This window comes from Lissotriton vulgaris, chromosome 5, assembly GCF_964263255.1.
Source record: "Lissotriton vulgaris chromosome 5, aLisVul1.2, whole genome shotgun sequence".
Classification (NCBI taxonomy): Eukaryota; Metazoa; Chordata; class Amphibia; order Caudata; family Salamandridae; genus Lissotriton; species Lissotriton vulgaris.
The window spans coordinates 1,385,335,800-1,385,407,888 of NC_141693.1; positions in this window are offsets into that span (position 1 = coordinate 1,385,335,800).

A 72,089-nucleotide genomic window follows, 5' to 3' on the forward strand; every position below is an offset into this window, starting at 1 on the left:
GTCACGCAACGGCGGCGTAAACGTGGCGCAAGCCCTTCATAAATCTGCCCCAAAGTGTCTTACAAGTGTTGATGACTTTTAGTATCAGTTGCTGCTGGTTAATGAATGCTTTTGTGCCCATCACGAAAGTTTAACAGAGCTGAGCAAGTGGCTGCTGGCGGCACTGTGCCTGCAGCATGTGTGATCTGGTGCTGTTACGGCAGGGCCTCTGTGTCTGGCTGACTGCCTGAGCCATGCAACCATGAGCTGTAAAACAGGAAACAACTTCGGATTTTTTGAAATACAGCCAACCTGAGCTGTGACTTATAATGTAACTTAGTGATGGTGCGGATCAGTCTGTCTTAACCTCGTCGACACTGACTCGTTGATGCTTAATGTCCGGTGCCTTATGCAGCGCTCAGTGGCTCGAGTAAGTCAGCTCAATGAGTCTGATTCTAATTAGACAGCAGCTGCTGATGAGATCAGACTGTCATAGCTGCCAAGGTTTCAGATTGCTGTGTGACATTTTCATAATTTCAGTGTAGTTGGGGCCTTTAACATCTTCTTGGAGTGGACACTCAATTGTCAGAGAGCGGCATGGAGTTCAAAGTGCTCTAATGCATTATCATGCCATTATTATTGATTGCCAATGCCGGGGTAGGAGCCAAGGGGCCGGTTGGCGCAGGCTGGCTTAAAGGAAGGATGGTCTGATGCACCGTCATGAATGATCAGATTAATTAGATCACATTCAGACCTACTGCGGTGCCAGCCTGCCCTCTTTAACTTATAACAGCAGTCTGTCTCCAGGCAGTGCCCTTCCATTTCTTGTGCTTTCAGCGGTTTTAAGTTCTTCTTAGAGTTTGTTGTTGCTCAAATGGATGCACTTTCTGCTATTTATATGTTACTTTCTCCACATTGCTTGATTTTGCTTGTGAGAAAGTGTCACTCATAGTTGTTGAAATGTCACTCATATTTATTCTGAAAATGTCACTCACAGCAATCTAAAACCTTGGCAGCTATGTTGAGGCAGCATGCAAATCCCAAGGATTTCCTTTGAAGATGTGTTTCGTAAGTTCAGTGGCCCAGTTTGGCCTCACAGTGTTACAGGACTTGAACTTGGCAAGACACAGCAAGATACGATATGTAGTAATTTTACAGCCTTCCTGCTTCTTCTATGGTACTGTGATTATGGCTGCTTGACAAGCATATTTGCATATTTTTTCTCAGTGAAACTGTGACATGTAAGTCCTGTAATATGCTCTGTGTGTGCTGTGCCAGGCTCTTGCCTATGTTTAGCATGTTACAACAGTTTCAGATCGTCAAGTTACAACGAGCACGTAGCATCATTGATACACTGGCAGTATCCAGTGTTTGCAGCAGAAGGGTCCTTATTTCACAAGTGTACTTTCCGTTCTGAGTGAGGTTTTCCAGGTTGCTTTCCACTGGTGTCTTAGAATGACTTATCTCTACATGTTTGGTATTACTGTGAGTTCTGTTCCTGATGTATTTTCTACCTGTGTATGAGTGCTGCCATATTTTATCTTTTTTTAATGAATGTGCAGCTTTACATATTGGGGTCGATTCCGAATCGGGAAAAAGCGCTCCGATTTGCTGTACGAAGCGTTTTTCCCATACAAATCGTACACCTTCAACGTCCCCGTACGAACAAGCAAGTACGATCCGAACTCAAATCGCCACTCCGTGCGACTCGTACCAAACACCAAACAACTAGAAAGTACATACGGATTGTATCCGGCTGACGCGGTACGCTACGTCCGAACGTAAATAGGCCGCTCTTTCCGGACCAGGAAGTACGATCCGTGTCGATGACACTCCGTAGGGCCCTTTTACTACGAGAGCTGAAAACTGCCGTAAAAGCAGAGTCCGGCCCGAACCGCACCCCGGTACGCGACATACACGACATGAACCCCATCGTCTGTGTCATCCCAGTCCTGTACGCCTACAACCTCGTACATCGAAACCGACGACAGCGCAGATAATGAGTACAAAGTACCACAGCAACTTAAGTATACCTGTACGGTGCGCCACATGCACACATCACTATTGCTATAGCGAAACGTGCCTCATATATGCCATCAATGTCGGGGTGCGTTGCGCCACACGCACACTCATATCACCATTGCAATAGTGATACATGCCGCACATGCGCCATTAATGTTGGGGTACGTTGCGCCACACGCTCGCGTACATGACCATTGCAATAGTGATAAGTGCTGCACACACGTCTGTATTGTATGTGTACAGTGCGTAACATCTGAGTGGTGGGTGCACAGGACTCCCAGCAGTGCCCAGACATAGAAGGGGTGGCTGGATAGGACTCCCAGCAGTGCCCAGGCATAGGAGGGGTGGTTGTATAGGACCCCCATCAGTGCCCAGACATAGAGGGGGGTGTAGATAGGACTCCCAGCAGTGCCCAGACATAGGAGGGGTTGCTGGATAGACTCCCAGCAGTGCCCAGACATTGATGGGGGTGTAGATAGGACTTTCAGCAGTGCCCAGACATAGGAGGGGGGGTGGATAGGACTCCCAGCAGTGCACAGACATAGGTGGGGGGTGTAGATAGGACTCCCAGCAGTGCCCAGACATAGGAGGGGTTCGCGTACGCTTTATTGAGTGATGTGCGGTTCGTATTTAATGGTGCGGCTGGCTGATACGTGCCGTTTTCGGGGTGGGGGTTCGCGTACGTTTTATTGAGTGGTGTGCGGTTCGTACTTGTTGGTGCGGCTGGCTGATACGGGCTGTTTTCGGGGTGGGGGTTCGCGTACACTTTATTGAGTGGTGTGCGGTTCGTATTTGTTGATGCAGTTCGCTCATACGTGATGTTTTCTATACGAATCATGCTTCAGGCGCGACTACGTTTGCCCGTACAAATCGCGTACTCGGTCCCCGGTCTGGATCGTACTTGTTTGGTCGTACGGCATGTTTACAAATCGTACGGTTTGAGTTCCGACGCCATTTCGTATGGGTCTTCCATGATGGTTCGTACGGTTCTCTGATATTCGGACGTATTTTCGGGATACGGATCGTACTACGCAGTTCGGACGGTCTTTTTTCGTAAAAAGACTGCTACGAATACGAATCGTACGACGTTTTTTTCTCCCGAATCGGAACCGGCCCCTTTATGTGAGGAATTACTTTCAATATGCCAGGCAACATTGTAGGAAAAGTAGATGCCATTTGGTTGGAAGCTGTGTACAAATGAAGGTATTGGATCCTACTACTAATCAGCCTGGATCTCAACGATTGAAAAACAGAACAACATGGCTGATCAGGGTTGTTTCAAGAGAAATCAAGGTCCACACAGCCAGACCGTACTGCGTAGCCAACGGTTTTATATTTCCAAACAAATTTATTATTTTTTATAATCTGTTTGCATTACACCATTGAAAGTATGACATCAAAGGAACTTTCTATCTAAACAGTCAGTTCAAAAACATGCTAGAATATGTACAATATATACAAATAAACAGACATTTAAGGTGAGAAAAATCAAGATTTAGGTGACACCGACAAAAGCCTTTGAAACAGATTACATTGCAAAGTAATTACAACATCAGCAGTCTTTACAGAGAAAACAATTTATAGGTGAAGAGCACCAGTCCTTTAACTAAAAAACCAGTGGACAGGCGGATCAAGAATGGATTTGCCTGCCTGTCTCACGACACCTGTGGTAGGAAATTTTATAGATTGACAGAAAGGGCCCACACAAGTGGTGTTAGTTAATCCCTAACTGCACCCTTCTTTCTTGACACAGGCTGGGGGTCAATGCGTTTCGAACCGTCATAAGTATAGGTTCTCCTCAGGACAGGGACTGGGTAAGCGTTTGCATGAAAGAAGAATTAATGGTTGGTGTCAGGAACTATATATATTGTTTACATAGTCATATTGAAAGAATCCTCTTTGCCTCTCTACCAGGGGGGGGAAAGAATTCCTTTACCTTGTCGGTCAGTGCAGAAGCTGCACTAGGAATGGAGGAGGAGCATCAAGTGAGTGTTCCCAGGATCACCGTCTGACCCCTGCCGGCACCATGTCTTCAACAAAGCAGACGCAATCATTGCCCCCCAGCTATGGAAGGTCATCAACATCTCCTTCAACTCAGCAACATTCCCGGAAAGCTGGAAGCACGCCAAAATCAACGCCCTCCTCAAGAAGCCCAAGGCGGACCCCAAGTACCTCAGGAACTTCCAGCCCATCTCCCTGCTCCCCTTCCCGGTGAAGGTCATCGAGAAAATCGCCAACATACAGCTGACCCGTCACCTCAAAGACAACAACATCTTAGACCCATCGCAGTCCGGGTTCACACAAAACCACAGCACCGAGACAGCCCTCATTGCCGCCACAGACATCAGACACCAACTTGACAACCGCAAAACTTCAGCCCTCATCCTCCTGGACCTGTCAGCCGTCTTCGACATGGTCTGACACCACACAATAAGAACACGCCTCCAAGAAGCCGGAATCCAGGAAAAGGCCCTGGACTGGACCACGTCCTTCCTCACTGGCAGAACACAGAGTCCGCCTCCCACCCTTCCGATCCGAAGCCACTGACATCGTCTGCGGCGTACCCCAGGGCTCGTCCCTCAGCCCGACCCTGTACAATGTCTACATGGCCCCCTTCGCACAAGTGGCTCGCCAGCACGACCTGAACATTATATCCTACGCCGACGACACCCAGTTCATCCTCTCCCTCCCCAAAGAGCCGCACACTGCCAAAACCAACCTCCACAAGGGAATGAAGGCCGTCGCCGAGTGGATGAGGAGCAGCCGCCTAAAACTGAACTCGGACAAGATGGAAGTCCTCATCCTCGGCCCCACCCCCTCCACCTGGGACAACTCTTGGTGGCCGCCCACACTGGGAACAGCACCGACACCCACGGACCACGCACACAACCTAGGATTCATCCTCGACTCTTCCCTCCCCATGTCAAAGCAGGTCAACTCTGTCTACTCCTCCTGCTACAACACCCTGCACATGCTCCGCAGGATCTACAAGTGGATCCCGAGCGAAACCAGAAGAACGGTGACCCGGGCCCTCGTCAGCAGCAGACTGGACTACGGCAACACACTCTATGCAGGAATCCCGACCAAACACCTACAACGGCTGCAGCGCATCCAGAACGCCTCCGCCGCCTGATCCTCAACGTCCCTCAAAGCTGCCGCATCACCTCCCACCTAAGAGACCTACACTGGCACCCAGTTAACATGAGGAACACCTTCAAGCTCCTCACCCACGCACACAAAGCACTTCACAAAACCGGACCAGCCTACCTGAACAACAGACTCAACTTCTACAACCCCGCCCACCAACTCCGCTCAGCCAGCCTTGCCCTCACCACTGTCCCACGCATCCAACGAACAACCTCCGGTGGCAGATCCTTCTCCTTATTAGCCGCCAAGACGTGGAACACCATCCCCACCCAACTGTGACAGACCCAGGACCTGCTCACCTTCAGGAAGCTCCTCAAGACCTGGCTCTTCAAACAGTAGCAGCACCCCCCCCCCCCCCCTCCCCCCCCAGCGCCTTGAGACACTCGCGGGTAAGTAGTGCGCTTTACAAATTCACTGATTGATTGATTGATTGATTCACTGCAGGAAGAATGGTGACAGTTTTTTTCCATTACAGCTGTTTCTAACTGGAATGAGATTTCTTCTCATATCCGCTTTGAATCTAATGTATCTGAGTACTGGAGTAGGCTGAGGACCTGGCTATTTACATGCTACCGAGTGCTGCTTTCTCCAAAGTTTTTGTTTCCGCTGTTTTGTCTTTTGAAGGTGTAATTATGAGGATATTTTCTAGTGCCAAGATAGCCTTTATAAATACATAAACATGAATAGATTAATTGCCAGATTAAGGACCAAGCATCACAGTCATTTAAATTGAAAATTATGAATTATTCCAGCAAATGATGCTCCTGTAGCTTTAGAAGGGATCAAAGTTGATCATTAGGATACCTTGAGAATGTATACAATTCAAGGAAAGGCCAATCAGAGGCATGGTATACATGGCTGAAAATAGCCTACTTGCATTAGGAGTGTGACATCACGCTGATTTTAAGTCTAACTTTGTGAAAGTGAGCATACAGGCACAATCAAGAGAACCGGCAGCGGGGGCAGGCATCGGGACTCAGAGTCCCAGAAGGAAGTGGATCCGCGAGGAGGAGCGGCAGCCCCTCTCCCTTCTCACCGGGGCCCATATTAACAGCTCGCGCCTCCAACTCCGCGGGAGATGCTTTGTGAAAGTGAGCATACCAGGCGCAATCGAGAGACCGGCAGCGGGGGCAGGCATCGGGACTCGGAGTCCCAGAAGGAAGTGGAGCTGCGAGGAGGAGCAGCAGCCCCTCCTCCCTTCTCAACGGGGGTATTTAGTCACATCCGGCCCCGGGACGCCCGCGACGCGGGACGCCCGCGGGCGGGCGCTGGGATAAAGCCCGGGAAAAGGGCGGGCCGTCTGTGGCCATCAGAGGCCGAAAGGGGCTGGGCTGGGCCACCTCTCTTACCCCGCATTTACGGCCCAATAAACTCAAGTGGAGGGCGAGAAGAACTGTGATAGGCCCGAGCGTTCCCCACCTCAAGGTACTGAACTTTGTGTGTCACATCCCGGGGGCTGTTGTAATTGCTTGTAAAATGAGCAAATGCAAAGAGGTTATTGTAGTTACAGGGGGAGGAGTAAGGGGCACCTTGGACGCTTTCCTAGTAAGGGCTGAATCTCTTTTAATCCACGAAATCTAACTAACTGAAAAGAGGCTCTCACTGGACAAGCTTATAGAACAAAAGAGATCGTCCTTGGGCTCCATAGCTAGATGCTCGTCCCCTTTCACTGGGATTCCCCCTGGACAACACACAACGGCTGAGAGGGCATCTACCAAGTTTTCAATACACACCGTTCCGCCAACAGCAGGGGCGGATCTAACCCCACAAGCCATTGTGTTATCGGACGATGTCAGTGATCAGTCGCATGACACAACACAAAAGGGGGGGGGGGGTACTTCAGGACGCATTTCCACTACATCAGACTTAATAGGGCTAGGGGTAGAGGAAGATGTAACATCTACCCAGGTGGCAGAGAAAAAGACTTCCCCTGAGCCCAGCGATGAGGTGGTCACCCGCTCATAAAAGGCCTTGCTGGCCAAGGGCATCTCAACCAGGGCGATTACTCCAGGTGAGGCTAAGGCCCCAGCCAATAGTTCAAGGAGAGGGGGACAACATACTTAAAAAAAACAAGTCAGAGGGGAGGAGCGAAAGGGAAAGGGACTACGGGAGAAGGGGCATCCACAATCCATACTACGTGCCCGAACTGCAGTGACCCAGCATTGCCACATGGGAGCGACAGAGAACTAATGTTGAAATTGGAGACAATTTTAACATCGCATCTGGGGCCCCTGCATGAGAGGTTGAATGTGATAGAAGGGCTACTCTCGTGGCTAATCACACAAGGCAGCACTGCGCCTGTACTGGAGAAGGGGCCACAGCTCACGGGGAAGGGGGATTGTTGACCATAGCACATTTCCTAAGGCAGGACAGCTGACAGATGGCATGGGAGGGGAAAATGATGATGAAATCGTTCAGGTTGCACCCAGGCAAGAGGCGGCAATGACGGACCCATTAGAGAAAATTACCATGGGCAAGTATCGAGGCCCATCTAGATTAAGGGAAGATAGTGGGCAGTTAAGGGTGGAGAGCCAGAGGACCGCCCAATCACAGGTATCATAACCAGACCCTTGGAGGGCGGACCCACAAAACCTGATGAATTAGCGCCATCAGTATTGGACCAGGCACTCAATACCCGGGAACTACCTGTACTAGACCTCCCCCCAGCCGCAAGCCCCTATTTAGTAGTCATGACAGGGATCCCAGCATGTAGTGACGCAAGGGAGGAAACCACACGTTCCCTGGTCAATAAGGCAGCTCACTGGATGGCCAATAACTTAGGTTTTAACATTAGCAATCACAGGCACATTATTATGGCTAGAAGAGTGTCTTGGATTGGACAAAGCAGGAAGGGATTCTCGGGAGACTGTCTTATCCTAAATTTTAGACACCCAGAGATGGCTAGAGACCTCTTGCACTTTCAAAAGAAGGGGACCTACCAGGAGGAGTATGGCACCAGATTCAGACTGCTTCCACTTGGCTTCTTCTATAGAGACCTGATGCACGCCACAAATAGGGAAACCCCAAGGCAAACGATGGCAAGGCCAACCTGGGGAGAGCGTCCAGTACCTGTACGTAATCATTACGCGCCCCTACAAAGCATTTCTGCCCTAAGCAATCTAGATTGACTGAGTGAGAGGGCAGTTATAGATCAAGGGGGGTTGCGGGAGGACGTGCACCACACCAGGGATATTGGAGGGCTAACCAGGGAGCTGACTGTAAAGTTAACCCAGCCCCCTACCCAGAGAGTCAATAGCACGAAGGATACGGAGAGAAATCCCTCTAGAGGGGCCGACCCTTTTACTGGGAATATTGCCCAAAGGTCTATTCCTTCACCAGTAGGAGGGCAGGGAAACATTAACATAATCTCCTGGAATATAGCAGGCCTGTTCAGTAAATTAGAAAATCAGACTGGTTAGGATACATCAGGAGATTTAATATCATTTGCCTGCAGGAAACGTGGGAGGCAGACAGGTGTGTATTAGCTGTGGAAGGATATAAAATGTATTTTTGTCCCAGCGTGCAGATCCTCCTCAGGGCGCGCTAAAGGAGGTCTAATCATTTATGTGGACTTGAGGTTACAGGGGAAATAGGAGGACCTAGCATGGGACTCAGCCTGCACACAGGGAATGCGGTTCATGAACAGGGGACTAAAACTCATCTTTATTAATTATTAAAATGCCACCAAGGGCAGACAAAGAATGGCCAGCTTGGCAGAGTTGGACCAGAGGCTGACTGGAATAGAAATAGCTGGGACTGCTAGCGCCCAAATGGTGGTGGTAGGAGATTTTAATTGCCATTTGTGCACCCATTTAACCAGCAGTGAGGGGGAAAGGGCTGTGTGCCCAAGAGAAGAGGGATTACATATGGAACACACTAGGGAGGGAATGGAGCTAAGTAAGTCGCTGGGTACCCACTAAGGGTGGGCGTAAAATCTGTTTCGCGGGCGAATTTGCGGATTTTCCGCGATTTCGCGATCCGCGAATCTCGCGAAATTGCGGTAAAATCCGCGAATCAGCGGGGACGAATTTTCAGCCAAGCAAGGGTTACAGCAGCAGGTGCAAAAGTTGAACCTAATTTCTTTGTAACCTTTTACAAAAGGGTTACAAACAAATTACCTTCAACTGGGACACCTGCTGCTAATTGCTTCCTGGCGCCTCCTTGCTTACTTGCAACTATTATCTGACCCTGCTCTGACCCTTGAAGAGAATAGTTACAAGTAGGCAACGAGGCACCTGTCCAAGGAATTAAACGTCATCAGGAAGCACTTACAGATATAAAAAACAGGAAGAAGGGAGAGGATGGCAAATACACCCATTTTGAGTTGTCAGCAGGGTTTAAACTAAAAGAGACCTTTACAGCACAATTTTCATATGCATTTTGCGAAAAATAAAAAGCTGTATGTTCTGTAGGGGCAACTCAGGAGTCTGGCCCTTCAGAGATCCGGCCTCTCTTTCTTTCTCTCTTTCTCTCTCTCCCTCTCTCTTTCCCTCTCTTTCTCTCTATCTATCTATCTATCTATCTATCTATCTATCTATCTATCTATCTATCTATCTATCTATCTATCTATCTATCTATCTATCTATCTATCTATCTCTCTATCTCTCTCTCCCTCTCCCATAAACGACTGCATGGGTAACTTCGCTATGCAAGCGGCTCGCGAAGATGCAAAAATCCCCGCGAACACGCAAAACACCTTGCGAACACGCAAAAAACCCGCGAACACGCAAAAAACCAAAAATTCGCAAATTCGCACAAATTCGCGAATTTTGCGGATCGCAAATTTGCAAATCCGCAAATTCGCGGATCATGAATTCGCAAAATTCGCCCATGCTTAGTACCCACGGTCTCACATACACGATGGATTTACTAGGAACAGCTAGGGACCCTTGCATCCTCCCAACCTTTGAAGGTAAGGGAAGGGGCTCTGTTATCGACTTCATTTTTGTTCCAAGTTCTCAAATATGTCGGATACTAAGTTTTAATGTTGAGCTAAGCACTTTCAGTGAGCATAACCAATTGGTGTTGATCCTAAGGGACCCTGACCCAGCTAAACATTCAATCTGCAAACAGTCTAGAGGCTCCCTCACAGTCACGGACCAGGGAAGGAGACTGAGATGGACAAACATTAATTGTGACAGATTCTATAAGGCACTAATGGCGGACAAAAAACGTCAGGTCTGGAAGTGCCTAGATCCATCTATAGAGGGGGCGGACCTAATCACCGCATTTGAGGGAGTGGATCATTGTATAGATGGCCTTCTTAGAAGTAGATCCCCAAAGGAGGTAGAGGACACTCCTAGGTGGTTTGACAAACATTGCTCTAGCGCCTTGAGAGATCTGAAGGCAGCACTAAAGATGGTTCCCAAAGATAAGTCACATGGTGTCCATGTGCCAGTGGAGGTATAAGCAGGTGTTGAAACAACGTAAAACCTCATTGCAACATCAGGCATGGGAGAACCTGAGGGAAGCGGCTGAATCTAGGGACATGACCACTTTTTGGAAAACCTTGAACGAACCATGTTTCCAAGATAAGAATATATCCAAGCCCATTTGCCATGTCCTGCCAGAGGCCTGGGTGGAGCATTTACAAGCCCTCTATAATCATGATTGTATGAGACCTGTACGTAGGAAATCAAACAGTTGTTGAAACTCCATTCTCTATAGGCGAGATAAAAGCAGGAATCGAGGGCTAAACTCATAACAAGGCCCTGGGCCCGGATGGGATCCCGCCAGATGTCCTGTTGTCCCAGGTAGACTTGTGGGCTCCTATTTTATCAAGAGTGATCAACACAGCAGTAGAGGTGGGCATGCCCTCATCCTGGTCCACTGCGACAATCGTCCCAATATTTAAAAAGGGTAATAAAGACAATCCACAATGTTACAGGCCCATCTCCCTTATCGACGTCACAGTGAAAGTTATGGGGAGAGCTATTCTTAACCGGCTTATGGACTGGGCAGACGAATATGATATCATCTCGGATATCCAGTACGGCTTTAGGCCGGGTCGCTCAACCTCTGACCAATGCTTTAATCTCTACCTCCTGGTTGCCAAGTACACTGTCGCTCGTAATGAGATGGTGTACTTGGCTTTCATGGACCTCACTGCAGCATTTGATCGAGTTAATCGAAAGAAACTCTGGGATCAACTACAGGCCATGGGAGTGGACCGAGGATTGGTTAACATCCTAAGCACCCTCCACCAGTATACTTCAGCCCAGGTTAGATACAATGACGAGGATGACGTCTCAGACTCTTTCCCTTGTTCCAGGGGTATGAGACAGGGCTGCATTATGGCACCATTTTTATTCACCCTATATATCAATGGCTTAGATAAGGTTTTGGGAGCACTAGGGGTGGACAGCCCGAGGATATGTAATAGAGGGATCCCAGTCATGCTTTATACGGGCAACGCAGTGCTGTTGTCCCCCACTGCGCGGGGCCTTCAGTACCTTATTGATGGTTTCATGGGTTTCATGGAGAATCTGGACCTGTCTGCCAATCTCTCAAAATCTTACATCATGGAGATGGGAAAAAGAGAGATGGGAAAAAGACCAGGCAGGAAATTCACCTTCAGGATAGGCACCCACTGCCTAGAAAAAGTGCAGGCATTCTCTTACCTGGGAATTTTATTCGATAGCTAGGTTTAACAAACTGCCAGATGAGAAATGCAAATCCCTTATTAGCTCTATTGGGGCAATTATGAATCATGCACACAGGTTGGGTCGCTGGGCCCCCAAGCAAATTTTGAATATGTATAGGGCTATCTGCAATGCGAAAACACTTTACGGCAGTGAGGTGTAGGGCTTCAGTGACCCATCAAGGATTCAAACAGAAGAAAACAAATTCCTCCGACGGCTACTCAGAGTTCCACAGAGTACCCCTTCCTATTCAATTCACGAAGAGTTAGGACTCTCTTATATCAGAGATGCAATTCAACTGAAACCTCTTACGTGTTGGTTAACCGCATCGCTGCGGCGGTTATTTTTCCGCTACGTGGCTTTTTCTTCCTATTCAATTCACGAAGAGTTAGGACTCTCTTATATCAGAGATGCAATTCAACTGAAACCTCTTACGTGTTGGTTAACCGCATCGCTGAGGCAGTTATTTTTCCGCTACGTGGCTTTTTTCTAAAAGCTGCGTTAGATGACGAGCTCAGCTCGTCATCTGCACACGCCCACCATGGCTGATGACAAGCTGAGCTCGTCATCAGCATCGAAGGGGTTAAAAATATGGACTAACCCGGAAGCGGCCTTGAGCAAGCAGATAATAAGTGATTGTATTACCAGGGAACATGGGCATAATATTCCTTGGCTCAAATATGTAAGGGAGACCTTGTCTGGTTTGGGTCTAGCTGACTATTTCAACAACCCAAAATCGCAGGTACCACGGGACAGGGCGATTGTCAAGTCCATATTTCTCAAGCACAAGGCCTCCATCAGGGAAGACACTGAGATGCTAAAACCAACTGTGAGAGCTCACCTACTGGCCAAATCTTGCCCAGGTCTGGAACCATACCTGTCTTACCTTTATAATGCCCAGGATAGATTTTTGATGATCAGATTTAGGCTGAACCTACTTCATCACACACTGGGGTGTCCTTCAGGGTTTTTAACATCTATTGAGTTGAGGGGCCCCTGCGGCTGAGACTCTAAGTCTCCGCAGGACATGCTCCACTTTGTTTTACTTTGACCCTATTATGCTCATCCCAGGAAGTTGTTTTTAAAGAGTATTTTAAAGACTGTCAGGTTCAAACACGCTAAGGAGGCGCTGTTGTTTTTGAAATTGTCCGAGGAAACTCTCACTCTCTTTTGCAATTTCAACTTCCTAAGGATGGCCGCAAGAATAAGAAATACCAAAGACACAGGATGACGACAGTGGTGGCTTAATCTTCCTCTAGCGTTCTGGGTCCATCATTAATGTTGCCCTCACATTACTTTTTAACCCAGATGAATTTTATGATCGGGAGATCCCCCCTTTTAACATGTTGGATTTATATTCCCCTGTTTTGTAAACTGGCTATTCTGAATGTAATGTGACCTCGAGTGTCAGATTTCACAACTGTTAGATTCCTCTTCTAACTCGATTATTTATGCTGACTTGCACTGACACCTGTTAAATATTTTGGTAATTTCTGTTTAGGCACATAGGAAGCCAGTTTATTTTTGTGTTTTTTTTTTAACTGATTTGCATCATACTTTTATGGTATTGTTGTATACCGAATAAAGTAATTTGATGATGAAGTCTGTCTTCAGATAAAGTGAGGATGTAGAGGTTTCTTTATTAGATGAAAAATTCCTGACTAAAAAGAAAATGTCAAATAAGTATAACAATATTTGTAAAAACAAATTGGTGGAATCAAAGGATATGCACATAACACTAAAAGTATAAAAAATAACACACCTGTATGGCACACACTACGTAAATGTCCATACAACATTAGAAATTAACTGGAAAAAGCTATTGAGGATTTTCATTAGCAAGAGATCATTGAATAAGGTAATGCCTAATTTAGGGTTAGCTGTGATCTTCTTAGCTCAAAAATATCAGGTGCACAATGGTGCTGATCTTAAGGAGCTCATTTGTATTGAAAACTTCAATTTCCAAGGATCTCATTAAGTTGCTGATGTCAGGTTGCAGACTTGTAGAATGGAATGAGCTTACCTTTATGCACTGGTCATTTATGATGCACTACTCTGAGACTCCTAAAAGTGCATGCCTTTAGAGATCAGAAGAGGATGCAAAGGTGCGAAGGGTGTGTCTGCTGAATGGACATGACCCTCCTGTCACAGGCTGCGTATCATGAAACTCATGAGTAGAGGCAAGATTTATGTCCCACGATGCTATACTAGTGGTGGCTTTATATTTTGAAAATGTAAAGTACATGTTCCCCGTGGTCTGTTGCATTCTTGCTAGGCAATTGTGATACATAGTTGGTGCAGTTGGGACTAATGTGTTGGAAACCTGTTATTTGGTTTTATGTATAGCCTACAAAAGACATCCAACGAAGTATCTTGCAAGGATATAGACTTGAACTGGCTGTTTGCAAAAAGTGGTCATATATTGGGGTTACAATTTCAATAACACTTGTCTGTTTTCGCCAGGAGTGATTCATTACCATTACAGACTCAGCATCAGTTCTTGCTTTCACTATGAGTCATCCCTGAGCTATTTTGTATATACTCTAGTGGATGTTTATGGGGTCAGAATATTGTTCCATGGTATGTAGCTATGGATGTTATTATAGTTTTAATGACCAGGGATAGAAATTAAACATTGAATTCTAATAAATGCTTTCCATGTTAGTTATGCCATTTTCACCTTGAACCTGAGCCAAGTATGAACGTTTGTTCCCAATTATTGTAAGTAAATCTCCTTAGCAAACAACCTATTGTAACCCTGTCGATGATTCACAGTTACTATATCAACCCTAATTAAATTTAAACTAAGAAGAAAGATTGAGTGTTAATGTACAATAAAGATTAGAAACAGTACATGAGGAATAGCAGAGACAATATCTAAAGTTAAAACTTCAGTATAATGCTATCATTAAGGATAATCAGTGCCTCTGTTTCTCTCTCTTGTTTCAGTCCACCTTTCACCAAGCCTAATGTGGATCTCCATGGTAGCAATGTGGCATGTAGGTTTAGTGAAATGTTGAACCTGCAGTCATTTGTGTTGAATCCAGGTTTCTAGGTTAGTACACCTTGACAGGCAGTCAAGACAATGGTACACTAAATTAGATCTCAAAGCTGGATATAACTGAATCGAGACATTTGAAAGCATTTTTCATTCCTAATGGTATTATTCAGTTTTAAATGTATGTCCTTTGCCTGGCATCTGAAGGGTCAGTTTTTCAAAAAAGTGATTTCTGAAATGCTTAAAGCGGTTACAAATGTGGTTGACTTCCATGATGACATATTGTTTTTTCAGAAATTACACTCAACAGAATGATGAATTAGTGGTGAAAGTCTAGGAATTTCCAATGACAGAGGTGTGACATTAAGAACAGTTTCGGCTGCCACCAAGTAGTACTGATGGTGCGGGATAGTAAAATACATGAAAAAAATACTTACCTTGCTGCCAGACGACCACCTCACTTCATGTCATCCTCTTCTGTTCCTGCTTGATGGAGGAAGCACAAATAGGCTCCCATAGGCAATCCCAATGCTGCAATGCAGTGTTGTTATTGGTCTGAGTGCTGTGGTTCGGCAATCAGACAGGTAGTGGGAGCCTGTGCTTGTTCACCACCAGGCTCTGTATTACAGCCTGGTGGGGAAAATCCAAAGTGTACATGACTGTTTGCCGGCCCAAGGCGGCTGGCCAAAGAGTCATGCGCACTTAAATGCCTTGCTGGCTGTGACATAGCCAAGCCTGCCCCTCAAACTGGAAAAATAAAATACTATTATAATTTTATTTTTCCTATATCCACTGCTCAAAATGCAATGCGGTGACGCTCCTCTGCCTTAGTTGTGGAACCAACACCGCTGATATAGTAAAGATAAGTGCATTTTCATACTATCTGATATTGAACATTTCAAATATGTATTGTGAAATCTAAGCCTATATAAGGATCATTAAAGTTTTTTTTCTTGGGTTGTATGAGTTTATTCTAAATTCCTGAAAGGCTTTGCATTCCTGATGGAGTGTTTCAGGCAGCAATTAAAGAGTAATGTGATTCCTCAATAGAATAGTGAATGTCGGAGTGCTTTTGTGTCAATACAAAAAGTGATTTCGGACAACATCTTCTTTTCCTTTGTGGAAGTACAGTCGAGTGGCATCACAGTGGATGTGAGTGGGGAGAGCCTGGGTGTGGTGTTCTGTAAGGTAGATGGAAAAGAATATTCCTTTGATGATGCTTAAACCTGTAGAAGCGATCTATTCTATTATTGATTCATTCATTTTGGTCTTTGAGGGTGGTATAAAAAAGATGAACGCTTGTTTGAAGAAAAGGCGTTAAATCCCGAGAACTGATCTTCATCCTTTGTTGGGCATACATCCAGGAAACAAGACAAAACTGCACTTAGCAGGACTTGCAAACAATTGCAGGAGTTGAATTTCAGAGTTGAGTACGTTCCTTTTAGAGGTAATGTGATGGCAGACTTTTTGCCACAATGATCCTTGCAAATCAAATGGGAAGAGCTGATGGAGCACATTGAGGAATAAATTATCACAGGGATTTCTGTAAATTCCTTGATGTCTAGAGAACAGTAGGCGGAGATGGGAAAGTTTAATGTTGTATTAGACATGTTGGGTTTCTTGTTAAGGCCTAGACTAAATAAAAAGTTCTCAAACAAGACATGCACACTTTCTAGAAGGGATCTGATGAGTCCTTTGTAGAAGATGGTATGCTAGTTAGAAGAAACAAATGTGGGTATATAGCTCTAACTGAGCTTGGGCGCAAAGAAGCACTGTGTCTTACATGGGGGATTGGGAGATGATCTTAACATAAATAACATAGGTATTTTACACACATTATAATTCATGTTTTTAGGCACAGGGAGGTTAAGTGGTTAGCCCAGAATCACATGCTGTTGAGCCACCACCAAGACTGGGATTCAAGCCTGGGTCCTTAGGTTCCAAAGTTAGAAGCCCTTTCCCAGTAAACCACTGCTAGACCTGTCAGTCCTAGGGTGATCTTCCCCTAACTTTTTGCATTTACCCTCCCATTTTTATGAATTTGATTTTGCTGGCCATAGGACTCTGGGCACCTTACAGCTTCTAAGCAGTGCTAAAGTGCTCATACTCACTCCCTGGAAACATGGTAAAATTGGAATGCTGACAAAAAATCGATGTTTTAATATCATTATACCATAATATTGATTCTTTAATATCAAAGGGACATATTATAGAAGGTAAGTAATATCACATTTTTTAATATAGTAGGGACAGAATTTCGGAGGTAAGTAGTATCGATTTTGTTAATATCGATGTAAGTAATATCGATGATACTAATATCTATATTAGTAATGTCGATGTTACTAATATCGATTTTTATATGATTTTTATGTATATTATTATGTATTTAATATGTATTATATTTTTTTAATATAATTTGATTACATTTTGTAATTTAGTACCGTAGCGGGTTGTGGGTTTAGAGGGGAATAGGGTGGGAAGTAATTTAAATATACTAATTTAATTATACATTTTTTAGGAATTATAAATTAATTTTTATTAATTGGTAATTCATTTTTATTAATTGGTCATTTATTTTAATTAATTGATTCATTGATAATTATGTTCGCAGTGGGTTATGGGTTTATAAGGGAATAGGGTGGGAAGTAATTTAAATGTAATTAAGTAATAATTTATTTTCATTATTTGTTATTGCTAAATATATTATTGTTAATCAATTATCAATCGGGAATACTTTTTTAATATTTGGTAATTCATTTTAATTAATTGATTAATTGATACTTATGTTAAGTGTATTACTTTATTATTGGTGTTTGTTGTGCGTTTATAGAGGAATGGTGTGTAAAGTATTTGATATGTAATTAAGTAGTTATAAAATCTATGGTTGGGTATTGATAATTAATTTATTGGATATTAATTAAAAATTGATAATTATTCTTTAAATAATTATTTGTGTAAATAGTTTAGATTAAGTCAAGAAATAATTTTTTAAATAATGTAAAATATTAAATTTTTTTTATAAGTATGTTATTGTTAACTTCTAAGCTGTGCAACACTCTCCCTACTTTTGCACTCTCTGGAGTGGAAATAGAAATGTTTACCCCTACGCTATCCAACACTTTCCCTACTGTTGAACTCTCTGGAGTGGGAATAGTAATTTTTACCCCTACGCTATCCAACACTTTCCCTACTGTTGCTCTCTCTGGAGTGGGAATAGTAATTGTTACCCCTATGCTATCCAACACTTTCCCTACAGTTGCACTCTCTGTAGTGGGAATAGTAATTTTTACCCTTACTCTATCCAACACTTTCCCTACTGTTGCACTCTCTGGAGTGGGAATAGTCATTTTTACCCCTATGCTATACAACACTTTCACTACTGTTGCACTCTCTGGAGTGGGAATAGTAATTTTTACCCCTAAGCTATCGAACACTTTCCCTACTGTTGCACTCTCTGGAGTGGGAATAGTAATTGTTACCCCTACGCTATCCAATACTTTCCCGACTGTTGCACTCTCTGGAGTGGGAATAGTAATTTTTACGCTTACTCTATCCAACACTTTCCCTACTGTTGCACTCTCTGGAATGGGAATAGTAATTTTTACCACTACGCTATACAACACTTTCCCTACTGTTGCACTCTCTGGAGTGGGAATAGTAATTGTTACCCCTACGCTATCCAACACTTTCCCTACTGTTGCACTCTCTGGAGTGGGAATAGTAATTTTTAGCCCTACGCTATCCAACACTTTCCCTACTGTCGCATTCTCTGGAGTGGGAATAGTAATTTTTACCCCTACGCTATCCAACACTTTCCCTACTGTTGCACTCTCTGGAGTGGGAATAGTAATTTTTACCCTTACTCTATGCAACACTTTCCCTACTGTTGCACTCTCTGGAATGGGAATAGTAATTTTTACCCCTATGCTGTCCAACACTTCTCCTCTTGTTGCACTCTCTGGAGTTGGAATAGTAATTTTTACCCCTACGCTATTTAATACTTTCCCTACTTTTGCACTCTTTCGAGTGGGAATAGTAATTTTTACCCTTACGCTATCCAACACTTTCCCTACTGTTGCACTCTTTGGAGTTGCAATAGTAATTTTTACCCCTACGCTATCTAACACTTTCCCTACTGTTGCCCTCTCTGGAGTGGAAATAGTAATTATTACCCCTACGCAATCCAACACTTTCCCTACTGTTGCACTCTCTGGAGTGGAAATAGTAATTTTTACCCTTACTCTATCCAACACTTTCCCTACTGTTGCACTCTCTGGAGTGGGAATAGTAATTTTTACCCCTACGCTATACAAAACTTTCCCTACTGTTGCACTCTCTGGAGTGGGAACAGTAATTTTTACCCCTACGCTATCCAACATTTTCCTTACTGTTGTTTTTTTAGAGTTCGAATAGTATTTTATTCCCTCTTTTATTTAATATTTTTGTATTGTTTTAGTTAATGCATTATATAATTAATGTAAAAAATATTAAAAGTATATAAATGTTTTTGTATTTGTTTTGCATAAATATTTTATTTTTATTTATGTTATTATTTTATGTGTGCAGATGAATTTGTAATGTATAATATTTTTTAATATTTATAAGTTATTACAATAAATATTAAAACTAATTATCAAGTAAGTATATATACATATGAATATGTTTCATTAATTTTTTATTAAAATATGTATATTACTTATTAATTTTAAATAATATAAAATAACTTTAATTATGTTTATTATATTTTTGAGTATTTTTTAATTAATTTTAAATATTTTTTTAACGATATTTTTGACATCAATATTTTTTTCTCGATATTTTAGTACTTACCTTGTTGTAGATAGGATATCGATATTGTTTACATTGATATTATTGCTCCGATATTTTTGTATTTTGATATTTTGTGTTTCAGTATTTTTGTCATAGATCTGGTAAAATTGGCTTACACTGGATTGGCATTTTTAAGTTACTTATAAGTCCCTAGTAAAGTATATACCCAGGGACTGTAAATTAAATGCTACTTGTGGGCCTGCAGCACTTATTATGCAACCCATGTATGTACCCCTTAAAACGTGACCCATGTTTGCCAATGCCACCTGAATGTAGTCTTTAACTGCCAATTAAACTTGGTAAAATAGCACCATTGCCAAACCTTTGACTCCCCTTTAATTACATATGAGTCACCTCTAAGGGTGGGAGCAATATCTTTCCCTCAGAAACCAAGAGATATGGAATTTCGTACTGCATATGTATAAGTTAGAACACTTCGGATCAGGATTATTGTGATCTCAACTTTAAGCCTAAACCCTTTAGGCTATAACTGGACTATTTTGCCTTGAAAAAAACCCAGGCTTGCCCTCCACAGGGGATGAAACACATGTTTGTTTATTTGCACTATTTTTGAGGAGCACCAAAAGCTTATAACATAATAAATATGATATATTCAATTATCAAGACATCATGCAGAGGTCAGACCCGGGACCAGGGTTCAATTCCCGACGCGGCAGGGTCTTGAGCTCAAAATGTCCACAGACTTGATAATTCTCGCCTCAGTGCCTACTCAACTCATGGGTTCACACTCTGCAACTCTGGGCAATAGCTTGCTTAATCTCCACTACGGCCCCCCCGCGATGGGATGCCTGGTCTTCACCTTGGGGATGCCCAGTAGGGGTTATCTCGCAGGGAAAGCCAGGATGGGTTCCCAAAGCAAGCGCTAAGAGACCTGTCAGTGATTTGGCGCTATATACATTGAAATTAACATACCATGTGTTAGGAATAGCCCACTTTTTTATTTTTTTTATTCATATACTACATATCTGACTAACATATATCGTTGTTAACTAAATTTGCTGCATTGGGAACTTTTAAAGGTACAACACACCTATAATCCTCTTCAATGGTGAGGTTGGATTTTGAGTCACAATATAGAAAATACCAAATTTTGAAACTTGGTATTGTCCTGTTCTAGCTGTTTTGCATCGGATGTCTGTTCCTGGGTCACATGGCTGGGTGTAGGTGTCAGTGGGTCTTTGTTTGTTCCTCCTAAACAGCCACAAAATGGAGGGATTAGGTGTGGCTGGAAGAGCCACCAGTGGCAGGATGGGGAAAAGAACTGCCCACTTACAAGTCAATAGGCTGTGCCCTGCCTTCACACAAGGGACTTCATACTATCTCAATGTTCCTGCAGTCAGATTAGAGCCAGGAACCTCCAAGTACTTCAAAGGAAAATCTCTAAAATCTTCTCCTACTTTAAAGAAGGCACTGTGTAGATAAAAGACAATCCTCAGACCCACTCTTTAATTTACTTTCTGGACTCGTGGAATAACTCTCAGAGGACTACCTGCTGCTGTGTTCTTCAGAAGACTGCTTTGTTGTACTTGGAAGGACTGATCTGCTACCTGCAGCCTTCCTTAAACCTTCAGAAGGTTGTTCTGCTGCGTGTGCTCTGTTTCACTGCTTGAACCCAGGACTACCAGAGCGACTCCAAGGGCTAGTGGCCAGCCTCCTGATCAGAGCCTCAGAGACAGAAAAGGCTCTAACCATCTTGAACCCACACCTGGACCCAGCCTTTGTGAGTCCTGATCTCCCAGATAGTGCCTCTCCAGTCCTGGACTCTTTGATGTGATGGAAAAGGTGCCCAGATACCCAAAATCCAAAACTTGGGACTTAAATTTTTTTTGGCTAACCAGTGATCAGAGAACTTCTAAATTGGTGTGGGACTCTACTTGTGTTGTGTTTTTACTTTATTACGGTTTGGGTGCTGTATACATTCTTTACACATTGCCTCTAGGTTAAGCTTATCTGCTTTTGTGATAAGCTACCAGGAGATTAAGCTCAGGTTAAGTTAGTGGCTTTTGGGGTTCATCCTGACAGAGATTGTGGGTGTTGCTTGAGCAGGATTAAACCCCACTCAAACAACAACCTACTTTCTCTCATCCACATATCCTCTATGTGAACCCTGATGATAAAAATGAGGGGTATCTCATTGGTGCGAACCTTACTAAAAGAAATGTAATAGAGTAGTGGTGGACTACCTTGAAAATTGTTTAGAGAAGAAAGTCAGAAATTGTGTCCAGAAAGTGAATCCAGATTTTTTTGTCCATTTTATATTTTTTCGGTCCATTTTATAATTTGCTCCTGCGGTTGTGGTACATTAAAGTTTCGGATGGGCTGAAGTCAGTTTTTTTGGCGAACCCTCAAGTAAGGAAATGTTGTGCTTTTTAGATGTATTTTTGTCACAGAAGGTGTTCCAGACATCATCCTTATGAATAATGGCCTACAGTTCACTTGCCATACCATTAATAGGTGTTTATCATCATGTGGAACTATACATTTGAAAACTCCATGGCATGATCAAAAGATACAGTTGTGGGTGATTTACTGTACAATCATTAGGATTTAGCCCTGAAGATTTGGAGTGTATTGCACTCCAATGAAACCCGTGTCGGCTGGCGCAATAAAATCAACACATCCAACGAACACCAACTGCCCTTCTTCATTTTTCTTCTAAGAATACTAACAACATATTACTTGATATTGATATTTATGTGTGTGCACAGGTCTTGTCGCGTAAATTGTAGATGTATACGTAGCATAACATTGTCAAGGGGTTGCTAGGGTCACCCCTTTCCTAATAGCATCACACCAGCAAACCTAGACCACTTACCTGGCCAATTATCCAGTGAAGCGCAACTATTCCCTCAGACTAAGCACCCTTGTCGTTGGTAGAAATGAAAGAATAGATGTTTATGGTCTGGCTTGACAGTGCACCTGTTGCCAGACAATTATGGGAACATCACTAGAGAGGGGCTTTGGCTGTGTTCACATGTTGGAAGTCTGGAGTACAAGTTTTGGTTGGGCAGCACTTGTGTGCTTCCACAAAAATGTGTTTTTCCTCCACAGAGCTGTGATCTTTTTACTTATTTATCCAGCTGGCTGAGCTTAAACTTTGTGTAAAGCTGTAAAAGTGTTTTACATAACTTGATCATTTATGGTGTTTGTCTTTCTCTGGCAGCAGCATAGACGGGAGGAGGGCAGGCATTCGCCCACATTTGACTAAATAGTGTAAAGGCCACCTGACCTTTTAACCTGCACCAATATTATTCTACCCCTACTTCCTTCCGAACAAATATTTATATTTACTTAATTTAACCTGCTGGCATTGCCAATGGTTGTTGAAAGAAGGATTTGTCAAAATGTTGTGATCTTGTTTGTATATGAGAGTTTCATGGACAGCAGAATTAGCAAGCTTCCTCATTTTGTTTGCATTTTTCACCAATCTGTGCCGCACTGGACTCCCTCTTGATCTGCTGTGTATCTTCATTCTTTTAACTATCTATTATTTACTTAGCTCACAAAAAGTTATTTTTTGTTTAAGGAAGGTGTGTGATCACTAAGATGTGTTCTCTGACGTCAGGCAATCATAGAATACCGCATGGTGAGAATGCTGCTAATGTTCACAAGATGACAGTTACTTCTGGCAGGCTTTCTGAAACGACGTTCCAGTTGTGCCCCCAAAAACCTAATTGAAAAAATACACGTCTCCTAGACGCACTCCTTTACACGTTGCTTTGCTCAATGATTCGCATTCTGCCTCTACGAGGTAGACATAAGTAATTCAGAAATAAGTATTTCAACTCGCATGCTTACGTATTTAGAATAAGTCAGTGAGCTTTTGTCCAATAACCTAGATCACCTTGATCCCACCTTTTAATAACAATTGCTGCAACATGTGAACTGTTATGGATGTTGTCTCTAACAAGACAGGATACTCTCCTAGACAATCACAATTTGATCTTCCTACTTTCAAGTATTCGCTTTATTTTTTCCTGCTATTTTTCTCCTTGCTCCAGAAATATGACCCAGCACCTGTATTATCAGTTTCTCATTATCACTGTCAATATCATTGATCGTTGGAGCATATGCAGTTTTGCAATATCTACTGAGAAATTCCATCTGCCAGATCACGTTCCCTCTTATTTTTCAAAACAATTTTTGGACCTTCTCCATGGTTGACTGCACGTATTCAAATGCATAAAGTATTTGCATGTAGGTGACAATATTAGCACAGATAAAGTCTTGTTGTCAAATTCCTCCAAATAGATTTGAATACAAATGGCCACAGATGCCATTTGAATTTCGCTGAGACATATTTTCTTGAACTTCATAAAACAACAAAATATGCGTAATGGTTAAAATAATAATAACTCAAAGAGGAGATTGTTTTTGATTGTTCTATTTCTGAATTTTCACTTGCTGTTGTAATCCTATTAATTTTCCAGTTTGAATAAACGAATTAACAGTATGCCTTTTGATGCGAAATGGTGTACTATTTAGGAGTGTACTGCTCAAAGGGTATCTGTTGTGCTTATCCATTGACCTCATCAGGCTCATGTAAACACTATGTTGTTGCAAGGTAAGCAAGCATTGGCATAGTCACCAGGTCTTGTCTTCAAGACCTTATATGTGTTTAGCCATGCAGCACATTATCCTGGGTACTGTGCTGCCAAGGATTGAAGAGCTCTGCAATAACTACACACTGGGTCATGCAGTATGATTCAGGAATACAGGCCTTCCTCAGGAAGCATTTCTGGACATATTCCAAGGCTTTTTAAAGTACAGACCTCACCTACTCTGCTGAGTCCCTCAAGAAGCTGCATGCACCCCACCTCAGCCTCCCCTGCGAAATAGGTAGCCTTGCCATTGAGACAGGAATACACAGTTAACACAACTACTTCCCGGAAATACGAAGACAACCTAACTTAGCCATACAACCCCGCCAAAGGCAGGTCCAACCTAGCGCCCCCCCATTTGTCATTTTCTACCTCAACACCCGTTCCCTGGTCAAACACTAAATAGACATCTTCCTGCTACTAGACACGGACAAACCTGATATTTTGTTACTGACTGAAACCTGGCTGAGTACTGATTCCTCCCCCGATATTCTGGCAGCGCTACCCCCAAACTACTACATCATTCATACTGACCGTCCCCCCTGGAAATCAGGGGGAGGGTCGCAGCAATTAAACATGCCAAATTTAAATTCAACATGCCAAATTTAAATTCAACACTGTGACACGTCTCAACCTCCCTGAGTCCGAGAACCTTGTATTCAAATTGGAATCTGCTGGCACCTCATTTGTCTGTGCACTAGTCTATAGACCACCGCACCATATGCCATCATTTCCCCTTTCTCTGAGTGAACAGATCGCCAATCTTGTCATCGACCACGCTAAAGTTCTTCTTGTGGGCGATCTTAACTATTGGTTCAATGACCCCAATGAAAGTTCTCACTCCTCAGGACTGTCCGATCTTCTTACTAATTTGAATCTCACTCAATGGGTCTCATTGCCCACCCTTCAAAGAGGGCACATTCTGTATCAGATATGTTCCAACAATCTGATAATAACGACCCCCACTACTAACGTATTTAATTAAATTTACGTTAGCCCTCACCTCCACCAGGAAAACCCAGACATGCACTGGCGGATTAGCTAGGAAATGGAATGCCTTAGACAGGAAGGAATTCCTTGACACGCTGACTAGAACTGCCCCTCCACCTCACCCAGATGTCAATGTATCTGAAGCTAACCTCTCTAGCTGGCTGCTCACTGCTAGTAATATGCATGCCCCTCTTAAAAAAGTTAAACTCGCCCACCGATCAGATGCCCAGAGATGGTTCACTCCCGAACTCAAATCCCACAGACTGACGGTCCGCCAACTAGAACGGCAGTGGGGGCGTAACTACTCCCCAGAGCTGAAGCACCAGTTTATAATAGCATGGAAGGAATACATGAAGTCCATTCTCCAGGCCAAATCGACCCACTTTTCCTCATGCATTCTTAACTCGAATAACAGCTCCAAGGATATCTTCTCCTTTATGATTGAACTGTCCAACCCAATCAGAGTCCTCCCCAAGGTTATCCCCATGCAAGCTTTGTGCGACTCACTCAATAGCTACTTTATTAACAACATTTTGACCATCAAAGATAGCATCTCTAAACACCCCACTACTATTCCCTACTCCACTCACAAAAACAAACTCACAATCAACAGTTTTCCAACAATAAGCTCGGAAACCTGTAAATGTAAATGTATGTATAGGCATTTATATAGTGCACTACTTACCCGTAGGGTCCCAAGGCGCTTCGACCGCTGCGAAACCCTTCCTGGCTTCCCTGAGAGATGGTCCCTTAATGGGTATCTCCAGGGTGAGACCAGGCATCCCCGGCGGTCTGGTGGGGCCGTTAGTGAAGATGAGGCAAGCTAATGCCCAGAGTTGCCGAGTGTGATCGCTGATCAGAGTGGGCACCGAGGCGAGAGAATTATCGAGTCCGCTGACCCTGGTCCAGAAACCTGCCGCGCCGGGAATCGAACCCTGGTCCCGGGCCGTCCTCTGCTCTCGGGTCTGCCGCCTCTAACCAGTGACCCACACTACTTCAACCTTTCTGGAGTTTTTAGTCAAATCCGCCAGGAGCCCCCACCGACTGTTGCCCTACTTATATACTAAAAAACTGCCTCTCTGCCATCCCAGATCTGGCTCTTACCCTCCTCAATGACTCTCTTGCTTCCGGCCATGTCCCTACTGCCTTCAAAGAGGCCACAGTTGAAACTCTACTGAAAAAACCCGGAGCCGATCCCGCCTGTTTGTCTAATTACCGCGCTATTTCCCTCCTACCCTTTTTAGCGAAGTTTTTAGAGGCACACGTTGCTAGATGCCTCTCTTACTTTTTAGAAGAGTCCCACTATCTTGAGCCACATCAGGCGGGTTTTCGGCCTGCCCACTCAACAGAAACAGTTATCTTAGCTGTACTGGACACTCTCCGTGAGGGCGCAGACCGTGGCTCCCCTCAGGCTCTGATACCTTTAGACCTCTCTGCCGCGTTCGACACGGGCAACCACACCATCCTGGTTGACCGTTTCGGACAAGCTGGGATCCAGGGCACAGCCACCAGATGGATACATTTCTTTCTGTAAGACAGGTCGCAGGCGGTTTGTCTAAACAATATGCTGGCCTCCAAACAGAGAATCACTTGCGGTGTCCCTCAGGGTTCCTCCCTGTCCCCTCACTTGTTTAATATTTACATCCTTCCTCTGATTCAAGCCCTGAGAGATAGGAAGGTGACCATCTACAACTATGCAGATTACCTCCAACTAGTCTTCATCGTCTAAAACACTGACAGATCAATCATCGACTTCCAGGCCACGATGAGGTTCATTCAATCATGGATGGACCAAAACCACCTTAAGTTGAATCCTGAAAAAACTGAGCATGTACTTACAGGAGACAGTCACAAGTTCTGTAGCCTGCAATACTGGCCCCCAGAAATGGGTTGTCCGCCTTCCCCTTCCTCTTCAGCAAAAACACTTGGAGTAACGCTTAATGGTGATCTCTCACTTAAAACACAAGTGGTTCTTGTAGTCTCCAAATGCTTCTTCCAGCTATGAAAAATCAGGAAGATCCGCCGCCTCCTCACACAGGTAGCCCTCATCCAAGTTGTGATAGCTACAGTTCTATCTCACCTGGATTACGCCAATGCAATCTATCTGGGCATGGCCCTGTACCTGCAAAAGCGGCTCCAACTGGTCCAGAATCATGGACCAGACTGATACTACGACAACCCAGATGGCAATCAGCCTCCCCTCTATTGAAGCAGCTACACTGGCTCCCTATCCCCCAATGCTGCTTCTTCAAAACTGGTTGTCTGATTTTTAAATCCCTGCACGGCAAAAGCCCGAAATTTATCAACAATTTGATACACAGGCACATACCCCCCGTAACCTACGTTCAGCCCACCTCTCACTCCTCCACACTCTCACTTTCAGGCGGAAGCGCCCTGGAGGTTGCAGATTCGCTGTTCTCGCCCCCAGGCTTTGGAACTCCCTGCTCTTGGAGATCCGAGCCTGCTCTGATCTCCTGAAGTTCCGAAAATCCCTTAAAACCTGGCTGTTTGAGCAAGCCTACATCTGAAGCTCTACTAGGTAACGGTTGATGCTCTCTCCGACAGCTCCATGAAACCACCCGGTGTACGTGCGCTTTACAAAACATTTTTAACATTAACATTAACAGAGAGGATGAGAAGTACCTTGATGGAAGTCAACCGCACTATACAATTGTGTGTGTGACTGCATCAATACAGTATTGAACAACCTATGAAAAAAGCTGTGAAGTACTTTCCAATGGCGGAGACACCACATCCCTACTTCCTCATGCATCTATGCACCAGGCACCCTTCTCCAAAATTTTCCATTCAAAACAGTGCTTACACTATCCATTTCTCAGCAAGCCCAGGGCCCTACTCTCAGTCCCAGAGCCCCCTGTGTATAGGAGCACTGGACATAGCAACAACAAAATCCTCCCATTTGTCAGAAAGAGGGAAAATATCGAATACACAGGAACAGCGTTGGCACCACTAAATCCCTGTGTACCAAAAAACAAAAAATGTAACCTGACCTTGTGTAATGTAAATGGTGCTTTTGTAAAGCACTCCAATACCTTCAGGTCAGTCAAGTTTGTGCTCTACAAAAATGGCCCAGAGAATTAAATTGACATTGTGTTATGTAATGAGCACTCATAAAAGTGTCCCAACACCTTTGGGTCGCTCGTGTTCACATTATATAATAAATCAGTCCCTGGAGAGTGCTGTGAATGTGCTTTGCAATTGGAGCTCTGAGAGAGGGACGACACGAAGAGGCAGCGGGCGTGCATGCAGCTACATGGGCAGAGGTGGGAGGGACCAATGCTTCTCCCATTTGTCGGTGTCAGGTAGAGGGCAAATAATGAATGGACGGGTGGCAGTGGCATCACTTAATCTGCATGCACCAAAAAATGAAAGAATTTACCTAACCTTGTCTAATGTAATTGGCGCTTTTGTAAAGCACTTCCATACCTTTGAGTCAGTCAAGTTTGAGTTCTATTATAATGCCCCCAGAAATGAATAGGACATCTTCGCACGATGTAACTGGCTCTCATGTAAAGTGCACCAACATCTTTGGGTCGCTCGAGTTCACATTATGTATACAAGAGTCAGAGAAAATCTCACAGGAATTGCCCAAGCCTTGCCCTTAACTGTGCTGCAAGGTTGGGCTGCTGAAGGTCTGGTGACCAAGGCTCTCTAAAGCAATAAGCAGCAAAGCTGAAGACTTTTGGGGGAAATCCTCACAATTTGAAGTCAGAGAAAATTAAAGAATCAATTTTGAAAACAAAGTCCGAAGTGTCTTACAATTCATCTTAGTATTTGAACAGGACGGGGAGGTTAAGTGATGAGCCCCGAAATGGAACGACTGAAGACGGGCAAACAGTGACACAACCAGGAATCAAAGAAAAAAAATGCCTCACAACTAAACACAGGAGTGCAGTGTTAACAGTAATTGGGCAATGCTCTGAGGGAGGAAACCAAACACAAAAATGAGGGACAAAGAGGAAGGAATAACCACTAGCAAGCAAACACTTTTGAACAGCAATTGAAGGGATGAATAAAAGGCAATGGGTGGGCTGCAAGCACACAGAGTGAATACAGCATGTCTCGAAGAGACAGCACACGTGCTGCCTAGGCTCGACTTAGAAATATCCTCTATTAAAGTAAATTGGGGAGAATGACGTTCAGGACTTTCAGCAGTTCCCAAAGCAGTTTCAAGTGTCAAGTTTAAGGCTACAACGTCATGCCTGTTAAAGATCACTTCCTGCTTAGTCTGTCTATAGACAGGTACGTCGTTGCTAGGTCTGCCTGGAACAGAAAATAGACCTGCGCACCAAAATAAAACTGCCCCATCCAACGTATATAGTAAGATTTTTCACTCTGACATGCATTGAATAGGAGGCAATTTCAGATGGGAGCCACGTAAAACAAAGCCATTTTTTGGATTCCGACATCTGGAGTCTACTGCCTGAATCAAGTCTATGGGCATGTATGCCCTTAATAGTGATTTAGAAAGCTGAATACAGTGACCCATGTTTGGAAATTTGGGGCAATTTTGAACTAGTGAGGTGGTGATCTATAGGTGTTTTACAAAGTATGGGAGAATGCATAAATTTAAACTTGGTGTTTGCATTAATATCTGGGAAATCAACAGCAAAAACTGGACCAGTAAACCTGCTAATAAACGGCCAAAAATACAGCCCATACACTGACCTGTCAGACTAGCCCTTCAGTCACTGCCTGATTACCCTGTAGGCGAGTTTAAGCATGGGCGAAAAATCCATTCCGTTTGCGGATTTTGCGGATTTTCGGTAAATCCGCAATCCGCGAACTCCCGCGAATTTACCGAAAATCCGCAAATACGCGAGCGGCGGATTTTATTGCTTGCTCGCACTATTTGCGGCTTCCCAGTTCAATTTCGCGCTTATTCACACCCCGCGAATAAGCGCTAAATTGCAGAAAAACGATTTTTGGAAAACTGAAACTACTTACCAGGTTCAAAAGTTCAAGCTCATCATTAGTAGCCATTTCCTGTAGTGCTTCCTGAGGGGCCCCTCCAGAGTTCAGTTGCCTGCTTGCAACTATTGTGGGACCCTGCTCTGACCCTCAGAATAGTTACACATATGCCACAAAGGTCCTGAATTACAGCTAAGGGAGACAAGCAGGAGCAAGGCTGGAAGTTCAAATTCAGTGACACATTAATCAGCCCCTAATTCATTAATGTCAGTTGGGGCAGGGCAGGTGTTGTAACTAATTTTGCAAAAATTAAAGCACTTAGCAGGTGCAAAAGTTCAAGCACATCATTAATCAGGAAGCACTAAGGAAGCTGGTGCCAGCTAAAAAAGATATTCTGTGACACATTAATCAGCCACAAATTAATTCAGGTCACTTGAGGCAGGGAAGGTGTTCTTTGCTTTGCCACAATAATGTACACTGGTCAACCAGAGGGTGCTGTGATGAAACAGAGGGTGGCATGGGTGAGCCAGAGGGTGGCATGGGTGAACAAAGAGTGGCAGTGGTGACAGAGGGTGGCAGTGATGAAGAAGAGGGTCGCAAACAGGCTGGACTCATAAAAACACCAAGTTCGCAAAACATGCGACCCGACAGGTAAGTTCGCGTTTGCGAAATTGTACAAAAACTCTCGCGAACTGGCAGAAACCCGAGCGAACACACAAAAAAACAAAATCCGCAAATTCGCGGATCACGAATCCGCAAAATCCGCCCATGCTTAGGCAGTTTGACTCTGGCTCACTGCACTCCCTGGAACAAATTTATGGTAATATTATAGCATATTTTCAATTGCTCCACATCTAGATTAGTTTATGGAGCCCTCTAGGATGGTTGTTTCCGGGTTGTCATGTCTATAAATAGCATTAAGGATCCAGACAACAGAACAGTTTGGCAATCAATGGCAGAGTTATATTTCTCTTACTATACACAGGACATTTCCGTACCAACAGCCTGTGTGCATGTCAAGGCATCAAAGACAACAGGGCCAATAACCTTGTGTACTATGATACTTCATTACCGACTGAACTCATAGTTGATGCAACTCCCGTAGGACTTGATGCTATCCTAGCTCAGAAAGATTTTGACCCCGAAGCACCTAACCATGTGATTGCACATGCCAGTCATAGTCTTACTAAGCATAAGGCTACCTATTGATAAGCTGAAATGAATCAAAAGCTGAAGTGTGAGCATATGAGCAATTTCATCTTTTTCTGTACGGAAAATTCTTCATAGTTGTGATCAACCACTAAGCTTCATTATCAATATTTGGCAGACCAAAGGCAAAGATGCCTCCCTGCATTGAGAGATATGGTTTACGTCTGAAGGACTACTATTCTAAATTAATTCACATACCTGGGAAACACAAAAATCCTGCTGACTTTATATCATGTTTTCCTATAGAAATCTCAGCAACAGATTTGTCCATAGATGAGGAATACCTGAGATATGCCATTCTCCAGTCATGTCCATATGCTCTGTAGCATTGAGAATTAATACACACATCGCAGCAAGATGCCACTATGTGTGCAATAAAGACTCTGATCGAGCCTTAGAGAGAAAATGAACTGGAAAAGGATTCATAAGTCTTAGCCCCAGAGTAAAATGAAAAATATTTCAAATTGTAAAGGAAAAGCTAGCTTACCATCCAAAAGCTCTGCTCCTGTAGGGCACATAATTGGTTATTCCTCAGTCACATGCAATTGATCTTGCACATGAAGCATATTGAGTGGTGCCACAAAATGACTCTAAGGCATAAGGTGCATCTAGACAAGCATTCCGCATCTTGTTCACAGAGTTGAGAAGAAAATCTTCACTGATCATATAGGCCAGTCATTAAGCTAAGACAGAGCTTCAGAACCTCCACATATATGCACAATCCCCAACCATCTGTAGAAAGAGGTTGCTGTTGACTTCTTTGTGCCCCTAACCACTGGTCAACATTTACAAGTTGAATGTCTCCATTGCTGCATTAAAGAAAGTATTTTCATCATTTGACATTCCTGCTGTTGTGAAGTCAGACAATTGCCCCAAAGCATCTTTTTTAAAAAAAGAGTTCAAAGGCCTTGCAAGAAAGTTATGGGCAGATTTACAAGCCCCTTGTGCCACTTTTGCATCACTTATCCCATGTTAAAAATAACGCAAAAGTGGGGTAAGGGTCTTGTAAGCAAGCTCCTTATTCTTTAAGCACTGAAAAATCATACCTCTGTGGCTCAGACCAATGGTATGGTTGAACGTTTTATGACCATTCTGAAGAGAAAAATGCTATCCAAAGAGCCCTGGTCACTCACCAGTCGCTATCTAAAGTTTTGTGTCCGAATCTACGTGATTAAAGAGAGACTCCTCACAGTACCACAGCCTAATCTCTTGCTGAACCGATGTTAGGGTAAAAATCTGCACCATCCTTCTACATCATCTGGAAGACCTTAGACGAAATATATCTCAGAAGTGTGACACCTAGATGCTGTGGTCAAAAACAAAAATGAAGCAATGTGCAGGCAGGTGACAAGAGGCCCAGGTCTCCCACTCACAGCAAGTCAATCTAGTACTTGCTAAGTCAAGAAGTTATTGAAAATAAGGTTCACATTTTGGCCCTCAGTCCTATGTGATTATGATCCCCACCAGGAGGGATGGCCACACCATCACTCAAAACTCTTCGTATGTCAAGACCCTGCAAGGAAATGAGTGTAGAGAAGTAATGACGGATGAGGATCAAGGAGAAGGCTGTGACTTATTCTGGGAAGACTCAGGGACTTACAGTTCCCACAGTGACTCCAAATCACCTGTTAAATGTTTCAGTGATAACACATCCTGCTCCCCTGATAGGCTTCCTGACACTCCCCAACAATTGGCACCTCAATGAATTATTTGCCCCCACCATGGCTGTGGCACTCGATTCATCTTTGACTGCAGAGATACGCAGTTCCCCAGCGTCTAAGGGTTCAACTTGCTTATCTATTTTATACCTTTTGCCATCTATGTCTTGTATTTATTTAGAAAATTTTATATAGCGCGAACATGACCACAGAGAGTATCAGAGCGCTTTACAAATTATGCATCACAAGGTAATGAACATACAAAACTGAATAACCAAAACAACATCTTCAAAGACAAAATTAACCAGTATTCTTGTGAAGGCACAGCAAAACACATCATAAACAACAAAGGGAGAAAAAAGAGCACGGTCTAGATTTGTCTGACAGACTCATGAGCAAGGTGGCTGGGCAAGAGTCAACGGATATGGACCCAGAATCAGAGGAAAGTGCCAGACCAATGCAGACATTTCTTACTCAGGAGCCCTTTGACTTGTTTTTTGAAGAAGACAGTAGATGGGTTCAACCTAATGTCAGTGGCAAGGGAGTTACAGATCCTTGGAGCCATTCCTGAGAAGGCTCGGTTATAGGTCTTCTTTGTTGTAGAATTTTGGAGGTTTAAGTAAAAGGGAGCTGGCGCCTCTGGAGGCTCTAGAGCCACAGGAGAGTTCCAGTTTCTGCACAAGGTACAATAGCATTTTGAAGTGGATGGCTTTGTGAGCCATGCATGCAATTTTTAGCTGTATCCGAGCTTCATATAGCATGAAATTCAGTTCCCACAAATGCAGGAGATGTGGTGGTATTTTTTTGTGCCAGTTAAGAGCCCCGCAGTGGAGTTAAGCGTAGTCCTAAGAGGAGCCATCCTCCCTCTGGGCAGGCCTCAAAGTGTTGCACTACCATAGTCTAGCTTTGAGGTCACTAATGCTTGAACTGCAACCTTTAGGTCATGAGCAGGGAGGAAGGGTTTGAGCTTCGTAAGTAAGCTGAGTTCGAAGTTCGCTCCTTTGGTGAGGGAGCTGATGTGCTTCTTCATGTTCAAGATTTTGTCTAGACTGATGCCCAGATATGATGCCGAGTCTACAAGGTGCGGTCTGCAGTTCAGAGCAGTCAGCTGCTTCAAACATTGCTCCATTTCAAGGAATTGGTCTTGGGGTGAGATCAGTAGGAATTCCGGTTTAAGAGCATTTAGCTTCAGGTGATTACATGTAAGCCAGCTTTGTGTTTCCAGCAGGACTGAATTGAGGGACTAGATGTCTTCGGGGAGGCGATCTTCAGGTATATTTGGGTGCTATCCACATACATACAATAGCGAATGCTGGATGATTTTAGCATGGGGGACAATGCTGACTGTTGTGGCTCCCCCAAGCTGACTGGCACAGCGTGGGACAAGGATTGTTTCACCTTGAAGATTTGTGATCAGTTATGAAGGAATGAAGAGAACCATCTGAATACTGGACCGGACAGCCCCATCCTCTGTTCTAGGAGGTCAATTAGTTGATCATGGTTGACAGTATCAAATGCTGACGAAAGGTCTAGAAGGATCAGTAAGCACGACTCATTGTGATCCAGCATTCTAAACGCATCATCCACGATGTGCGTTAGCGCCGACTCTGTACTATGACCTGGGCAGAAACCAGATTGGTATTGATCCAGAAGTTGGAAATGGTCAATGTTATGGCAAAGTTGGGCAAGCATAAATTTTTACAAGAGTTTTACCAAGGTGGGGATGTTAGTGATTGGATGAAAGTTAAGAAGGTCCGTGAGATCCACACTTGGTTTCTTTAGGATTGGGGTAACTTTACCTGCTTTAAGGCAATCCAGAATAGCCCCTTGCATTAGAGAAGCATTGAGGGTGATCAGCGGCCCACTCAAGATGTGATCATTGGTCGAGCATAGTTCAGACTCGATCTTAATAGTCTTTTCCGTGAAGAAAACAGCAAATTCTTCACAGTTCGGCAGTATCCCTTAACCCTGGGCCGAGAGTTTAGGATGATTATTAGATTGGGACTTGATGATTTCAAACAGTTTTTTCAGACTTTTTTTGCTTGATCTAGTTGAGTTCTGAAGAAGGTAACCTTCTAGCATCGGATGCATTTGTTGTATAAGCTTTGCAAGGATCTCAGGTGACAAAAATGTTCAAGGGAGGGATACAATGTCACTTCCTTTCTGTAAGTCTTAAATTCCTTTTTTCGGCATTAAGACTATCATTGAACCATGGTTTGGAGAGCTTAGCAGTCACTCTTTTAAGCCAAAGTGGTGCCACTGAGTCAAGTACATTAAGCATCGCATGGTTATAGTAAGCCGTCAGGTCAGGGACATCATACATGTTCAAAGGGGGAGGGGGGAGAAGATGTTATCACAGAGCTCCGTCAGGTCTTGCAAATTGATGTTCCGTAAACATCTTTTTAACTGCTTTGCGTTCTTAGGTTGGGATATGCCTGCCATTAATGATTCAAGGACGAGGAAGGTGATGCATTAATGGTCTGTCCAGTCACAAGGGCGGATCGCCTCCAGGCTGAAGGAGTTGGGCTTACCAATGACAAGATCTAACGTGGCTCCTTTTATATGTGTGGGGCTTTCACATATTCACATATTTGCATAAGGTTAAGGTCAAGTATTTAAGGCTATTGACAAGCACATTGTTTACATCATTCCAGTGGAGGCTAAAATCACCCAGGAAGATCTGAGTGCCCTGGAAATCCGCGTTGGCCGAAATAATGTCCATGACCTGTTCTGTGAAGGGAAGGTTGTCACGGGGGGTGGTAGAAAGCATGCAGTTTGCAAGAGTGATTGTTGCCCGAAGTCACTTCAATGCATAGGTAGTGACTTTCACTAGTAGATTACTATGATGTAAGCATTTAATACCTCCCCGAGGCCACTAGTTCTGTCCAACCTAATGATAGACTTTGCTGGATAGCATGTAGGGCAGCTTCCATATTTGAGTCTTCGGCGTGCTCTGTATCCAGTTTGATATCAGAGTGTGCTAATGTCGTCTTAAGTATTCGGCGGGCATCAAAGATGATTTCGGCTGTTGTTTGTCTGTTTTGCCCATTATTGTATAGATTTGTTACAGTATAGGCGGCAAAATAGGAGACTTGTGCCACTGTATCATGGCTTATGCGCTGTCCCTCAGTGTGGTTGGCCTGCTTTTTCCCCCAATTGATATTTCCACTTTAGTCATGTGATGCACTCAGGGATATAATGGCCTTATTGCAGTAGCCCGAATGTAGCAACCCACAGCCCTGGATCCATTACGATTTTTACATTGCAACTGGACCAACGCCTCCGTGTGTGCTCGGCGGTACTACCTGAGCCATTGTTCACAATGTGGGCGCTATTGCAGTGTCTTTCTTCGTAATGAATCTCGTGTAAGGAGTAGGTACGTGATATGTGATAAGGACATAGGATTACTTCTGGTGCATTAGCGTGGGTCCTTCTGTCGGATGTAATCATTAAGGGCCCGATGTAGGTAGCCCTTTACCGATCCGAATCGGCCGAAAATACCGATTTTCGGCCGTTTCCGATCGGTAAAGGGCTACCGAGTTGTAGGGGCACATTTTCGGTAATTTTACCGAATTGGTATCATTACCGAATCGGTATATTTACCGATTCGGTAATATGTACCGAATCGGTAAAATAATTACCGATTCAGTAATATTTACCGATTCGTTAAAATTACCGAAAAAGCAATGTAGGTAGAAAATTTACCTTTGGCACATGGCTTACAGAATCGGTATTTTACCATGGAATACAAATCCATGGTAAAATACCGATTCCTGTGTACATGCACATCTGTGCATGTACACATGTGCCATGTGACAGACAGACGTGCCCTTAGGGCATGTCTGTGTGCCACATTGCACACATGCCCGTTTTGGGGGTGCTAGAGGGTGTCAAAGTGACACCCCCTGCACCCTTGTGAATTCTTTAATTACCGATTCGGTAAATACCGAATCGGTAATGCCTAATCATTCCTATGGGCTTCAAAGCCCATAGGAATGAATGGGCATTACTGATTCGGTATTTACCGAATCGGTAATTGAAGAATTGTTAAGGATTCGGTAACGAATCCAGATGTTGGGACCTACATCCCATTTACCGATTTTGAAATACCGAATCGGTAAGATTCGGTATTTCTAAATCGGTAAATGGGATTTACCTACATTGGGCCCTTAGCCTCCTCTTGGTTACCTTAAAGACGCAGCATGCCGCTTATTGCCATTCTCCGTATCGATCCCATTCACATCACTTGCCTCTATACCATCGGTTTCTTCCAGATGTATGGCGCTTCGTGTATACTCGCTGGCGACTCTCTTCTACGCAGCGTACAGCCAAGCTCGAGATAGTCTTGAAGTCACTTTGCGGGTCCCAATCCTTCGGGAGTCCTGCCTCCGCACTATGCCGCCATTTGCAGTTGCTGTCATTGGTTCAGCTAGTAGTGTTGTATATACAATATGGTGGTATATATACAGTCATTTATTACCGCTGTCTAGCCGGATATAAACTGCGTTGCCACCATTCTCAGCAGTGAAACGCATGTCTGATATTGATGCGAGCGGATGCGGGTGCTAGAAACAATTGCGCCGATACAGTTCAATTGACCTACTGTGTCACCATTTTGTCTCAGCCTTCAATCCCGGATTGCGTTACTTTCAAGTTTAATTTCTGGCTGAGGTTCCCATCTGTTGTGCCTTCCGACAGTAATACCTGCTAGCGATGATGTTCCAATGCCCAATTCTGTGCTTTTATCATGTCCATGTTCGCCAATTGCGCTGTTATTTGTCGGATATTTGTTACATCCAGCAGAGCAGCACTATAGTACAGCCATCTCGCAGCGCGCCCCCGAGTGCTCCCTCCCCCCCAGGTCTTGGCTTATTCAGCGTGAACACATAAGCAAAGAAAGGGAATAGCTCCCACAGAGCTTGACCAGCTAAATAATCAAGGACATAGTTATAGTTCAGAAAGTTAGCCCTCAATAGTCTTTCCAATCACAATGGCTGATTTCCGGAAGGTATAGACAAGTTAGGAGGTTTCATGGGAGCTTAAAAACTGTAAGTGAAGCAGAGCTACTTTACACCGACGGAAACCTAACTTGTGTAACAAAGGCTCCACAAAGTGCTTGTTTCCTAAGCCGTACAGTCTGCAAAAAAAATATAGAGTGAAAAAGTGATTGTGTGGATTGATTATCGCAGGGGCAAATCGATTCTGTGCTTCCCTCTAAATCTGGGGAATTTTTAAAAGACAAGGACCAAAGAATTGATCCTGTCCAAAATAGGAAAAGGAGTTATCGCTCCCACCTTGTAAGGTCTAAAGGCAAATACACAGCAGGTTCATCTGGGAGCAAGGATGTTCGGTAATTCAAAACTGCGGGTTTTGCTAACTCAGTTTTCATTCTTGTATTTGCACAGTGCTCCATAAATGCTGCTTTTATCTCTTCCTTAGCAGTTTTAGAAATACTGTTATGTTCAGTTAACCAGGCATATAAACCAAGACTTCCTAGGGTGTCCCAAATATAGCTTAACCATGGTATATAGTACCCCTTATCCAGTGCACAGCAGTCAAGTATAATATCTCTACACATATTTGCTGCTGGGTTCGTTCAAACCTTACCCCACAGTAGGGAAGGTGCCAAACAAACCTTGTCCAATATGAAACCCTAATTTAACTCTGAGTGAATGATAAAGCTGGGAGTAGTTGGATGTAAACTCAGCAACTGCTGAAGGAAACGATTTTCCTCCAGCCTGTAGATAGCAACATTTATTAAAACCCCAGTCACATGCGCCATAAGTGGCTTCGCTAATACACTGAGTCTTAGGCCTTCAGTAGGGGGAGAGGAGACCATCTGGAGTCTGCTCAAATCAACTTACAGACCGAAAAGAGGTTAATTTAGATTATATATTGTGAAAGCGTGAGAACAGAGGAGAAAGTATTGTACTGAACAATGTGTGTGGCTTCTCTGAAAAAGACTCCAGATGAGTAGCCAGTAATTCATTGAAAGAATTTTTGATCTAAGTCTTTTCTTGCAATGGTGGTATAGATGGAGGATTTGGGCTTGGTATTCGAATTGATATATTCTCGGGCTCTTTAGAGTATCTGGAAGGGAGGGGGTGGGCTGACTGCTTGCTTATGTCCCTTGCCATGTTTGGCAAGAGTCCCCATCTCCCACTTTTATTCTTCCCATCATCAAGAGGCAAAATTCTTAAATACCAAGTTCCAAAGTAAATGGGGTATCTATTCCCTCACAGCTCCAGAATGGAGGAAAGCCACAGTGAAAACTATGCAATTAAAAGGGAAAACAGTACCTCTGCATATTAGATCTATTTCTGAGGCAGCTGGCTTGGTAGCCCGGCTTCAGCTTCCTGAATCACCCTGACTGAGGAATTGTAGGTTCAAAATCCTAGGATCAGAGGGTGGGCCCAACCCAGCCTTCACCAGCTGCGGACGGGCTCAAAAGGGCCCACTCTTTACTCGGTCTTTGCCCGGGCCATGACAAGACGTGTCCCATGCTTCAGGGCGCCTCTGGTGTACTTATGGCACTCAGCACCAAGGTGCAGCATCACGTTGCGGCCAAGAATGCTGAGGAGTGTAGGTCCCCCTCCACAGCACAGAGAACACAACCCGAGGCAGCAAGGTGAGCGAGGGTCATTTTGGTATTACAAAGGGGCAGTAAAGTGTTGAGATTTATAAAGAAAATATTCCTCCAACTCTTGTGCCTTCAAAAATACAATGAAACCAAATAGAGTCACCATAAGAATTTCAGGCTTGACAAATCCAAAAAAAAATTAACTACTAAGAATATCACTAAACTCATCTTAAGATGGGAGGTGCCACTATTCAACAAATCATGACTGGGGGGTCGTTCCTTCTCAGCCCAAGCCAGCAAGCATTAGAACTTTCTACCCTTCCTCACTAGATCATGTCCCTTACAAACACGTAAAATAATGTCTATTTAAGATTCAGACTCCTTTTGTGACCGCTTTCTCCCTACTCTACAACACCAATTGATTCCTCAAGCACCACAACTTCGAGCACAACAAAACAATACAAACAACCAGCTGTGGCTGGCAATAATGGGTGTGGTGGGCGTTGCCCTTTCATTCTCAGGGGATAGGCAAAGAATGAAGACAAAACACTGAGCTGCTGGGCATGACAAGCAATGAATGCTTAACTGCTCGGTGATGAAGTTGGCTGAATCAGTGCATTGTTCTAGAGAGGAGGGGGATGGACTTTGGTTGCGGCCTGATAAGCATGTGGGTGAGGTCTTTTTCTCCCTTGGGGCACAAACTACCACAGTGATATCATAGTGGGATATATTGAGTTGCATTTCCTGTGTTGATTTCAGTGGCTCAGGGCTGACCTAACTGAGCTCCATTCATTTATTTCAATGGGGGAAGGGCAATCCAATGTGGACAATGTATGAGTGGGAGGCAACCATTGTAGGGCATTGTAGTGTCGGCCCTGTGACACAACAGGTGCAACATGGGACCTCCCATTGCCCAAGGTGAGTTTGTGTGGGACCCCTGGGCTTTGTTTCACAATGCTGTGGTCCGGCAACCATGTGGTGTCCTAAATAAAAGGGACCCGGTGGATGTGACGTCAGTGGACGCATAGAGGCCGGAGCTCTGGAAAGCCTGTCTCGAGTCTGAGTGACATTATTATAATGCAGCGTGGCCTGACCTTGCGGCGCGCGCTTAGAGAGTCTGGCTGGTGTTTCGTGCAAGGCTTATGCCCTGATAACAATAATGGCTACGAGGGTGTGGGCATGTTCTCACCCTCTCCACTCCATGGTGGCCGTGTGTACTATGAGGACGCATGCAGTGCTCATGCCGCAGAGCACAGCGGAGGCAGAAAGACTCTGCAGCATGTGTCTGGCTCAAATACCGTGTTCCAAAGAGCATCAGCAGTGTCCTTTCACAAGTGCAACCTCATGAGCATCATGGAGGAGTTGCACCTTTACCAGCAAAAGGTCAGTGGCAGGAGATGACCTGGCAACCTTGAGCTCTGACATGCCGAGTGCCGGTAATTACATCTGACTGCCTACAGCACAGTGATGCATGCCCCGAGGTGAACGCCTGGAGGAGTGCATGGTGCACTGCTGGTGCAGGATGGCCACAATACCCCAGATAGAGCGATTCCTGGTAGAGGGGTCGTTTTCTGCTCAGGCTCCAAGATGGAAGGAATGGGTAGAGTGACTGATCCTGTTTTTTAAAACCACGAAAATGAGTAAGGAACAGAAGAGAGCCATGCTGTTGCATCTAGGAGGTAAAGACATCCACAGGATTGCCAAGTACTTACATGAACCGGCCCCCTAAACACATCCCACACTATTTGCCGCCCATTCAGCGCACTTTGAGCCAATAGCGAACAATGACTACGAATGTTTTGTCTTCCGCCAAGCGCACCAACAGACGGAAGACTCCATCGACATGTTCCACACTCGCCTGAAGGACTTAGCAAGCACTTGTGGATTTCCTGTTGAAGGTGAGGAGATAAGGGGTCAACTAATACAAGGATGTGCCTCTGCCAAATTTCGAGAAAGAATACTAGAGGAGTCGGGGAAACCCTTGGCTGATATCCTAACCCTCGGCCGAACGAAAGAACTATCACTGGCCAGTGCAGCCCACATGGAGGCTGCACTACAAAGTCCAGTGAAGGTGGAGACGGTCAACATGGTGGTTCCCCACCTAGTGGCCAGACCTAGCAGAAGGGTCAATATGAACCCCTGGAGATGTGGATATTGTGGTAGAGAGCCTCATCTATCAACAGAATGTCCTGTGTATGGAAAGAGGTATACGTGATGTAAAATAAATCATTTTGAACAGGTATGCCAGTCCTGCAAGAGTCGAGGGCCTAGACCCACTGTCAAACTGATCCCTGAAGGGTGGAGTGGGAACAGTGACATGGACGATGATGAAGAGGAAGAGCACACTGTTCATTCAGCATACATGATATGAAAAGCCTCCTAAGCCTCACGTAGACTTCTGCAGTGCCAGGTGAAAGTGGCTGTTATTGACACTGGGGCAACCATAAACATCATGTCCGCAGAAGTGTACGAGACACTGGAACACGCGCCATCGCTGAATTCTTCACCATCAAGGTTTTGCATATGGACAAGATGATCCGCTGACCATGAGAGGAAAATTTAAGACAACCATCTCGTACAGTTCCAATTCCATCAGATCGCAAAGATACGTTGCTGAGGATGGGCATGGCATGCTGCTGGTGTGCTGAGCGGCAGAAGATTTGGAGATTGTCACCTTCTCTTTCAGAATTCACCACAAAACAGTCCAGCAAATTCTAGCCGAATTCCCATCAGTCTTTGAGGGGATCAGACGTCTAAAAGGGAAAGAAGTACATATGCACATCGACTCCACGGTCAAGCCAGTAGCCCTAAACCATAGACGCGTTGCATTCCATGTCTGGCCGCTGGCCGAAAAAGAGCTGTCAAAACTAGAAGCTGCCGGAATCATTGATAAAGTAACGGGACCCGCACCATGGATGTCTCCCATTGTTGTCATACGCAAGCCGAAGCAGCCGGGAGAAGTGAGGACTTGCGTCAACATAAGAATGCCCAACACAGCCATAAAGAGGGAACGACACCTCACTTCAATGATCGATGATCTAATTGGGGAACTCAGTGGAGCATGCTGGTTTTCAAAGCTTCTGGTTTTCAAAGCTTGACCTCCGATCTGGATACCATCAGCTAGTAATGGATGAGGAGTTGTGATACATCACTACATTCTCCCCCCATGTAGGCCTGAGGAGATACACCCGAATCAGTTTTGGGGTGTCGAGCGCGGCTGAGGTATTTCAGAATGTGATCCAGGAACTGCTGATGGACCTGCCCGTCAGTGATGACATTCTTATCTAAGCCAAGACCATCACAAAGCATAACACCAGATTGACCCAAGTACTACAGAGAATCCAGGATTCAGGCCTCACCCTGCACCGCAAGAAATGTGAGTTCCTCAAACAACAATTACAATTCTTTGGCTACGTTTTCTCAGCCTCGGGTGTCACCCCGGACCCCGACAAGGTATGGGACATCAAGATGGCACCCGCACCCACTACCGTTACTGAGGTGAGGAGTTCCTGTGCATGGGCAACTACTGTGGCCATTTCATCAGAGACCTGACTACCCTCACGCTTCCTCCCCGGGAGTTCACTAAAGGGTCAGTCCCCTGGGCCTGGGGTCTGGAACAAGAAACAGCATTTCAGGCAACCAAAGACGCTCTATCCTCCAACACCAAATTGGCGTACTTTGACCCTCGCAAGTTGACCATGATTGCGGTGGACGCCGGTCCTAAGGGGCTAGGGGCTGTTCTGTCACAGACAAGCCAGACGGAAGAAGATTGGAGCCCAGTAGCATTTTCCAGTCGGTCTCTGACAGACACTGAACAGAGTACTCACAAATCGAAAAAGAGACAATAGCTATCCACTGGGGGTGTTGCCACTTCCATTTATACATGTATGGACATCAGTTTGTAGTTGCAACTGATCATAAGCCTCTCCCTCCTTTATTCACCAGTACCGCCTCCAAACCACCACCTCGTATTGAAAAATGGATGTTTCAGTTGCAGGAATACAACTGCTGTGTGGAGTACCATACTGGGGCCCTGAATCCAGTGGACTATCTATTGTGGCACAAGCGAGCAGCCACCCCGGAGAAGGAAGCTGACGCCGAAGGCACAGAGGAATACATCCGGTCCATCACTGCCAGGTCATGCCCCATTCCTCTGTCTATGGATGTACTGGGAGGGGAAACCCGTCTGGATGAGTGTCTCCAAGGGGCTATACAAATTCTGAAGCATGGTTAGTTGCAGGCTGCCAAACAGGAGTGGAAGGCCCTCACTGAGGAGGTCAGAAGGACCTTGGAGAGTCCATACCACGTTCGCCAGGAGATGAATTAAGATTCCAGGGGATACCTTCTCTGATGCCATCAGTTGGTTATCCCCACAGCTCTGACAAATTGAGTGATACAACTGGCACATGCGGGATACCAGTGGATGGTGAAGACTAAGAGCCGGCTGAGAACCAAAGTGTGGTTCCCTTTGATAGACAAAAAAGTAGAAGAAGCGGTGAGGTCATGTCATTGGTGTCAAGCCACCGGGGAAGTCAGTCAACCTGCTCCAATAATCACGGTGCCTTAGCCAGGCCATCCGTGGTCTAGCGTTAGCTTGGACTTCGGAGTCTCCCGGATGAGAGGCACACCTTTGTTCTAACCGACAATCACTCAAAATACCCAGAGGTGGAAGTGATACGTCACTGAGTGCCTGTGAAGTCATTCCCAGGCTAGAGAAAGTAATGGACTGATCCGAGAGTTGAAGACTGACAACGGACCTCCGTTTCAGGGGCAAGAGATAGCGAACTACCTGTCTTCTCTTGGCTTACCTACAAGAAAATCATCCCTGGGTGGCCTCAAGCCAATTGTGAGGCTGATAGGTTCATGCGTACTCTGAACAAAATTATTCACATTACTCATGAATGCCACCAAACTCTGGAACTAGCCATGTTTTCATTTCTTCGAGTTTATCGTCAAACGCATCACTCCATGACAGGGAAAGCTCTGGGACATCTGACAATGGGACGGGTGGTAGCCAATTTCACCCTGCATCACCCCACGTGGAGACCAGAGCCCCTTCACAAGGCCATGATCCAGGCTAGCCATCAATATCGAAATGAACAAGTTAGTCGATGAAGTGAAGCCCATTCATCTGATCTTAAGGCAGGCGATCTGGTACTAAAACAAAAACGCACCCAGGGTAATAAGTTCAGACTCCCGTATGAAAGAGCCCCCTGGGTAATCACCCACAGGAGAGGCACAGATATCACCGCGCAGCAATGACTGAAGACTATCACCAGAAATATGGTGTTCTTCAAGGCTTTTCACACTCTACAGGATGGGTCTTCGGAATAGGCAGTGATTGTACTGGCCAGGAAAGACGTCACAGATGCGGAGGAGTGGGAAGGATCAGAATCCTGTCCCCCTGTAACTGTTACTCCAGTTCCAGACTTGGCGAGGAGCAGTCCACGGTCTGTGGAAAGCTCTCCTGTATTACCGCCTATTGGTATACCCGGACGTCAGGGGTCTACACGTTACAGTCTCTGAAGCAACCCCGAGCCATCCAGTCAACTGAGAGATCATTTCATGTAAGACTGTTGAATTTCTATTATTGCAATGTATGTACCACTTGCTGGCTCCAAGTTAGGAAATGTCTTCCTAGTTTGTAGGTATGTTGTGCAAGGCTGTGGAAGGGTTTCTGGACATTGGTGAGGACAGTAGTTATATAGTTGATATGCGTATAATCTGTTTGAGGAGGAATGTAGTGTAACAGGGGCGACACAGGACCTCCCATTGCCGAGGGGAGTTTGTGTGGGACCCCTGGGTTTTGAGTCACAATGCAGTGGTCCCGTGACCACATGGTGTCCTAAATAAAAGGGAGCCCGGCGGACATGATGTCAGTGGATACACAGAAGCTGGAGCTCTGGAAAGCCTACCTCGAGTGTAAGTGCCATTATTGCAACGCAGCGCAGCCTGACCTTGCGGCGCATGCTCAGAAAGTCCGGCTGGTGTTCCGTGCAAGGCTCATGCCCAGAACACAACAGGGCATCATGAGTTTGGCAGCAGTCTAGAGCTTAGAGGGTGAGTCCAAATACTTTCTTCCAGTTCAGTGCATGACTGTGTAGGTTTGCAACAAGTGTGAGTGCCTTTATTTCTGCAGCGCAGTGCTGTACTTATAATGGGATGTCATGGAAAAAAAGCTGATTCCACACCTTTTTAGTGCACTTTAGCACTAGTCTTTCTCTTCACGTAATACGCATGGAACGACCGGACTCATGAATGAAAGAAGGAAGGAATGTGCTGGGTGGGACAAGAAAGAAGACCGATAGGGGTGCAGCTATCAGTGGTACAGCCAGTGCAAAGGCAGGCTCCAAGAAACATAGGGGGCCCAGTCTGCCTTTGCCTGCTCCACTAATGACTGTCCACAGTTCAGATTTTTATTTTTGTGGAAATGACCAGGACTTGACTCCCTGTGTGAGATATGAGGGCAGATGGAGTGTGGGTGAGGGGAACAGAGAATAAGACACAGACCTCACAGGCAGCGAAGTGGTGGACAGTAACCTGCAGACTTTATATAAGCAGGCTCTGCTCTTTTCAAATATGAGCTGATGGGGCACAGATACACAGGGGAGAGGATGAAGTGCTAAGGCTGGTGCTGCAGAGGTTTTAATCTCATGATCGACTCAACATCCAGTGATTCTGGGCAAATCATTCACTCTTGCCAAATCCTGTTCCTAAAAAATTATTGCGATCTTTTGTAATGTAACTGGTGCTCATATAAAGTGCTCCAATACCTTCAGGCCTAGTTATAATAAATTGAAAAATAAATACATACATGACATCCCCTGCTCTGTCCATGTTTGGTCCGGTGTATGCAGTGCACTTGCCAATGATGACCGCAGTATTTATTTTTCTTATACCCTGTGAACAGGCCTCAACCTCAGTTAAAGATTACGTTGTCCCAGACCCGGCACTGACAATTTGTGTCCTATTAAAGGCACGCTCAACCATGTACCCGGGACCAGTCCTCAGTGCCACGTTAGGCCAGAGATGACACAGTGCAAGTTGGTGCAAACTATGGGGCAGATCTACAATTAAGTGCCACAGCGTGGCACCGCAAGGCCTTTGGCGGCGCCAGGCTGCAGCACTTCTGAAGCAAAGGGATGCAACATATTTACAAGAGTATGTTGCATCTCTGTGCTTCCCCCTGCGCTGGCGCACAAACTGCAGCCATGCGTTGGCGCAGGCACCCTTGCACCATGGTGCAAGGATTCCTGCTTAGTGGGAATATTGTTTTTGTGCCGGAGGGGGCACCTTCCTGCACAAAACCAATCACTACAGGCATTTTCTTCTTTCAATGCATGCTGTAAAATGCAGCACGCATTGAAAGAGGAAAAAACGAGGAGAAATTAAAACATTTCTGCTAGTTTTGCCTTGCTACCTCTAGGGTGGCGCAGCATTCAGAGGCATCTCCGGATTTACGATTTCTTGTAAATCTATAGATGTGTCTTGTGAAGTGGTTGTAGCGTGGGAACACCCATGGAATGCCCCTTCAACACAAATTGTGGTGTGTGAAGGGTCCGTATTTACAAGGAGAGGAAACGTCATGCAGGGTGGCTTTTCCTGTCCTTGTAAATATGGAGGAGCCCCCTGCACCACCAGTATGTCATGAGAAGTGATGTACTGCTGGCACAGGGGGCTGTAAATCTGGCCCTTTTTATTTGGGTTCACTCACCTCCTTTTAGGAGCATGGTGGGTGGCTCTACATCCGCCCTATGTGTTGGGCGTTGATGACATGACAGGCTGACTGGTGATATAGATAGGCCTGCGATGCTGAGGGCACAGGCCATACTAGCTGCTCTATGTGACCTAATACTCACTAACATTGAACCCTACGTTCAGCAGTGACTCACTAGCAGAGGGTTTGGGGTGGGAAGTTTGTAAACAAGTGTCACAGTTTTCCTCTGCTGCACTTGGGTGGTTCCCTTTGATGTCTCAGACGTCTAGACATTCCTGACTACACTAGAGCTGCCTATTGATATAGGGGTGGTTGGAAACCCTTCCCTTATCACAGGGATCATTTTATGTGAGCCCTTTATGCTGGGTCTCTCTTGGCTAGATTAAGAGAAATGTATTTCTCAAAATAGTCAGCCAAATTAGGCATTATGCCTGGGCTTTTTTTGATTTCTTTTAATATTTTTTTTGTGCTGTGAAATACTTAATTTGGAACCTTTTTATGACAAATGTTTAATAATAATATTTATGCTGTAAAATAGACCATTACAGTTATTATTTTTTTCTTGCAGGAGGAGAACAATAATGCTCCTCTTTCATCATACTAGAGTCTATAATTCCCCTGCCGCACCACTCTTAGATTCCACCTCCCGCCACTACAAACAACCACAGCTGGATACAAACAAGAACTGGTGGTGCATCTTTGCAAAGACGACCTATGCTATCAAGAAGCTCCACATTGACAGATAAAACCAGTCAGAACACCTATCATCCGAGAGTTGAAGACTGACCAAGGACCTCCATTACAGCGGCAAGAGATAACAAATTATCTGTCTTCTCTTGGCTTACCCACAAGAAAATCACCCCTGGGTGGCCTCAAGCCAATTGTGAGGCTGATAGGTTCATGCGTACTCTGAACAAAATTATTCACATTGCTCATGAATGCCACCAAACTCTGGAACTAGCCATGTTTTCATTTCGTCGAGTTTATCATCAAACGCATCACTCCATGACAGGGAAAGCTCTGGGAAATCTGACAATGGGATGGGTGGTAGTCGATTCCATCCTGCATCACCCCAAGTGGAGACCAGAGCCCCTTCACAAGGCCACAAACCAGGCTCGCCGTCAATCTCGAAATGAACAAGTCAGTCGATGAAGTGAAGCCCATTCGTCTGATCTTAAGGCAGGTGATCTGGTACTAAAACAAAAACGCACCCAGGGTAATAAGTTCAGACTCCCGTTCACCTAACATTCACCTAACATGTAATTTGGAAAACACTATATGAAGCACACTTTACCCCTTCTCACATAACTCTAGAACCAAGCATACCACCAAGAATGACAAATGTTTTGCAATACAACCATATAGAACAAGGAGAATTCAGTTCCTAGAAGGGGGGTGGAAGGGAAGGTGGGAAAGACAAATCTTTTGTCATGTTGCCCTCACACACCCTGGAAGGTGTCATGCTTCATCATTGGGCCTTGCTCTTTATGGGGCCGGCGCTGCAATACTCGGCTCCGGGGCTCTTTGTCGGAGATCTTTTTAGGAAGCCATTGGGTGCGTGCAGGTGTGGGGGCAGTGGGAGTGTGTGTGCACAGAAAGTGGTGACTTAAAATAGATCAGGGACAGTCCTATAATCAGTATCTTTAATGTTAAAGATAGTACCTGCCTAAATAAAATTAAGGTCGACGCCCTATGAGAGTGTGATGATCCAGGTGGACAGTCTGTAAAGTGAGGTCGACATGTTTCATGCCTGGTCGTTCCTAAAGGAATCAGGTGGCACTTCTTCAGGACCTATGTGAAGGTGGTGCCTCGTAATGGGGCACAGGAGCAAGGGTAGGCTTCCAGCAAGTTGCCGCCACCCTTCCGAGTGGAGCAACACTGTGCTCCCCCACAACCCTGTCAGGCTGTAGCTCCTGCTACTCAGGTTGCCACATCACCCAGTACATGACCACTAGGGCCCCCAGGCAGGTTATCTCCAACAAACTTAGAGCCTGTCTATAGCTGTGCACCACCTTCATATAGGTCCTGAAGAAGTGCCACCTGATTCCCTTAGGAACGACCAGGCACGAAACATGTCGACCTCACTTTAGAGACTGCCCACTGGGAACATCACACTCCCATAGGGCATCCACCTTAATTTTAATTATGAAGGTACTACCTTTAACATGAAAGCTATTGATTATAGGACTGTCCATGATCTATTTTAATTCCCCACTTTTTGTGCACACACCCCCCACTGCCCCCACACCAGCACGCACCCAACGGCTTCCTAAAAAGATCTCCGACAAAGAGCCCCAGAAACTCTGAGCCTGTCGAGCATTGCAGCGCCTGCACTACGAGGAGCAAGGCCCAATGATGAAGCATGACACCTTCCAGGGTGTGTGAGGGCAACATGACAAAAGATTTGTCTTTCCCACCTTCCCTTCCATCCCCCCTCTAGGAACTGCACTCTCCTTGTTCTGTACGATATCCTGGAGCCAAGTGTGCAGGACCTGTTTAAAGAATAGGCTCCCAGTCTCAAAACCCCCTTTTTCTCCATTGCAATACGACCATACCATATTTTAGATCACTGAACCAACAAATAAGTAGCTCCGCCTACAATCATTTCAAACAGTTTGAGTGCTACTATGTCTGAGAAATGGCATTAAATTGTCATATCAATGCCAGATAACGACATCACAATGCTAATATTTATGAGTGCATAATGTAGGTTTGGCTCAATCCTTTCAGAATTCGTAGCTCATGCAGCTATATGTGTAATTATTTCTTTTCAGTTCTGCTGCATAATGTGACTCCTCAGTTCGGAAGTAGGGTAGAATTAAGATGAACAGCGATTCTCCTTTCCCACAGTGAGTACTTTTGCTTTTTGACGTGAGAACAACCTGTATTTAAAAGAGATATCTATCTATACCTCGGGGTATTTTGGAAGTAAAATCCACTTTACTCTGAGCAGTGCACTGAATGAGAAGATTAGGATTCGTTTGGAGTGTAATCTGCATTAAAATGCTCTTCTTGGCCCGAAGGCCAACCACAATCAATGTCCTATCGGAAAGGAGCAAGTATTTCAACAATCTATAACTGTACACAGTGTACTTTAGTAGGAAATAACACATTGTTCAGAAACTCCATCTAGCAATATAAAAGATGCAAAGAAAATAAATGTATTAGGCCGATAGAGAATCAGGAAAAGCGAGATAACAAGTAAGCCTTACTCGTACCCTCTCCTCTCTTCTCAATACGGGAACATTGGTATTTTCGTCCAGTTGTTGTGCGTTCAGTCCATGTCAGATTTCAGATTCAAGCGTCACTGTGGCTCCAGCTACTCACTAGATGCTGCAGTCTCCATAGATAGCAACACAGGAAGTACAAGAACAGTGGCCAGGGAAAGTATTCTTCAGCCAGTATATTGTTGTACTAGACTTTGGCTTGTTTTGTCAGGAGGCTTGAACACGACCATGGGCCTCTAAAAAACACCAGGCCGGTGGTGGTAATTGCAGTGCTTATTAACTATTACTCAGATGGCGTTAGCCTGGTGGGACCTCCTAATAAAAAAATCTGTGAGGTCACTGGAGAAAAGGCAAACAAAATGAGCTAAATCCAACAACAACCTTGTCACCAACTGCACAAGCGCACTATTGCCGTAGTGGCAGGCGCGAAACACCCATTGGAGGGAACGGGATTTAGCACCCCCCGCCAGCTGCACTCGGCTGGGCTGTGCAGGCTGAAATTGGTGCCTGAAAAGCCTGACCTTCAAGCATGGTGACCAACGGTTGGTAAATTTCATGGACCGTCCCTGATTTGCATCTCACGTCCATTGTGCGCGATGATCCCATTTACGGATGCCTTTTGCAGTCTCGGCCGGCCTTAATCGCTGGTGGGGTGCATGGGGTCACGCGGGGAGATGGGGTGGGGGTACATTTAATAATAAATAAAAAATAGTACCTGTCTGCCTGCCTGTTCACACATTTTCTCGGCTCCTGCACTTACTGCTTTCCTGCCTCTGGCAGGAACAGGAAGCAGGCAGCCTCCCTCCCATTCCCTAAGCCAATCACAATGCTGCAATGGCAGCTTTGTGATTGGTGGGGACGCTGCCCAGCCAGGGGCTTCAGGGGAGGCCATTTTCTCCATGTAGGCTGCATTGCAGCCCACATGGAGAAAGGGCAGAGTCTGCATTACTAGTTTGGGCGGCTCCAGAGGGCTGACCTAACAGTCATTGTGCCCTCAGGAGTGGGCACACCACTCCTCTCCTGCCCAGCCCTTCTTGCAGCGCAGCCCCGCCCACCTGCAACCAAACCTTCTGCTTATCGCAGTGCGAGAAGCAGAAACATAAAATGGTAGTTAAACATAAAATGGTAGTTAATACCATTTTATGTGTCTGCTTCTCTTACTGCGAGAAAGCAGTGGGGCTAAGCTCCTCTGCCCTAGTGGAGGAGCCACCCCTGGCCTTTTGTCTGTATTTTTGAGCAGCACTATTCCCCTGCAAGAAGCCTTTACTCCCTGATGGGGTTGTCTCACACTCATCCTGGGAGCACAAGAGCAGCCACACCCTGCCCATTGTCATTTTGCATGCTGGCTGATTGTCACATACAGAACGGCAAGGGGCCAGTCTTGGCTGTTAAAGGATGTGGTGGCCTCCTCCTGCCTCGGTCTAGGGCAGGGCATTCTGTTTTAACAGTACATAAAGAAAAACTTTGCACCTCACAAAATGAAAAAAATGTACAGAATCTAGTTCATGTAAAGAAGCCAGCAAAAGAAATTAAAAGGAAGAAATATAGTTCTTTCACGGTCTCATAATTTTGGAACTGGAGCATTTTTGCAATATTATATACAACAAAGCCATAGTTGCTGCTATTTTATTTTATGCAACTAACAACCATTGACAAAGCTGATAGTCCTGGCTTGTTGTATGTGTGATGTATTATATATCTAGATGCAATGACAGTAGCAGAATACCAGTTGGACAGCACACTATGCTAAGCACAGATTTTTAGTTACTGTGTTTTATGCCATGCCCTTAGTTTCATTGGACACACCCTTTGGAGAGACCCCCAAGTTTTTTCAACTCACTTAAAGCCCTGGAAACAACACCATGTCACAGTCACCTCAGGTCCTGGCACTGGGTATCATGCATGACTTCCAAGTTTTTATACTGCCATTGTACAGGGGCATAGTAAACCCTCCCCCGCCCCAGCATTGCTTTGGGATCAACAGCAAAGTTGAAGGTCTTGATGGGCTTCTTCTGTCTGCAACTCTGCAGAAAAAGGCTCAGCTCATAATTAATAGAAAAGATGGGGGAGTGAGTAAGTGAAGAAATGTGTGAATGGCAGGATGGATTAGTGAAGGGATGATTGGGTTAGTGAAAGGTTGAATGGATTGATAATGAGAGAAAGGATGGATGGATGAGTGAGTGGAAGGATGCATGAGAGAAAGGGTAATAAATAGATGTATCGGTGGACTCATGGGTGGAATGATGGATGTATAGGTAAAAGGGTGGATGGATGGGCAAAAGTGTGAATTGATGGGTAAAAGAGTGAATGGATGGCTGAGAGGGTGGATGGATGAGTGAAATGGTGGATGGACTGATTAATTGATAAGTGAAAGGGTGAATAGATGGATGGATGAATGAGAGGGTGGATGTAAGGATGGATGAGTAAGTGAAAGGGATGGCAGATGGGCAAAAGGATTGATGGATGAGTGAAAGGGTGGATGGATGAGAGAAAGGATGGATGAGTGATAAGGTCAATGGATGGATTCATGAGTGGATGAGTGGTTGAAAGGATGGCTAAGTGAAAGGGAATGGAGGGAGAAAGGGAGGATGGATGGATGAGTGAATGTATGGATGGCCGATTGACAGGATGGATGGGCGAATGGGTGTATAGATGAGTGAAAAGAAGGATGCAAGGATGTGAAAGAATGCATATATGAGTGAAAGGGAGGGTGAAGAGCTAGATGAAAGGATGGATTGATGAGTGAAATTGTGAATGAATGGATGAATGAACAGATGAGTGACTGGGTGAATGGATGGATGAATGAGTAAGTGAAAAGATGTCTAGATGGGTGAGGGGGTACATTGTTGGATGGATGAGTGCATGGATGGATTGCTGAAAGGATAATTGTATGATGGATGAATGAGTGAAAGGGCGGACGAAGGAATGGATGAGTGAAATGATGGATGGAAGGCTAAATGATGGAGAGGTTTGGAAATTGTTGAAAAGGTTTGGATATGGAAGGGCACACAGAAGGAAGGACAGAATCAATAGAGAAAGACTGAATAATGGATGAAAGAATGAATAGATGCCACACCCCGGGTAACTCAACCAACATTCTCAAACCAACACATGACCATAGGTAGCAAGCGCAGAACTTGGGCTTGAAATGCTCCTTCTGCCTGGAAAAAAACAGAAACAAATTCCTCGTATAGCGCTGTGGTACCACAAGAGAAGTTCCCCTGTTGTACCACTGGACGGTATCGCACTCATGCCACTGGACACAGCGTGAGCAATTCCCACCTGTCCCGAGTCCATGAGAGATGCACGAGGACACAGATCTGTGCAGCCCTTCTGTGGGGAAATGTGGGCAAGACAAAAAAACGAAGTATGGGCGAAATTTGCGAATTCGCGATCCGCGAATTGGTGCGAAAGCGAACTCGCAATACGCAAAATTTGCGAATTTGCTGTTTTTGCCAGTTTGCGAGGATTTTGTACAAGTTCGGGAACGCAAACTTAGTTGTGTGGTCGCAACGGTCGCGACCATGTTGTTTCTACGTGTCCAGCCTGTTTGCGACCCTGTGGTTCATCGCGGCCACCCTCCTGTTCATCACTTCCACCCTATGGTTCACCAATGCCACCCTCTGGTTTGCCACTGCCACCCTCTGGATCATCACTGCCATCCTCTGGTTCACTGCTGCCACCCTCTGGTTCATCACTGCTATGCTCTAGTTCATCCCTGCCACCCTCTGGTTCATCACTGCCACCCTCTGGTTCATCACTGCCACCCTCTGGTTGATCACTGCCATCCTCTGGTTCATCCCTGCCACTCTCTGGTTCATCACTGCCACCCTATGGTTTGCCACTGCCACCGTCTGGATCATCACTGTTCCCCTTATGGTTTATCACAGCACCCTCTGGTTCATCACTGCCACCCTCTGGTTGATCACTGCCATCCTCTGGTTCATCCCTGCCACCCTCTGGTTGATCACTGTCATCCTCTGGTTCATCACAGTGTAGGAAAGTGAATACCTGACTATGGTTACCCCAGACTTTTTTGCCTAGTGTTTAGCTGGTTTTCGACTTAGTTGGCCTGGGACCCTGCTAATCAGGGCCCCAGGCCACCTGCTCTCTCTGTAAAATTCATATCCATGTACTTTAGGTACATTACCAATTGGGATTGGATCACCTTATCAGCCCCTGTACAGAGTAACAGAGTACTATAGGTACCCAGGGCATAGGTGCATCCAAGGCCTACCAGGGGCTACATCATATCTTTTGCCACCCCTTGCTGGCTATCCAAACTGACACAACTGGCTGATCACTCAGCTGGGGCAAGATGGTGTAATCACCCATTGCTTAGATATAGTATACCTGTATCTAAAGCTATATCTGGACACATATGAACCTATAAGTCACTCCTATGGCAGGCCTTAACAATCCTGGAGGCAGAGTGCTTGATTTTATGTGAGATGGTGCTCTAGCATGAGCGGAGTCTGTCTGCAGCTTTCGGAACCATGTCCTTTAGCTGTTCTGGGATATTGCCATACCATATACTCTTAAGATAATTTGGTTTGGCATTATCGAAACATGTCGTGTAAGGTGTCATATGCTTTGGAATACTACCCCCTCACCAGTTCTGGTGACGGGGGTAGCATTCCACCCTTCTAGAGGGAGAAGACATGTTAGTTTGCTTAAACGCAGTTAAATCTAACCAGAGCCTCAGCATCACAAAATGGATGCTGCTGCCACAGACACAAGTCTGGACTCCTGCTGCTGACCGAAACTCTGGCAGGGGAGGCCTGGACAATAGGTTTCCTGTCGCAGGGAGGTGTTACCCCTCCCCAGACAGGAGATAGTGGATTGGGGCAGGGAGGGCTGAATGAAACTAGACACTGCCTGGGGCACACAAGGTGTTCCATGCAAAGTCCAGTTCAAACCGGTGCTGGGGCTCTCCAGCCCCAGCTCTGGCAAGAAACTGGACAAAGGGAAAGGGGTGTAACCACCCACTTCCTGGGTCCCACCCATAGGAGGGACCTAGCAGGAGATCGAGCCCCTAGATTTGGAATAAAGGTAGGAGCTGTGCCAATGCAAACCAGATCATCCTGACTGAAACTTCGAAAAGAAACTCTGGACCCTTCGACATCCCACTTGACGTGGAAGACTGAAGAATCTCCTTTGTGGTCAAGGAGTGGCCACCCTGTGCAAGCAGGCACCATCAGTGCATCGAGACTTTCTTTGTCGTTGCTCCCGCCGGAGCTCGAATGACAGAGATTGACAAGACTCAGACTCCCAGACATCCAACAGCCCGATCCACAGTCCTGGCAAAGCTGAGACCCGTGGAGGTGACGAGAGACGTGGGACCCGCCATCTTGAAAAGTCAGCAAAGTGCTTCCTGTTGAGCTCCCGAGGCACCCTTGATGCTGTGCTTGGGGTTTGAGAAGCCCCAGTTCCGAGCAGCCTGTGCTCTAAAGATCACCCCTCCACACTCACCGAGTGCTGTGTGGGGCCCTTTTGCACTTTTCCTGCTTGACGCGTTGTCCAGTCGCTTGCCCATTGGCTAGTGGCCTCTGAGACAATGATCCATCAAAACTACACTGCTGGTCTGGTTGCTCTAGACTGGCCCTAGCTCCCCTGAAAAGGAGCCATCGATCGGACCTTCCCGGTCCGATCCAAAAGACATCTTTGAGTCCTGCTTGGGTTGCATTTGCCAAGGTTTGATGACTCCAATTCGAGAACCGACACTGCTGACAGCAAGAACCTTTGGGGGACAGCTCGTTTCCACCTGCTGGTCATCTTCGATTCTTCCTGGTCCACGTGGCAGCGGAGACAAACTACTTGACAGCACCTGATCGCAACCCGACACTGCCTGGTTCCATCCTGGTCACTGGCTAGTGGCCTAAACTCTGTCCCCTCTGCTTTCAGGTACTCTACATCTTCGATCCCCCCTTGGATCCAACCGGACTCTTCTCTCCTGGCCGGCTGCAGCATCTTTACCTCCAGGCTCCATAGAATTCCACAAAGAAACCCAACGCACTTTGGAACCTATGCACCCGCTTCCTGTGGGTGAGGTAACATGATTACACCGGTGCTCCTATAGTGGTTTACACCTCTAGTGTCCTAGTTTTTAGTGGCTAAGTTCTAGTCCAGTCGGAAGACTCCTAAACCTATAACCTTCTGATTTTTACACAGCATTGACTTGAATGGTAAACGCGGTTGCCTATAGACACTGCACCCGCATCATGTGGAACTCCTATGTCCTAACCTCCGTTAGTCCAGTGTAGGCCCAGCGATTCCCTATGCCCTAGGCCTATTCATTGTTCGTGATGTGGTACTTATACCACTTTCTTAATATATGGTTTGAGTAGCCACCCGGCCTATCCATAATTGTGTATCTTATTGTATGTTATACTGTGTTCTTTGTTTAACGCTTGTTCTCCTGTGCTCATAAAGAGTCAATTGGATTATTCTAGAAATAAATACATATATTTTATAATATATAACTTGTGTGGTGTCCTTTCATTTGGTATTTAAAGGATTGCATATGGTAAAACAGCTGGCTTCACATGCCCTCTTGAGTTTAGCCTAAGACTGCTTTTGTCCATGCTACCACTAGGATAGCTGGTTTATAAGGTTGACTTACAACCAATCACCATAAGGGTTGTTTGGACTGGTGCAAGGTGCTCACTAGAATAGTGATCATCATATACCAGGCCAACTTCTCACACACAGCACCCTCTGGTTCGCCACTGCCACCCTCTGGATCATCACTGTCCCCCTCTGGTTTATCACAGCACCCTCTGGTTCATCACTACCACCCTCTGGTTGATCACTGCCATCCTCTGGTTCATCCCTGCCACCCTCTGGTTCATAACTGCCACCCTCTGGTTTGCCACTGCCTCCCTCTGGATCATCACTGCCACCCTCTGCTTCACCAGTGCCAACCTCTGGTTCATCACTGCCACCCTCTGGTTGATCACTGCCACCCTCTGGCTCAAGACTACTACCCTCTGGTTGATCACTGCCATCCTCTGGTTCATCCCTGCCACCCTCTGGTTCATCACTGCCACCCTCTGGTTGATCACTGCCATCCTCAGGTTCATCCCTGCCACCCTCTGGTTCATCACTGCCACCCTCTGGTTGATCACTGTCACCCTCTGGTTCATCCCTGCCACCCTCTGGTTCATCACTGCCACCCTCTGGTTGATCACTGCCATCCTCTGGTTCAAGGCTGCTACCCTCTGTTTGATCACTGCCATCCTCTGGTTCATCCCTGCCACCCTCCGGTTCATCACTGCCACCCTCTGGTTGATCACTGCCATCCTCTGCTTCATCCCTGTCACCCTCTGGTTCATCACTGCCACCCTCTGGTTGATCATTGCCATCCTCTGGTTCATCCCTGCCACCCTCTGGTTCATCACTGCCACCCTCTGGTTTGCCAGTGCCACCCTCTGGTGCATCACTGCCACCCTCTAGTTGATCACTGCCACCCTCTGGTTCAAGGCTGCCACCCTCTGGTTGATCACTGCCATCCACTGGTTCATCACTGCCACCCTCTGGTTCATCACTGCCACCCTCTAGTTCCCCACTGCCACCCTCTGCTCATCACTGCCACCCTCTTGTTCACCACTGTAGATTATGGGGGAAAAGCAAAGCACACCTGCCCAGCCTCAACTGAGATGAATTCCTTTGGGGCTGGTTAATGTGTCACTGAATTTGAGCTCTTAAGTCTGGCACCTGCTTCCTTAGCTGTAAGTGCTTCCTGTTGCAGTTTCATTTTTTTACAGGAGCATTGTGCCATACTCGTAACTATTCTCTGACCCTGCTTTCAGGGTCAGAGAATAGTTGCAAGTAGGCAACTGAACTCTGGAGGGGCCCCTCAGGAAGCACTAAAAGGAATGGTTACAAATTAGCTTGAACTTTTGCACCTGCTAAGTGCTTTCAGTTTTGGAAAATTAGTTTTTCTGCAATTTCGCGAGATTCGCGGGGCGCGAATTCGCTCGAAATCGAACTTGAAATCCGCGAATTCGTGCACATTTGCCGATTTCTTTTTTTTTAGTGTTCTCCCGTTTTTTTGCTTTTTCGCAGATCGCTTGCAGCACAGCGACCGCGAGGTTGCCTATGCGGTCGTACATCGGCGTGGCCATCTTGTGCGCGTTGCGTATTTCCGTTTCCGGGCGCTATTGACAATGTCGCGGTTGTGTGCGGCGCGCTATTACCAGTTCGCACGTGTTTTTGCGTACACGCACGGGAAAAATCGCGCAAACTTACCCACGTGGTCTTCAATGGACCATCTTGGTTTTCATTCATTGCTATGGTTCTGTGCATGCTTTCTAATCCTCCTTTCATCTGTGCAATCCTTTGTTTCTTTGGACTTTTTTTTAATCTTTTCTACTCTATTTGTATCCCTCTTTTTTTCTAGATCTATATTTTGTGCTTTTTTCAACTTTTTGTTACTTTTAAAGCTACTTTTTTAAACTTTTTTTTACTTTACTTTTTCCCTATTCTTTCCTTTTTTTTTCTTTCTGCTGTACAGGACCATGGCAAAGGGAGCCGGGAAGGAGAAGGGGAAGGGTCCCGCACCCCATACCCGGCTACCATGCGGGCGATTGCGGGAGGAGCTAGTCACAGCCCGGGAGGTCTTCAGTGAGGAGAAGGTGGCAGCACTGGTTTACTATGTGCAGCGCTGCCTCCCCAAGACCATCGCGGCAGGCGGCAGGATCGCGAGCGGATACGAGCTCCGGGAGCGTCAGAAGCGTTGGGAAAAGGTGTGCCGGGCCATGTATCAACAATCTCGGGTCCGGCGCACCTACAGCCAGGCCACGTACTGGTGGTCCTATCTCCGGGACCGAGAACGCGACCTGCTCGACCTGATAGGCATCGAGAACCCCGGGCTTGGTGAGTAGTAGTAGCTATTTAATCACTACTCTGTTTTCTCCTGCTCTATGTGTTATCATATTGCACATTTTAGTTTTTTCCGAAGAGCAATAATGCTGCCGATTAGATTGTATGTAAATTATGTTTCAAAATGATCTGTGATTGCATTTCTGGTGGACTGCTCTCCTGCTCAGTAGCGGTGCTACTATGCTTATTTGTTTTCGATTTTTTTTTGCTCATTTCATTGGCCTGAGTAATTATGTATGAGTGTACTTTACAGAACTGGGTAATGCTAGACACTAAGGGGCAGATTTACAATTACTGGCGCATCCCTGCAAATTAGCAGGGATACGCCAGTAATTGTGCGCCACGCCTCCACCACCCATGGTGCACCGCATTTACAATGCGGCGCACCATGGGGCAAAAACGACAAAGAAGCGGCACACATCTGTGCCCTAAAGGCAGCGCATTGCTGGAGTTGTGTCGCAACCACGACGCAGCTTCAGCAATGCTCCGGGGTGCCCTATCTCCCCATTGCTGCGTCAAGCCGTACGTCTGCTTCAAGCAGGCGCAGGGTTTTGACTGAGTGACGCTGCATTGGCCTAAAAGTGACTGAGTGAAATCTTGTAGATTTCACTCAGCCACTTTTAGGATGCGTTCCTGCGCAAGAACACACTCCCTTGCGCCGGAACACCCCCTGATGGCGCAGGGCTTTACAACGTGATGCATCTCCCAGATGCGTCACGTTGTTAATATACCCCGCAACATGGCGCTTCTTTAGTGCTGCTGCTGCGTCACAAAAGTCATGCAACGATGGAGCAAAAGAGCCGCAAGGGACTTGTAAATCTGCCCCTAGAGACTCAAGTCCAGTCCTTCCTTTGTACACCTGCCACTAAGAAGAGATAGTGGCGGTGGATTGATAGTTTGAGTACTTTAATGACTGGTTATGTAGTAGGAAACTAACTTTTGAGTGTTCTCACTGGTCTGCAATCACGTGGGACTTTGTCTGTCACTTTGCGTGCTGCATAGTGCTGCCTGCCAGTCCTAGTTGAACCTTTTTGTAGTTTGTTTAGTGAGTTACATAACTTTCCAAGTCGACGGTCCGCGAATCCAGCAATACTAATATCCTAGTAGACCACACCAGATAGGGCAATAAATGTGGTGCAATTGTTGTCTATTTGCTATTTCCCCGAAATACTTTGTTATTGTTCTTTTGAAATGTTTGATTTGGTTGAAAACAATCATCCATGTTTGGGTCTTTCTTTCATGTTGTACATCAGCTCCCCCCAGGGGCAAGAGGACAGCGGAGGAGGTGGCGGTGCCGGCAGACGAGGACCAGGAAGGCCAGGATCGGTCAGGCGGGGGCTCCTCTGCTGGCCCCAGTACGTTTTCATGTTAATGTTAATAATTATACTTCCCTATCTTTTAGAGTACCTATTTTTTACTAATGTTCCACATTCGATTTTTCCTACATCGTCTTTGATCTTCTTGTAGACTGTTTTTAAATTCTTATCCTGCCTCTACTATGACTCCCTTTGGTACTACTCGATTATTATTATTAGTCTGTCTGTGTAGCTAACTAAGCTTGCACAGTTGACAAAAGGTGTTAAACGAAACTCCCATTCTATTCAGCAATAGCTCTATGCACTGAGTGCAGTCCTCTGGGTTGTCCATAATGTCTTTTGAAGTCTTCTAAATGTTTATGCTTTGACAATACCCAACGATAAACTGTCAATGACCACCAAGAAAGAATAAGATACTAGTTTACTTTTTGATTGGATAGGAGGACAATCCATACTACTATTGTTGCAGGGACAATTCTGCACAAACAGAACTATGGACACTAAATAGTGCATTGCTTATCAATTATAATAGGCGCAGTTAGACTTTCCACATACCTCAGTCATAACAGAATTTGAATCCCCAATCTCCTTGCTGACTAGCTAGTGTGACAGAGTCATTTAAATCCATAATTCATCGTTGATTGATCCCCAATGATGATTATCCAACCCAGGAAATAAGACTACAGAGTCAGAGTCCTGAACTTGCAAACCCTTTCACTCACTCACTCATGACTAAAAACCACAGGGTATATATAAGTTTTAAAGCTTTATTAACAGTAAAAACATTTATTAAAATCAAGTTCACCATACAACATAAACGGTGGATTGAAAATGGAAAAGTGCTTAGTGATCTCACACATTAATTGTGGGCGAGCCCTCACCTAGTTGGAACTTCAAATCTTCTTTGTGGTGCTGAACAATTGCTGACTCAGTCCTACTGATGATGATCTGATGTTGCTCTTGTTCCTAGAAGGGAAGCTTCTTTCTGTTATGAGAAAAACGGTGCATGTTAAAAAGCAAGCATTCATCAGTTGTGCCAAAAAATGTAGCAAGACAACACCCTTCCCTGAAAAAAAGTAAACTTTTTACTTTTGACTAGACAGTCACAAACTATTACATTTGTTTGTGTAGTTGTAGTGACATTTTCTCATTCCTAGACAAAATACTAGGGAGTGATGGATATGGCATCTAAGAATCTGAAATGGATTTTCTAGGCGGAACATCGGCACAACCATCCACCGGTGCCGTTGCCAGCGCGGAGGTGGACACTCCTGGGGCGGAGGCGGTGCAACAACCAGCGGAAGCTGTTGTGGGAGATGCCACGGTAGTGGCGGACAGTGGTAAGCTATTCTATTCCTTACTTATTGAGATAGCAGATCAGAGTGTACTCTCTGCGCAGGTGTAGTATACGTTGTACAGTACAAGTATACTATACTGTTAAGAAGACTTGCAAATTTAGAACTAAGTTTTTATTAACCAGGTAGTAGCCTCCTCTAAATTGACTTCAACTCAGCTGTGAAAGTTTTTTCGAGGATCCAAGTTAGATAAGAGATGAACTTAGTGGATGGTATGAACGAAAAAGGGAAAGAAGGGTATAAGTAAGTGTGGAAGGACGAGCAAGTTAAAAGTAATGATGACTGGCAAAGAATGATACGTGTTTTTGAATGCTGCCCGAGGTGGCTGTGAATATGATGCATGTCCGGTTGAAGGATGAAGCAAGGATGGGTGGAAGGAGAAAGGAAAGAGGACTGCCTGGGTGGGTGAAACAGAAATTGAATGTGTGCGCAATATATCTTTTGGTTGAAATTCAAATGCAAGTCAAGCATGGATGCATAGCTTGCAGTTTCCAAATAAAATGAAAATGTTGTTTTCCCATGAGAAAAAGTAAGGTTTGTCCACTTGAGACATTAAGAAGAATGATTGACATTTACTTTGAATGGATGGATGCCTGGATCATGGTACTATCTGACTCATACATAGCATATGTGTATGTAGAGAGAGTAGACGGTCACTGGATGAACTAAGTGTTACTTTGAAGAGCATGTAACACCGCACCCGCACGTCCGTTCCAGTGTAGGAAAGGCAAGGAAAAGAAGTTGTAATTTTTCCGAATACTACCATGAATAGTAGCAGTACTTTGTATTGCAAGCACAGCATATATCCGGCGATTACGGGGGCCACTCACTACCTCTGTTAATAATTTTAGTACAACTCTGTCATTCATGTGTGGCCTATCAGTGTTCACTCAATAAAAAACAAAGTACCTAAAGTCATCCCATAGGTAATCAAATACATATCCTGTGAAAGGATAGATAATCATATTACTTATCTTCTTCATTCTCCTTTTCTAGTAGTCATTGGCACTGTAGGGTGAAAGTTAAATTAATCAATCAGTAGCCCTTGTAACAGAGTATTCTCAGTGCCACCCGTAATAGAGAAGTAAGAGCTTCACCACCTGCATGTACTGGACTGGTACAGTAACGTAAGCCTGAGTCATCATGGCGTATAAGTTGACTGCGCAGACATTATGCCGGCTTCCAGAAGTTTATGTACCAATTTCGCTAAACAAGAGAGAAGAAGAAGAATAAGACTGGTGTACTGTCATAGTCGACTCTAATGTACTGAGTCCATAGTGCTCATAGAATTGATTCCTGAAACTCCCACTAATCTTAGAGCAAGGCTGAAGAAGTGTGAGGTTAGATAGATACAGGCCACAAATGTTATGTACTGTGCGTGCAAGGTGCTAGTTCTACTGTGACACAACTTCCTGCTGAATTATTTTGTGTTAATCTTAAAGAGCATTGGTTACAGACTATTTTTTTCTTTCTTCATATAGATGCTCCTTCCAAACTGTCAAGGAAGGAGATGGCTAGACGGGCCCGGCAACGGAAACTGGAGGCGACTGTCGCCAAATATCGGCAGCTGGTGGCCCAGGAGGAGGAGAGCACGCAGTCGACCACAACATCCACAGGGACAGCTGCAATCTCCTCCTCGCTCCCTAGGTCAGCCAGTTAGCGCAGGCCTCCAGCGGTACGGAGCCGTGGTACCGCAGCCACCCACCACCGCCAAGCAGCAAAAAAATCAGCTGCCCCCACAGCAGGTGCAAGGCACGCGTGCACCGCCTAACCCTCAGGGTGTCCTACCTTGAGCAGGAGCAGAAGAAACTGAGAATCCTGCTCAAGAACCTCCGCAAGGAGCATGACCACCTGGCCCAAAAAGAATGCCGCCGGCGGAATTAGAGAAGGAGAGACTTCCCTTGACCCTTTTTAAAGACTTTTGGGGTGTGGGAATTGGGAGTTGGGTTTTTTGGACTTTGGGGACATTATTTATTTCATAGACATTCCTTGGGGTTAGGTGGGGGTTGGGTCGGGTCTTGCGGGATAGTTTATTTTTGTTAGGGATATAAATAATTATTACTTTCAACTTAACCACATGACTGCTAAGGCAATTCCCCCTCTGTGCTGAAGATCCTTGAAATACATTATTTCATGACGAGCTCAGCTCGTCATAAGCACAGGACCAGTGTACTGCATGACGAGCTGAGCTCGTCATGAGCAGCGAAGGGGTTAAACATAGCATACGTGTTTTTACTGCAGTTGAGGCTGAAGGGGGTGGGTTAACTGTAAGTTTGTTTACCTGAAACTTAAGTGGCTTCTTGATTCAAAATGTGTAAGTAATTGCCCAAATGTTTACAAAAGTAAGTGCCTCTCACAGAGTCAATGAATTCAATTTTCCTAGGACTTTACTAGTACTACCGCCAGTCTCTCATCTCTCATACTACTCCAGAATTCTTCCTCCCCACAAACGCTTATCTTACCTGAAATTCGTGTTTGAAAATAGGGCTAGGTACAGGGCTGGCTGCATGGCAAATGGCCATTAAGAATGGCAATCCTGGGCGGTTGAAATGGCATCATTGCAGTGGTACTAGTGGTGGTACACAGTGGCAGTTGCAGCATATGAAAAAAAAGAAATTGAAACCTTGATTGGCCTGATTGCATTAGAACGGTACGATAGATACTATAGCACGTGACAGTACACTAGAACAGTGCCAAAATGTAGCCTTACAAATGCTAAAGTATTGAAAGTATAACTACTACTTGTGTGGAATTTGACATTGGCTACTACTACAAGAAATAGTACTGAAGGTGAAGGACACAGCAGAAAAATCATTTGCCACGTGTAAGTGGAAGATGTTCTTCATCATCAATCCAGTTGATGGCGCCCATGAAAATCTGCTTTGATTTGCCAATAGTCATGGGTCTGTGTCAAGCTGAGTAAGAATATATCCTTCGATTCCTTCACCAGCCTTGAAATGTATTTCATTTTCAGTTGCTATGACCTTATCCTCCCCAGCAAGTGTGTGGAATTATTGCTGTCATTTACTCATACATCAATGAAAACCATACAGCCCGAGGGAAGAGGGTTAGGGTTTTGAAATTGGATGGGAATGGGGTTTTTTTGGAAAGTTTTGTTGAGAAAGAAAAAAAACACAGCATGGAGAAACAACAAATAAAGATAAACAAATCACATAAATGAGTTGATTGCTCAATGGATGGTTAGGTTACTTAAACTAAGTAGTACTTTCTAAAGAATGAAAGAATGCAACAGTACAGGCCTGCACTAATTATGCGTTTTTGCCTAGCTCAGCACTCAGAGAAACACTTTGTTCAATAAAATAGTTTGAAAAATAGCAAAGTAAAACTATACAATGGCTGGAGGGATGGATTTAGAAGCAGAGAGAAAAGAAATGCAGAGTCACACTCATAGAAGTTCACAGCAATAACATTACTTAAAAGATAAGTAGAAATGAATGGATACTGTTACTGTATGTTGTTGTACTTGTCCTGTTGAATTTGGGAAGTTGCATGCATCAAGCCATTCCTCCTATTTGCGGTACTCCTCCGTTCCATCTGACGCTCCGTCGATCAATGTTGGTGACCACCAGAAGACACCCTGTCCACTGCCTGCCTGGCAGATGCTGAATTGCGTGTCGCTAATGTGAAGCCTGACTTCATCCTTTTTCCCATTGCACAGGGTGAAAGCCGCCCTGTAAATGTTGATGCAAAAACAGGAAGTGATATTAAAACACCACTGAGAAAAAATATAAGGTATGTACGCTGTGTAGTGCAAAAAGTCACACTTTCAGTTTCAGAATCGACAGTACAATAGTTTCGAAAGGGCGTACTCTGAGTCTCCTTTTGAAGGATAAATAAGTATGGGCGAATTTTGCGGATCTTTCCCCTCAAGCTAGGTGTAGTGTAAACTACAATTTTAGAAAAAAATTAGACCTTCCCAGCAGTGCTCCCAGACCCTTAAAAACCGACGCAAAAATGTAGATTACCCCCAATCAGACCCCAAAAAACGTGCAATACTGCTACCTGTTTGAAGCCTAGTGGAAAATGGTGACAAAACGTACTTTGAAAGTAAAGTAGGCCCAAAACCCCCCTTTCCCACCATGGATTTTCTAAAAAAACACTTGCAACCAAAATTAGACATTTCTCGAACTACCCCAAACACATGCAATACGGCTAACCCTAACGAGCCCTAAGTTAAAAATAGTGTCAAAGGCTTTCTTCTACTAGTCCCTAACTCCACTTTGCCACTATGGATTTTCTTCAAACCTCTTGCAATCAAAAGTATCCATACCCACCATTGGGCCAAGACCCCAAAACCCACCCACAACCACCAGGAAACCCCCCAAACAGCCCCCTGAAAACTCTAAAGTGATCAAAATGCCTGAAAATGGAAAACCTTTTTCACCTCTGATTTTCTCCATAGCACTTTGATCCGGTATTAGACCTTGACAGCAATGCCCCCAGACCCGTCAACAAGGGCGAAAACAAGTTTAACCCCCACAAACAGCCAAAAAGCAAAAATGGAAAAATGGGCACTTTGACATATTTCTGCATATTTTCCAGATCACTTTGTGGTATTGGGTTCTCCAGGCCTACGTACTCCGCAGAATACCCTCTACACCATAAGAACTGTTGGCACGGAAACTAGAAAATGCAAAAGACAAGTTTATTAAGACCCCATGGGGTGGTGGTACATTCCTACAGCACCCTTCGGCAATGCAAGAAGTATCACACCGAACATCGGTGCAAGTCCTTCTTTTATACAGTTTTACAGACATAAAAAGGTAGGCGGTACACAGTTACAGAGTTTTAGGTACATATATGGTCATTTTTGGAACACAGCCAACTCATGGGAGGGGCTACAACACCACTGGTCAGTTTGGCGTAACATTCCTAAGTGATGACTGGTCACTCTAAAACTGCGCATGTGTGGGCTTGACCATTACTAAAAATAGCCTGTTGCTGGGCAAACTCAAGTGGTCAGTGGTACAGAGAAAGGACAAAAGGGCATGCTGACCACGAGGCAACGCATTCTCTAAAATGGCCGCCGTTACATACAAAATGGCGTACAACAACTATAGTCAAGATAAGGGAGTAACGTGTAGCAAAGCTTAACACTAACCCGATCATTGTCAAATTACGACAGACGACCCTTTTAGCGTTTAGCTGAAGCTACGTCATAGTGGACATAATCGGGATACTCATCTTCTATATCGATAGACATAATCTGTGCTACTTCTTTATGAATCATTTGTTCATGTTTAGCAAAAGCTCGTTTGGATGGAATGCAAGCAGAGAGACACATAGAGCATAATACAGGGCCACACTGAATACAAAGGCATAAGAAGAATAATATCCTAATTATTACACATAGAATCGTCAGTAACTTCCAGCCCCAAGTACTAAGCATTGACCAAAACCACCCCGAAAAGTTCCATGTACCATTATCAGGATGTATCTCAGCAGCAATTTTATGCAATTTGGATACGGCATCATACACAGAAGGTGAATTATCTGGCACGTACACACAGCAACTACTTCCGATAATGCGGCATGCCCCCCCTCGATCAGCTAGTACTACATCTAGCACCATCCTGTTCTGGAGCATTACAATTCTAGATATCTGAAGCTCCTCAGTAAAATTTCCTAACGCAAAAGCAGTATCATTGGCAACAGCTCCTACAACACGAGTTAACCTTCGTATTTTTCGGCTGTTCAGAGCAGCTCCAACAAAAGAAAACAGGCCTAAATTAAAATCGACATATTGTTGCAACGCAGTGTCCGTTTGGTCTATATCATCAAGGACTACTGCTCTCTTTACCCTATTCAATATGAAATCGTGGTAAAGAATATAGTTGTTATGATACATAGGCGGGGCAATAAACACAGGGGGTAATACAAAAGATATATAACATGTTCCTAACCATCCTATAGGGAGACGATGATAGCCTTTATTTCCACATATAAAATACGTATTTCGGGAGGCCACAAATGAAATGCCATTTGGGGTATCAAAGGTGAGAGTGGTGTTACATTCACTTCTGCCAACTGGGATTGTACCTTTATTACGAACACATAAGTCAGCTTTGGTATCAATGACATTAATGACATGAGAATTGGACATGTTGACACTCCTTTGATTACTGTAAACTCGGGGTGCTGACATATTATCCGGGCGGTACTCCTCCCATTCAAACTTAGTTCCTTCAGCTTGTGGATAGCCGTCTCGATCATTAAAACATATCTTATTAAGGCGAAAGAGCAGCCCCCCTTTTGTTGGCCATCGCAAAGTGAATAGGAGGGTGTACCAGACATTGCAAGACCCATTATGAGAAAACGGGAGTGGGATAAGCGGTGTGCCTCCTTTCTTCTGATGTCCAGGCAACATCCCACATACCCAGCAGTTAGAAGTGTTCGTCATATTGTGAGTGGGTGCACAGACAAAATATCGACTCCAAAATATCGACTGGACATAATATCGACTTTTAAATATAGACTGGACAAAATATCGACTGGACAGAATATCGACTACAAAAATATCGTTTTTAAGGTAAGTGAAGTAATATCGACTGTGTAAAATATAGATAGCAAAAATATCGAATTTTTAATAATATATGATATTTTATAGTGTATTTTTATGTAATATTTGTGTGAAAAGTGTGTATTAATGTTATAAATAATTTTATTAAAATAATTTTGTTTTAATAATAAATGCGTAATGTAATTCTGTAGCGGGTTGTGGGTTTATAGGAGAATAGGGTGGGAAGTAATTTAATTATAATTAATTAAATATGTAAATTAATTAATTGATATTAATGTAAAATTAATTGTAAATTAATTTATATGTGTTAATTAATTTAATAGTAATTGCAAATTAATTAATAATAATTGATTAATTGGTAAATATGTAAAATTTACTAATTTAATGCAGTAGCAGGTTGTGGGATTATAGGGGAATAGGGTGGGAAGTAATTTAATTAATAATAAATAAATATGTTAATATATTTATTGATAGTAATTAGTAAATAATTGATAATAAATTTATATGTGTTAATTAATTAAATAGTAATTGTTAATAATTTTATATTAATTGATTAATTTGTTAATATGTGATTTTTACAAATTTAATTATTACAACTACGCTTTCCAACGCTTTCCCTACTGTTGCACCCACTGGAGTGGGAATAGTCATTTTAACCCCTACGCTATCCAACACTTTCCCTACTGTTGCACCCACTGGAGTGGGAATAGTAATTTTAACCCCTACGCTATCCAACGCTTTCCCTACTGTTGCACCCACTGGAGTTGGAATAATAATTTTAACCCCTACGCTATCCAACGCTTTCCCTACTGTTGCACCCACTGGAGGGGGAATAGTAATTTTAACCCCTACGCTATCCAACACTTTCCCTACTGTTGCACCCACTGGAGTAGGAATAGTAATTTTAACCCCTATGGTATCCAACACTTTCCCTACTGTTGCACCCACTGGAGTTGGAATAGTAATTTTAACCCCTACGCTATCCAACGCTTTCCCAACTGTTGCACCCACTGGAGTGGGAATAGTAATTTTAACCCCTACGCTATCCAACACTTTCCCTACTGGTGCACCCACTGGAGTGGGAATAGTAATTTTAACCCCTACGCTATCCAACGCTTTCACTACTGTTGCACCCACTGGAGTTGGAATAGTAATTTTAACCCCTACGCTATCCAACGCTTTCCCTACTGTTGCACCCACTGGAGTGGGAATAGTAATTTTAACCCCTACGCTATCCAACACTTTCCCTACTGTTGCACCCACTGGAGTAGGAATATTAATTTTAACCCCTACGCTATCCAACGCTTTCTCTACTGTTGCACCCACTGGAGTTGGAATAGTAATTTTAACCCCTACGCTATCCAATGCTTTCCCTACGTTTGCACTCTTTGGAGTGGGAATAGTATTTTTTACAATTCTGGTATCGTACGGTAATATGATAGTATCTTATTTAATTATAGTATGTTACTATATATATATATGTTTTAACAAATAAGATTGTAAAAAATTATTTTTATTAATTTCATTTATTATTTAATTAATATAAGTTAATTTAAGTATTTTTAAGTATATTTTAGTAATTAAATTTTAATATTAATTTAATCTAACACTGTTTTTAATAAAGTCGATATTTTTTACAACTATATTATTGTAAACAATATTTTGTACTCAATATTTTTGTACTTACCTGTTCGTAGATACAAACTCGATATTTTGACTGTCGATATTTTGTCCACGATATTTTTGCAAGTCGATATTTTGTCCCTCGATATTATTTCAGTGATCCTTGTGAGTGTGATGCAGAATCTGAATAAAACTATTAATAAGTTTGTCGGTGCGCTCTTCATGATAAGGCAGAGTGAAATGGAAATGTTCAGATGGAGCCGGGGTAGTTGGCAACAAATGTTCTCGCACAGGTACCACAAGTTCTACTACCCAGGTTATCACAGCTATCACAACAATTGTCAATACAAATAATACAGCACCAAGAATTCTCTTGTCTCGCACTGCAGAAGACGCCATAGTTCAAAGTTCAAAAAGTCTCAAAAACACAACTAAAAAATAAAAATATGAGTGCTGAGCTCCGAGGTAGCCGTTGGGTTCTTCTCCGAGATTCAAGACGGGTGTCGCTACACTTGGCAGAACAGATCCCCCCCCTTGATATTCCCGGCTTCCGTTTCAAAAACCCCAGAGCGGTAACTCAACCAGTCTCGCACCAAAAAAAAACTGCTTATCGTGGTGGTAGATTGTATCCTTCTCGTCCAGAAACAGTGTGGTCCGGGAAGGCTCCCTCTGATTCGGCAGACATTACAGCTGGGCTCTTCTCCTCGTCCAAGATGTCTCGATAGTCAGACAACACAGTCGGGTTCACCAGATCCGGAGAGACACGGCGGCAGTGAGTAGAGTGCACCCACCGCTTCCTGTTAGTGACTCGCACAGCCGTACGAGTAGCCAGCAACACCTGTTCGGGACCACGCCACCTCGGTTCCAGGCTGCTTGTTCTCTCAAAGGACCTGATCATCACATGGTCCCAGGACGAAGATTGTGAGCCTCTCCAATGGAATTGTCAGGGAGCGCTTCTCGAACCTGTTGGTGAATAGAAAGTAAATCATTTGTTAATCGTGCCAAATAATCGTTCATCATTATACAAGGCACATCATGTAACAATCGAGGCTTAGGAACTCCCCATATGTTCATAGGCCTTCCAAAAACCACTTCATAAGGTGTGAGGCCTGTTCGGGAATGGGGCACTGACCTGATAGATAGTAATGCCCAAGGCAAGGCATCCGGCCATTTCAAAGACGTGGATGCCACGATCTTTGCTAGCTTTAATTTCAGAGTAGCGTTATACCGTTCAACAAGACCCGCTGACTGAGGATGGAACACAGCATGAAATTTCTGCTGAATTCCCAATCCCTTCATCACGTATTCCACAATTTTCCCAACAAAATGAGGACCATTGTCGCTCCACAAAAATTTACAAACGCCGTATCGAGGGAAGTACTCCTTGAGCAGAACCTTAGCTGTTGTCAACGCTGTATTATCCTTCGTGGGGAAGGCCTCAATCCATTTACTGAAAGCACACACCACCACTAGGGCATACTTAAGGTTATTACAACGCTCAAGCTGAATGTAATCCATTTGCAGTACTTCAAACGGTGCAGTAGGTGGAACAAACCCTCCTTTCGGAGTATGCGTCCCTTTTGCAGGATTGTGCTGTAAACATATCAGACAGGTCTGCACTACTCTCTTGGCCGTATTGGCAATCTCAGGATGCTCCCAAACTCGCGTTAGCAATCGAGTAATTGCAAGAGCTCCAACGTGTGCCAACCCATGTGTCATTTGGACCATCGCTTGCAAGTAAGCTGCAGGCAATTTCCATCGTTCCATATCTTTGCTCCTCCAACAACCCTCATCATCCAGCACTCCCTCTGCTGCCCAG